The 72,089-nt window shown below is 30.3% G+C and overlaps 3 long non-coding RNA genes across 11 annotated transcripts; 2 read left to right on the forward strand and 1 right to left on the reverse strand.

Annotated features, from left to right (window-relative positions):
• Window positions 1-7,961: 7,961 nt before the first annotated feature.
• Window positions 7,962-19,073, reverse strand: LOC147817046 (uncharacterized). The gene is made up of 2 exons (XR_015430031.1): window positions 18,525-19,073; window positions 7,962-16,627 (listed from the first exon to the last, which is right to left on the reverse strand). It is a non-coding gene; the product is annotated as an uncharacterized LOC147817046 (long non-coding RNA).
• Window positions 19,074-21,098: 2,025 nt separating this feature from the next.
• LOC147817047 (uncharacterized) lies at window positions 21,099-35,550 on the forward strand. Of its 9 annotated transcripts, none has more exons than XR_015430043.1 (5): window positions 21,099-22,769; window positions 24,060-24,197; window positions 29,560-29,810; window positions 30,752-30,813; window positions 34,016-35,550. It is a non-coding gene; the product is annotated as an uncharacterized LOC147817047 (long non-coding RNA). The 9 variants fall into 9 exon arrangements; XR_015430046.1 differs by having other exon boundaries at window positions 21,100-22,769; window positions 24,060-24,150; XR_015430045.1 differs by lacking the exon at window positions 21,099-22,769 and adding an exon at window positions 22,770-22,890.
• A 26,218-nt stretch (window positions 35,551-61,768) lies between these two features.
• Window positions 61,769-66,599, forward strand: LOC147817048 (uncharacterized). The gene is made up of 2 exons (XR_015430053.1): window positions 61,769-61,901; window positions 65,431-66,599. It is a non-coding gene; the product is annotated as an uncharacterized LOC147817048 (long non-coding RNA).
• Window positions 66,600-72,089: the final 5,490 nt, after the last annotated feature.

Below are 72,089 nucleotides of genomic sequence, written 5' to 3' on the forward strand. Positions count from 1 at the left end.
CACACAGCGTGCAACATATACACACGACTGCTAAAGGTAGCGCAGGAGTAACCACGACCGTGATCTTAATACAGCTCTCACTATCAGCAAAAGTACGGTGATCTTAATACAGCTCTCCGGGCTTTCCTCACAAAACATCAATGAATCAACTAGTGGTATCCATTCATCGAATTCTGTCACAGATAAAATTCTGGTGGGGGAGAACTGTAGTGTATCTACCACTGCCAAAATACAATTCCACACTCTTAATTTTACAGTAAACTTTCCTTGTTCATTTTGGCAATATTTATATCAATACGCTGAATATTTGAATGATGATAATATATACTTCGTACTACATAGCTAACCAATTTCAATAGAGCTAAAATTGATAATACAAAAACAGATATACATTTTCTGTTTTTGTTATCCTTTCAGTTATGCTTTATTCGCACCAACTAATGCCGCATTCTAAAATGGCAATTCGAGAGTAAAGTTTAAATATGTTTAGAATATTTGTTAAAATGTTTTGAAAGACGGGCACTAGGGTCTCAATTGCCTCATAAATGCCAGAATTGCTGCTCTTATCGCTATCCAGCTTCACCTGTGGCTCTGAGCCACGTCGGTGGAGTAGCGTTGTACCTCGTCATACAACCACAAACCAGTTTATAGGGCGGTTTATAGTCACATAGAAGAAAGGACATAGAAAAACGAGAGAGAGAAAGTTGCACCCATGCCTACGGCGGTATTCGAACCCGCACCCACTGGCTCCGTTGACGAGTACAGTAACCACTAGACCAGTGATCAGCTTTTTGTTAAAATGCACAAATTTCAACTTTTTTAATAGGGCTCTTTGTCATATAGTAAACTTTTATTGTTGATTTGGCGATCTCATTTCAAAACAGAAAATTTATTCAAATAAAAATTGGGTAGATTTCACACAATAAAATGAAACAACTAGAATAAAGTCATAAATTGCACATGCAACTTCTGTTTTTGAGCTGGTATTTGCTCCTTATTAACACCAACTATTGACACACAACAAGATTTACGAGTTCAATTTAATTATGCTTGGAATTGTACCGAAAAGTACACATTTCAAGAGAAGCGTCACTTCGACGTACTAACTTTCCTAGGTTGAATTAAAGCACTGGAGGAGAAACTGTTTTTCTTTTATTAACTATTCTTCTCGCTGCACTGTGGGCCAGAAGACAATGATTTTTTGGCCAAAAGTCAAAAATTAATCTTCAACTAAAATATGTTTAGGCAGCTTTAATATAGCCCAAATTAAGTATTCATAATCATTCCAAACATTATAATTTACTTTTTGGACCGACGAAAGTACAATGTAATGAAAAATATGTTTAAAAAAATTTTTTTGAATGTAACTTTTAAATTTTTATTTCAGAAATATATATAGGAATTTCCCCCTTACTGTTACAATTTTATCAGAGTAATTAGTCTGAAATGATAGTACAATTTTTCAATTTGGTGGATTAGTTAATACTCTTGACAAACTTATGGTTTATATCTTATCATTTGACATTTTGTAACGTTTGAATGACTTTCGAAACTTATCTCCAAAAAGTTCCACGAGGTAATTAGCTAAACTTTTTGTTGTTGTCTTCTTTGATGATTCTTCTTTCGAAAAAACATGCCCGTATTGCAAAGGTGGACTAAATATACCGAAAAACAAAAATTATGTTTTTTTCCTCATGTTTTCGCGTTATTTTGTAATTAATTCGCGTTATTTTGTAATATTACTTAGGAAATATACTTTGCTTTTTATTTGTAATATAAAATTACGAAAATTATTGTATTTTTCATCGCTATATTTAATTATTTAAACGTACTATATTACTATTTTTATTTTTGCTCGCTTTATTTCAGCTGCTATTTTTTTTTTTTGTCTTTTTTTTGGTATTTTTAGTGTATTTCAAAATTTCAACTATGAAATCAATTTACCTGCACATAAAAAAACCCCAAATTTTGAAACAAATTTTACCGAAATACTAATTTTGGCGTCGAAACCTTGGATGCTGGCCCACTGTTTGCTGTAACAAATGATATCGAATGAAAAAATAAACGATTTGGCTTTTCCTTCCTTCTTTGGTGAAGGTTGGGGGGGGGGGGAGTTCCTTCTTTGAGGGAAAAAAAAGCTAGGGTAGGGGAATATAAATGAAAAATTTCAATCGTTTCGAGATCGAATTGAAGAAGACCACCAAAGATCCATCCGCTCGAGTCCCACAACAATCAGAACAGATTTGGAACATAACTGGTGTAAGTCATTCCGAGAATATTTTCGTTTTTATTATCCGATAAAACAGGATTTTAATTGCTTCTTCATAAAAATGTTTTTGATTTCATAAAGATGTGCGCTCTATGCTTTAAAATGAAACAGCAGTTGCGTTTTCCGAATCAAAACTCAGTAAATTTAAAAGTTTCCTTAAAACATTTCATGTTCAATACAGGGAAATCTGAGCCTTTACAATAGTGGTCTACTTATAGTGGATGATAAATAGTTCTATTTCTTATAATTGAATATTGAATTTGTATTAATCTTGACCCATAGAATCTATATAAACGCAATAATTTAAAAAGGTGTGTGATCTATTCATGCTTTAAAATGAAGAAAAAATATTTTTCTATCATAACTGTGTCAATTTAAACGTTATTAAGAAAAACTTGTGTAAAGTAACTTTGTAAAATTGAGAGAACATTGCGTAAATTACCTGTGTAAAATTCAGAGAAACTCGTGTAAATTGACTGTGTAATATTCAGTTGTTGTTGTAGTTCATTCACGTCGCACTAGAGCTGAACAATGGGCTATTGGCGACGGTCTGGGAAACATCCCTGAGGATGATCCGAAGACATGCCATCACAATTTTGATCCTCTGCAGAGGGGATGGCACCCCCCGCTTCGGCAGCCCAACGACCTGCACGCGAAGTCGAGCACTTTACGGTAGCACAGTTTAACGAGGACCCATACCGCACACCCTCGGTCCCTACGCAGACTGATCCAAGTGGGTCACCCACCCGCACACTGACCGCAGCCAGTGATGCTTGACTTCGGTGATCTGCTGGGAACCGTGTCTTAACGATCAGTCCACTGCGGAACGTGTAATATTCAGAGAAACTTGTGTAAATTAACCACCAGAGGTGCATTACTTTAATGGTCAACTTATTGAGGATGTGTCATCTAATTTACTATCTCTTACATAATTCGATTTGCTAACGAAAAAAAAGAATGCATGGATACGAGTCATATCCTCGAATTGATTACAATAACAAGGTTGAAAGTAAGACGTAAAAACTGGTATCAAAACCATTTCATAAGAAGTGGTTTTTGTGAAAAGTAAAAGCTCTTACGAATTTTAATTATTAACTATTCATCAGTTAACGACAAAAACAATTCTTTTTTTTAATTTTATAAATGCAGGAAAAAAATAACTTGTCAGAGATTGACGTGTATATATTACTGTGAATGACTGAAATTCTTGGTTGTTGATTTCCACCTGTAGACTAGCATAGAGTCGCTTTGGTAAATGTGCGAAATATATACTACATATAGTTGACTGCCTGATATACATCTTTAATTTCCGTTTTTTTTAATGTCAAGTGCCACTACCCAGTATACATTTGAAAAATTATTCCGAAAACATCGCCTAATTAATCCTCAGCAGACATTAAAATAACGAATAAATTAATATCAAATAGGATATAGCAAATAATTCGGACCCTATGTGATTGTTGACATTCACTCGATTTCAGTCATTCACAGTAACAACAAGACCGACTCCTCGGCTCGCTCCCCTACTCCCTTCTCTCGCGACCATCACCTCCACGGCAGCGGACGCTACATCATTGCAACGTCTCGCGACCAACACCTCCACGGCAGCGGAGGCTACATCATTGCAACGTCTCGCGACCAACACCTCCACGGCAGCGGACGCTACATCATTGCAACGTCTCGCGACCAACACCTCCACGGCAGCGGACGCTACATCATTGCAACGTCTCGCGACCAACACCTCCACGGCAGCGGACGCTACATCATTGCAACGTACAAGCCGAGCATCAATTACGGGCGCTACAGGCAGCGTAACTTACAGGCCGTGCTTCAACCGCTGACAATACGAGGATACGTAACGTTTGGAACCAGCATATATCACGGACGTCAAAGCATTGCAACGTGCCAGCTGAGCATCCCCTACTACAGGTCATTTCTGGACATTTGATTCCGGGGGGGGGGAAGACTTCTAAAATTAAATTCCATGCTTAAGAGGACGCCATACCAAGGGAGAAACTTTTCGTCTTAATTTCTCTTTCACCTCCATTACGAATTTTTTAAAAAAGAAAATTTCAGTTCTGGCTGAGCCAGGAAGTTTCAATTAATTGTTTTAGTTCGAAATCTGTTATAAAAACTGCAAAAAAAAAAATTTTTTTTTTCTTCACAATATCTAGATGCAGAAAAACTATTAGAAGAGAACTTCTTGCAATCGTAAATAATCTTCTCGTCATTTCATTTATTTTGATACTTTTAAAATGTCTTCTCAGGAATTTAAACGACGATGGATTTCACCAAAGGAATTGAATTGATTGAACTATCTGATATATTAAAAGAAAAAATTAATATCAATTACTACACAAGTTTCATTATTTTAGTTACTTTATATTAAAATTTTTTCTTCCATATAGAACTAAAATTCATTAAATTTAATGAATAAATATTTGAAAAAACTGCATCACGTGTCATCATCCACTACAAGTTTCAAAGAAGAAAAAACCTTGAATAGATGAATAAATTTTATTTTATTAATAATTTGAAGAAGATATGGGAAGAGCGTGAATTAATCATAGGATTTTAAAAATGTTTTGTTTCCAGCTGTTAAAGATTGAAAGTCGTTGAGCAGTTTGTCAAATAATGATATTCTAAGACTAAGAGATTCAGGATGTGCGATTTCGACTTTAAGAAATTAAATTTTATTTTGATATTTTTAATCGGCTACACAAACTACCAGATGTTTCATTAAGTGCAATTAAACAAGGTTTTATTAAGATATATTTTGTTTAAATTACATAGAATAGCTGTCCCCGTACGTTGCAGAAAAGATGGGATTTTTCTTATAAGAAATTAAATCAATTTTTAAATTTCGAGAAAAAAAGTTGTTTAATTTCAAAGAATTGAACGAATTCCTTGAATTTATGAAAATTTTTCAAAAAGAAAAACACGGAAAATCGGAAGATTTGACAAGTTTAATAAATGTGAAAAAATAAATAAAACTCATTTACGCACTAAATTTAATGCAAAAATATAGATTGAGAAAATGTAAGAAGTAGTTAGTATAACTGCTCAGTTAGTAGTATACTAAGTTAGGATGCATTTTTTGTATTAATTTAAAGACCTTGAAAACAAAAAAAAAACATAATTTCAAATTCCTTTGTATGAAAATGTAAAACTACTCAATGTATTTTAGGTTTTTTTTTTTCAAAAGATATCTCACAAACAAATAGAAAAGGGCTAAAAGAAAAGAAAAAAATTGTTTTTTTAAATTTTCAGAATTTAGGAAAAATTAAATTTTTGTTATCAGGAGATGAAACAAATGAATAAATCTAAAATATAGGTATTGAATGTGTGTGACAGGAAGATAATGCATAAAAAGAAAATACACGACACAGTCAAAAAAGTTGATTCACAAACCTTCTGATCCGATTGCATATGTAGTTTGGGATACGATAAGTTATAAGATCACAAGTGTGATAAAATGATAGATTTACAAGCACGGAAGAGAAATTTTAAAAAATGTGAGAAACTGTGATATTTAAAAAAATACAAAACACAACATTCGACTTAAATTGACCACACAAAACTATATAGTCACTAAGAAAAAGATTTTGCTAACTGTAGACTGATCTAGTTCAGCCTAGGTAAAATAAAATATGTTATGCATATACGTCAGGAAAATTATTTCAACCATAATACGGTAACTTGAATCTTAATGTGGGTCAAATTTACTTCAACATAACAGATACAAGTTAAATCATTTTTGTTTAAATCACTACTGCATAGAATATAGAACCAATTTATGAGCCTTTATTTTTTTCTACTAAGAAGCTTAATCTTTTTCACTCCCCTGAAAAAACATTTACAAAAGATAATGACAACCACTGATTTATTCGAAACAAAATAAAGATATTTAATTTGGGTTTTTATTGCTAGAATAATGAATGTTCCATAAAAACATCCTCGTGTTAAAAAAAGTAAACTTAATAATTTAGCAAAGTTATTACATTAAAAATGCTATACATTTTTAAATTCGGTAAGAAAAAAAAACTCCACAATTCTCATTAACTCCACAATTAAACTTATTGTGTTTCAAATGTTTGATTTATATCAAGTAAAACAAAAACTTTTCAAATAAATATGCTTTTTACCAACAAAAAAATCTGTACTTTATAGATTTGTTTAAAACAATTTTTAAGTGATTTTCCTTCTTAAATTAGGTTAAAATTATGCAAGGTTGTACTAAAAGTAATATTAATAAGAGGCCGTCAACAAAGATGCAAAGACTTGAGAAGATTAATTTTGAGGGAGAGGTAACAAATACCACATCACGCATTTTTGTTCAAATATATTCTAGTGCTTATATTTTTAAAGGTTCCACTTCACTCTTATTTTAATTGCGCTTTTTCTTGTAAATATTAATCTGAATTAAAGCAATACTGTACAAACTATTTTATGCTCTAATTATATTATAGCACTTTGTTATTTAAAAGTAAAATGTAATGTGATCTATAAATAAGTTTCTGTATTTCGGGTATATGTTTATCTAATGTAGTTTTACTTCTGATAATGGCTTGTGCACTTAGAAAAAAGGGAGATCAAAGTTATTGAAAAATGTGACTTCAATCATGGGCTACCGTTTTATTGCTCATCAAAACAATGAGACATGGCGAATGTCAAATGCGATTAATTTTTTTGAAATTTCTAAAAACTGTCATTGTCAGATTCAGTATACCAAATGTACATAGATTTTATAGTTTGAGAGAATAAAATTGCACTTACAGTTTTATTAGTTGTCAAAACCAGTTGTATGTTTAACAGAAAGCATTTATTCATATAGATCAGAAGAATTAACATAGAAAGCGGTCCAACAACTAAGCAACACAAACTCTCTTATTTAAGTTCCATAAACATGTTTGATGTTACTTAAATTATAAATACATAGTTAAAACTGCTTTCAAACTAATTTTATAAAAGTAGTAGCAAAACATTTTTAGAACTTCTAAGAGCCGCAAGTGTTCCTAAAACATACTTTCCACTGCTTTACAAGTATTCCTTGATGTAGAAATTAACATTGAATGTGGCTTAAAATTATAGTTCACTTTTTTTTAGTTTAGGAGTTCAAATTGTGCTACTAGTGTTGATCCATCTAGTTTAAATTTTCCAACTTTTTACATTTTTTCAGATTAAAATTTAGCAATTTCAAAACACAATTTTAGTTATTATTTCAGTAAATTATCGAATTTTAACTATACTATTTGAGCTGCATCTAACAAAGTAGTGAGTAATAACATTTGCATATAACAATGAATGTTGATATTTACTTCCATGTATTTAATGCATATTAAAGATATTCAAAGCCGTACACTAAACTCTTATAGCTAGCTACGTGAAGCTTAAACTCAATAAAATTTTTATGCTTAGTTTGTAAAAGGAAATTTGTCGATATTATGCTAAAGGAAAACACTTTTAAATGTGCAAATTAAAGAATTAGAAGGGTAAAAATTTGTAAATCTAAAGTTTCTAATTGATTCAAATTTCGCAGATTTCCTTAAGTAAATTAGAAATGTGACTTCTCCCTCTAAAAAAATTACTTTATTGATTACTAAATTGTTATTTTGAAAGGACATACTATATGAAACGACACCACGGAAGTAAGATTTCTGAATGTTAAGAAAAACCATTAATCACACATTAATACATACAAGACTAATTTATTAGTTCCTCATTTTAAATGTACATCAAAACTAAGAAAAAATAGTCACAAATTATAACAGAAATAAACCGCTCACAAATTCCAGGATACATTCAGTACAAGTTCTAATATACAAGACTACCAATGCTTAAAAAATTTCTATTGCCAAACAGAGTTCAAACAAAATTTCACATTTGTCAATACAAATTTAGTTATACATGCAACTGTGGTGAGATTTATCACTACTACATATAAATGATCATTTAAGAGAAACTTTACTACAGTTCACTAGTTTACAAGAACTAAAATTTAAAGTTCGTTAAAAAACTAGAATTCGGGGAACAAAAAAAATTCTATTTATATGAATTTCTTTTCTCACTTTTTCTAATTAAACATATTAGATTAGTAAGAATAAATTGCAAGCTTTCTATGCTCATTATAACAAAATTATTTTTATTAAGAGACTAAATTTATTAATTCAGTGAAAAGTGATATTTCGATTGTTTTCCAACTAAAATTTAAAATAAACTATCACTTAATTTATTAATTTCAGTTAATTTCATTTTATAAAATTTTCGAGGTTTTAATTATCAATGTTAAACTTTTTAGCCTCGTAATTTTGAATCATACCCAAAAGACAAACGTTTCTCAAACTCTGAAAAAGTCTTGGGTGATAACTTTGGAAAACTAGCCGAACTTTTGTTAAGTCTTAACGTCACATTTAGCAAGGATTCAGTATTTTTAAAAAAACTAGAGTATGAAATGGATAATTGAAACAAAATAAAGTACTGAAAGAAAAAGATACTTCGTACTGGAAACAATTTTTAATTCCATTTGCTATTATAAGCAATTTCCTAAACATTTAATGAAATTATAAAATAAACTTATACAAATTTAAGTTTTCCTCCAGACAGTGATTTACTTTCTATTGAATTTTTGGTTCAACACAACATTTATAGGTCGTACATTAATAAGCATAAATCCACAACGAAAAGAACAAACAAGATGTTGAAAATACAAATTAAACATTGACTGAAGGTTAGAATTTGAGTTAGAAACTTATTTACTTTGGATTATGCAACTTAATTCCTTATCTCTATTGAATATCCACATTTTTGTTCTTTTATTTTTCTCTATAGCAGGAAATAACATTAATAGAAATTTATAAATTTCAGACTGTTTAAAAAGAAAAAAAGGTAAATTTGAAAAATTACAATTACGCTGAATCCGTGAGATCAAATTCATGCCTTTTCTTATAAAAGCAGTATTTTAAAGAAAATCTGTAGAAACACTACTAATACTCTATAATCTGTTACACATTCAATATGTAAAGTGCCTCAGTTGAAGAATTGAAGCAACATATGTAAAATCAATGATCTGAATCAGATAAATTTACTTCATTTTGTTTTTTAAAAATTCCTTTCTTATTTAAAAAGGTAAATTACAGGATCCTCATTTAAAGTAAATAAAAGAATCGTTCAAGATTTTTTTTTAAATGTTAGATTTAGAATATATTTTATTCTTATTTTATGCCACAGTTGAGATAAAACTTTCCCGCAATTCTAGCTTTTAAGGCTCAATTTTAATAAAAGTTAATTGAAAGCTCGTATTTAAAGTGACAGTTTGATTTGACAGTTTCGTTTTGAGAAACATCATTAAATACACATAAATACTTACAAGACTAATTTATTGTTTCCTCATTTTAAAAATGCACAGCAAAACTGAGAAAAATTGGCACAAATTATAACATCGAAATAAACAGCTCACAAATTCCGTCATGCATACAGTACAAGTTCTAATATACAGGACTACCAATGAAAAAAATTTCTATTGCCAAACAGAGGTTAAACGAAAATTCACATGTAAATGTTAAATTTAGTTCTACATACAATTTTGATGAAATTTAGCACTACTACATATAAATGATGATTTAAAAGAAAACTTTACAGTTTACAAGAACTAAAATTTAAAGTTCGTTCAAAAACCAGAATTAGGGGAACTACATTAGGGGATTTCCTACTTTTTCGAATTAAACATTAATAAAAATAAATTGCAAGCTTTCCATGCATTAAAACAAAATGATTTTTATTGATTAAGTTTATTAATTCAATTCAGTGAAAAGGGATATTTCGATTACTTTACAACTAAAATTTAAAATAAACTCACTTCTTAATTTATTAATTTCAGTTAGTAATTTCATTTTATAAAATTTTCGGGGTTTTAATTATCAATGTTAAACTTTGTAGCTTCGTAATTTTGAATCATACCCAAAAGACAAACGTTTATCAAGCACTGAAATAGTCTTGGGTGATTTTTAACCGAATTTTTGTTAAGTTTTAACGTTACAGTAAAGTTATCCGCATATGCAAATCGACAAAAAAGCAACGAAAATCTCCAATAGGTAGCCTGAGAAGGGGATTCAAGCCCATGATCTCTTTTATCACAGAGTATATTTTACGTTAAGACTGGAGTCTGGGAGAGCCGCAAGCCTAATTCAAATCGACCAGGTCATCATCATCTCTGGGATTTGAATTAGAGTCATCAAACCAAGAGGCAAGCGCTCTATTCCTTGAGCATTTGTTTTCATACTTCTACGAAATATGAAAACACGGCACGAAGCCGAATTGTCCAAAAACAGAAATTTGAATAAGTGAATCGCGAAGTTCCGAAACGGCTGAAAGAGTGAAACACAAAGCAAAAGCGGTAGCGGCCGTCTACCACTTCCGCTTCATGCATCCCATTCTCCCAGTCACTTCAAAACTTCTGATCATTACTTGCAAGATCCTGTTCTATATTGTCCTAACACAGCACGAAGCCGAATTGTCCAAAAACAGAAATTTGAATAAGTATATCGTGAAGTTCCGAAACGGCTGAAAGAGTGAAACACAAAGCAAAAGCGGTAGCGGCCGTCTACCACTTTCACTTCATGCATCACATTCTCTCAGTCACTTCAAAACTTCTGATCATTACTTGCAAGTTTCAATTTTTCAATTGCCCTACGTTGCATTAATTCAGCAATTCTCATTTCGGTATGAAAGTCACTAAATTTAGGCTTTCTTTCAACGGAAGAAAAGTTGCTTTCCGTAATAAAAATTTAGGATCTGATAACAGTTTGGCTAACCATTGGAGTTTTTCGCCGTTTCCATTCCATCTAATGCAAATTCTGCGCACTAAAAAAAACTATTACGGGAATTTAACGGGAAACGCATGGTAATTTAAGAGTTACGAAACTGCTATTCATTTCCACTAAAAGTTAAAACAATCCATCTTTCCTTAATTAATCGCAGTAATAGTTAATGACTTTTTCTGAAACTTCTTGTTAAGTAACGCAAAGAAATTTTAATTACTATTTTAGAGACAATCTCTCGGATATAAAGCCGATTTATAGGATTAAATTTTATTAACGTTTATCGGGTCTATTTAGAAATAGAAGCTAATTTAAATGTAGAAAATTCGTTATTTTCGAAAGAAAAAAAAAGATTTATAAAGTCCCTTTAAATTTTAGTTCTTTAATTTAACATTTAGAAAGGGTTCAGCATTTGAAAAACTAATAGATGAAATGGATAATTTAAAGAAAATTAAGTTCCCGCTACTGAAAGAAAAAGACTCTTCGTACTGGAAAACAAGCATTTCAAACCATTGAAAATATTAAGCAATTTCCAAATCATTCAAAGAAAGTACAAAATAAACTTTAATACAAATTATGGTCTTCCTCCAGACAGTAATCTACACATTTTAAACAGAATTTTTGACTACACAACATTTATAGGTCGCACATTAACAAGCAAAAATTCATAACTAAATGGAGAAAAAAAAAGATGTTGAAAATACAAATTGAACATTGACTGAAAGTTCTAATTTGAGTTGGAAACAGATTACTTTGTATTATACAATTTAATTCCTTATCACTATCGACAATACCCCATTTTCGTTGTATTATCTTTCTTTATAGCAAGGAAAGAACATTAATATAAATTTATAAATTACAGAATGTTTAAAAAGTTAAATTTTGAAAAATTACAATTACGCTGAATCCTTCTGATCAAATTCATACCTTTTCTTTTAAAAACAGTATTTTAAAGCAAATCAGTAGAAACTACTATTACACTATAATCTGTTACACATTCAATATGTAAAGTGCCTCAGTTGGAAATTTGAAACGATATGCAAAACCAATGACTGAATCTGATAATTGAACTTCATAATTTTGCTTCTTTTTAAAAAAATCCTTTCTTATTTAATGTAAACTAAATTACATTAATACGTCAAAAAGCCCATTGAAATTAATTTTCGAGATTAGATTTTAAATGTGAGATTTAGATAACTTCTACTCTTATTTAGTGCCGCAAACTGAACGAAAACTTTACCGTAATTCCTGCTTTTTCAAGGCTCTGTTTAAGTAAAAGTTAATTGAAAGCTCGTATTTAAAACAACAGTTTATACTTTGACAGTAAAGCTTCTGTTTTGCGGGAAATAGTCAGCACACTTCCCACACTAGTTTCTGAAAAAAACACTGCTTTTCATGCAAAATCAGTGCATGCTCATGTTTGATTTAAAATAAAATTTTATTCATTCTACTTAAAATTTTTATAGCAGTACCCAAATACTTATACTTTGCAACCTTTTCTGAAGATACCCGTCACTTTAGCAGAAACTTTAAATTTGAATTAAAAAGAAATTAAAAAACCCATTTAAACCTCGCTCTCAGAAATATGTAAAGGAGAATCCTATATAAATATTGTTCTGTGAATCTGACGTTCGTCCTTTAAGAAAGGCTTATTCCGAATTTTTAGAAATCCTGAAAATTCTACCTGGAGATATTTCTGGAGATAAAATTTTCGTATTTTTACTAATCTTTGTGAAGACAATGATTGCTGGTTTTTAGGAGAAAAAAAGTCATAATTAATTTTAGAATTAAACTGTTACGGACTCTTAAGATTGAAATTATGAAATGCAGGCGTCTAAAATTAAGTTCCTTGATGGAAGTAAATTTCTGATCAAAGACAGGGTCTTAACTACTTTAGTTACTTTTTTCAGCTAATTTAGCATTTTCTTGCTTTAAATTTTGTGCTTAAGATGGTGCTTGCAAGTTTAAAACATAAAATTCCCAGTTTAATATTTTAGTAATATAGAGTTAATTCAAAAATTCTAGACCCATTGATATTATTTAACTTGATATTATGGTTGTACGTGTTTCATTATTCCTAAACTTTTCTAAATTTCGTATGACCAACGACGTAGAAATGTTTGATATTGGAAATCATATCTACAACAAGTCTTTGTTGAAAATAAATAAGAGATCTAAGGAAATTTGCACTTTAAAGAAACAATTTAAGAATAACACATATACTACGACCACAGTGACTAGAATTCCACTTTTTATTTTTCTCAACAAAAAAGCAATCTGAACATATTGAGGCAAATAAGAAATTCAAGTAAATGCTGTTTCAAGGTATGAAGTTAATCTACCAGTAAACTACATTAGATAACTCAGTACCTTTAAATAAAAATCTAAAATTACAGAATAATTTAACATTCTTACAAATTAAAACTGGTTCAAAATTTGAGATTATCCAACACCATTTATAAAGGCTAGTGATCTAATTTTGACCTAAGCATTTTTAAATAATCAATATTTTAGTCATTTCTAAAAATATTTACTTTAAACTAGATATTGTAACTATATAGTTTGGAAAGGAACAGATAATCTGTTATTCATAATCTTCAGAATTATGAAATTTCAGCAATTTTTATAATTCATTTTCTTTATAATAAGAAATCCGGATTCTAATCCTATGTTAAATATTCCACGCAAATCAAATCTTATTTTGCTTCTGAAATAAGTTAGTGTTAGCTTTCTGTTAAGGTAAGTTATATAGAGTTATTTGTTAGTAATTTACTCAGAGCGAAATAAGATTTGAATCTCTTCTGAAGAATTAAGAAGCCACTTTATAAGAATTTTAATTTTCATAAAGATTTCCCCCTATTAAATACTTTTACCTGAAACGTAAGGGACGTAAAAATTAAACTTTACGTAGATAAACTGAATATGTTTAGAAACTTAAAAAAATCCAACTAAACATTAAGGGGTCTTGTTAAGATTTTTAAATAAAACGCAATTTTATTTCATCTTTTTCAATCTTCACTTCAAACTTTCCCTTATTTGCAAATATTCTCTTTCGCCACCAAAAGATTTAAAGTTAAACGAAAATATTAAAAATTTATTTACTAACTTAAAACAATCATCCACTTGCAAAGCTTTTCAGGTTCTATTAAATCTTTGAAAACTCTAAAATGAGAGCAAATAAATTTTTAATATGCGGCGTGGAGGTGGAAAAAAGCAAAAACTCCAAGTCACTGTGGTGCTTAGAATAAGGGTAAATCCTGATAATTCTTTAAACGTTTTTAGACAGAATTTTGATTTAAAGATGAATGATCTAGAATATTCTTAAACACGCTTAATTAGCCCTTTCCGAAGCTACGAATTTATATTGAAAACTTTAGTGGTGCAGAACACTAGAAAGTTCGTCCTCAGTCATTACATTGAAAGTAAAGATACTGTAGCTCTTAGTTATTTAATCAGAGGTTGCAAAAAATCGGTGCGTTTAGTTTTACATTTCTAGTGTTTTGTTAAGTATGTCGAATTAGTAATCGTTTTTACTAAGTTTCTTCCGATATTTACTTGCGCCCCATATCTATTTTTAGAAGCTGATTACAAGCAAAACATTTTGCTATATCTTAATAAAAAAAGTAAACTAGTTACTAAATAAGTATGTTAGATTATTGAAATTACATAAGTACTTTATAAAATACAAAAAAGTTCATTGAAAAATTTATCAAGTGTATTTAAGATCTTTTAAGGATGAATAACCTTTTTAGATTTAGAAGTGAGTCGTATTGAGCAGTGAGTCGCCATAAAGTCACCGGTGTTTTACGCTGCATTTCATAACTATAAATTATTAAAGAGCTGAATACGTTTGTCACTTGTTTTGGCCTAAATACAAAATGAAAAAGTGCAAATTGGTTTAATGAAAATTCTGCGTCGAAGCGTTAAAAAAGGAGGGGTCTGTTAAAACTAAAATTACTTCGTCGAATCGAAGAAATTTACTACTGCTAACTATTTGGGAAGTCGCAGAAGCAAGGAAAACATATAAAGATAATGTTTGAAATTTCCAGATTACAGTAGATTTCTAATCTAAATGATAGAATGTTTCTGCTCTGTTTAAATTATAAACATCTAAATGTTTTAGATCATTTAGTTTAGTCGGACTGATGGTCATTTTTAATATTGAAAATATTAAATAGCCATTATGTAATTTTATAAATGTTAATACTTTATATTCGATTGCCGATTACTCAATATAGATTACAAAAACTGGTTTCTAGCCCTTTGAAAATTTGAATTTTGTTATCCCTTACGGTGAACGTATTTATATGTTGTATTTCTCTATCATTTACTGTTTAATAGTAAGTTTATCTAGTTTTTAAATTTAATATTATTCTATTTTTACAATTTAAGTTTTATCCCTTTAGTTTTTTCCCATTACCATTATATTTTACTATTGAATCACAATTTTTAAACTTACTACTCTAATGTAGTAAATTTCCGTTTAATGCAGCAATTTATTAATTTGTATCCACATTTAAAAAAAAGAAACAATGCCATATTGAGTTGGAATTTTGGATTTAAGTTAGAGAACCAGTAAATCTAAATTCACTTTTCATAAAAATTTAATTTTTAGAAATTATTTTTACCCAACCTGCATCTTTAAATGCAAAAACATATTAAGATTTTTATCTTTCCCGTTTCAAGCTTTGAAAACATTTAGATTTGTATTTTTAAAAGAAATTAAAATGTGAGATTTGCAAGTTTTTTAAACTTTTATTTAAACTTATAAATTACTTTGCTTATTCAACTGTCTATGAAGACTGAATTGTTTTAACGTTGAAATTAACATAGATTACAGTTTCAATGCGCCAATTCATATTACTATTCCTTCCAGCATTTATCGTAGAATTAACTAAATAAAGACTTAAACCACTAATATAAGAAACAAATAGAAGTCCAACTTATGATTTTCAGTCAAACTATTTGCAAATTAAAGATTTCATTACTAAAAAGCATTTAAATTTTTTTTAAAAAAAGGCAGATTTAAAATTTTAAAAAGTTACAATTATTTTAAGAGATTTTAACATTAGAATAGATACGGTTTAACAAATTCTTTAACTGTCAGTTATTTGACTTCCTTTTCATTTCTTAACTAGTTCTGAACTGATAAAAAGCATACTGATATGTACATCAAAATAGGAAACAATTAGTTCGAGTTACACATTTGCCTCCGTACTTTATACCGAACTTTATACTGTACAAAAAACATCAACTGAAACAGTATATTTCGAATAAATATTTTGAAACAGATGTCAATTCTCTAAAACAATGTTTCGTACAAAATGTATCAGTACAGAAGCGAAATAATTTTTAAGTTCGAAGAAAAATATAGACTAACTTATTGTAGGGTGTGGCAAAACTTTATTGCAAGTAGACTTCCATGAACTATTGCTCTGTTGTCGTTGCTCTGTCTATTGACGGGAATTTAGATGTACACAGATTTCTGGTAACTCTGACAGAAGAACTAATGACTGCACTCTTGACGAAAATGGTAGTGAAGCTGTAAGAAAAGGACATTCATTAGTCACGAAGAAAAACTTAATTCATAGTTTAAAAATCTTAATTTTAAAAACTTTCTTAAAATTTATCACTATTCCATCGATTTAGCTTAAAATTTGTATTTTAAAGTTTGAGTTTAAAATTAAAAAAGTAAAATTGTTTTTTACCGAATTTTTCAACCACTAGCATATTCAAAGCTACTCGTTATATAAGATTATCTTTTGATACACTATTTTTGAAAACTATTATGCACAAAAAGTTTTCAATTAACTTTACCTATGGTAATGTACCGAAAAGAAAACAAAACAGTAAAAGGATTTTTGAGTATGAGTACCACCCAAATTTAGATTACAAATCTATAAAAAGGTATATTCTAAGAACATAAGTTTGTGTTTAATTTAGCTACCTAATTGTTTAATTATCATATTCATAATTGATTCTTACGAAAAATCACTGTACAAAGTATAATAAGCACGTGTGCAATTATAAGTATATAGCTTTTATAAGCACATTACAATTTAATAAGCACATAGCTTTTATTGAAATAGTTAAAAAAGACACCATTTTCTAATTTTTACTTGTTTGCTCTAAATTTAATTTCTCGAGTGAAAATCTCATTTCTAAAAAAACCCGTTCGTTCTATAAAAACCGAAAAAGCCAGTGCTAGATCCAAGAAACAACTTAGTTTAAAAAACTCAAAGAATAGCCACGTCGAGCATTACATTCTTGCAGTATTTTTGAAATATGTCTTATTAAGAGACTCCTTAAAGCGTACAAACGTTGTGCATGAAGGCTATAATTTTATTTAAATCTGACTGTTTTATTTTCTTAGTATACTCAATTTTTAACGATATTTTGAATAAAATTTATCACAATTTGTTTTAATGACAGAGTTTTTTATGTGTTTATAAATTCAGGATTCAATGCAAGACGACAACATTAAAGCAATATAGGTTGAACTCAAAAATACAATTCCGAAACAAAATGGCGGCTGAAATATAACGAGCAAAAGTAAAAAAGTACAGTACGTTGATATAATTAATATAGCAATGAAAATATAATAGTTTTCGTAATTTTATATCATAAATGAAAAGCAAATTATATTTCCGTAGTAATGTTACAAAATAACACGAATTAGAAAATAACGCAAAAACCTGAAGAAAAAAAAACATAACTTTTGTTTTTCGGTATATTTAGTCCACCTTTGCAATACGGGCAAAATGGGTCATGTTTTCTCGAAAGAAGAAACATTAAAGAAGACAACAAAAAAAAAGTTTAGCTAATTATCTCGTGGAACTAAGTTTCGAAAGTCAATCAAACATTGTAAAATGTCAAATGATAAGATATAAACTATAAGTTTGTCAAGAGTATTAACTTATACAACAAATTGAAAAATTGTATTATAATTTAACACTAACTAATTACTCTGATAAAAATGTAACAGTAAGGTAAAAATCCTACATATATTTCTGAAATAAAAATTAAAAAGTTATATTTAAAACAATTTTTGTTAACATATTTTTCATTAAATTGTACTCTCGTCGGTCCAAAAAGTAAATTATAATCTTTGGAATGATTATGAATACTTAATTTGGGATATATTAAAACTGCCTACACATATTCTGGTTGAAAATTAATTTTTTTTCTTTTGGCCAAAAAATCATTGTCTTCTGGCCCACAGTGCAACGTAGAGCTTTATCGTCTATTGTCTTTTATCAGCGTCTTCTAACTTAAATTTCATTGTAATATTCAGCTATGTATTTTAAAGTAACCTATTAGTAAAACGGCCTCAGTGAGAAAAATAAATGAAGACAACAATTTAGTAAATTATTTAAATTATCATTTAAGCAAAAACGCGAAAAGTTTTTTGAAAATAATCAATTGAATATATCACTTACCGGAAAAGGATGCTGTTGAAATATACTTTCGCACTGGCAAATTTTCAAATTCATCTGCGATCTGGAAGTTTCGATTCAGGATAAAAAAAACTTTGATTTAAGATAAACTGTCAAATTTCTTTTCATTTTTAAACTACATAAAGTTCGATGAAATATGCGTACACCTTATACATCGAATATAAAAAAAAAAGCGTCAAAATTATAGTATATAACTGCAACCATTTGTTAGAAAAAATAACAATTTCGATGGAAAATTCCAGACAGTCACAACCTGGTCGCAAAATCTTAGGACAGAGGAACAAACTCTCGACTTCGGACATATATATACTCCATAAAAATGCCGATAACGATTATTTTAGACAAAAATTTAAATTTGAAAAGGGGCCTCCCTAGCCGAGTGGTATCACCCGCAATAGGCTGTGCGAATCGTGAAGAGTTCAGGTTCGTAACCCTGAATGTATTCTTCGTGATGTGCTTCAAGCATCACTGGTTGCGATCAGTGTTCGGGTGGGTGACCACTTGGATCAGTCTGTGTAGGTACCGAGGGTGTGCGGTATTGGTCCTCGTTAAACTGTTCTACCGTAAAGTGTTCGACTTTGCGTGCATGTCATCGGGCTACCGAAGAGAGAGGGCCATCCCCTCTGCAAAGGATCAAAATTGGGATGGCATGTCTTAGGATCATTCTCAGGGATGTTTCCCAGACCGTCGCCAATCGCCCATTGTGCAGCTCTAGTGCGACGTAAATTAACTACAACAACAATCTAAACAATTTCTATCATATCTTTTTTATTTGTCTTTAAGGACAACATAGTGATGTCCTTCACTAACATGTTTTATCTGTCCTTCTACTTGATAAAGGTTTATAAGCCTAAATAGAGCACAACACAAGTCTTCAAATGTATGTAATTTCAATCCTATCCGCAGAGGATCAAAATTGTGATGGCGTGTCTTTGGATCATCCTCCAGGATGTTTCCCAGACCGTCGCCAATAGCCCTTTGTGAAGCTCCAGTGCGACGTAAATTAACAACAACAATAAGTATGTAATTTCAATAAAGCAACGCCGAAATGGCCGAGAGTTCTAGAAGGTCAGTTTCCCGAAATTGCAGCAAGGAGTATTATATTCATTGTTCTACAGCAGAAGTTTTGCTAATTACAAATGTTCTGTGAGTTTCGTCAAAAATAATTAAACAACTCTCATTTCTTAATTTATGATAATTTTTTTGAGGAACATTCGTTTTATTTTGCATACAAAATTTACAAAAACAGAAATCCTTATTAGTTAATACCTAATTACTGATTTAATTTTATTTATTTGTAGTTACACATTTAAGTAACATAAAATATATATATATATATATATATGCACAATGGGCTATTGGCGACGGTCTGGGAAACATCCCTGCGGATGATGCGAAGGCATGCCATCACAATTTTGATCCTGGGATGGCAACCCCGCTTCGGTAGCCCGATGACTCGCACAACAGTTTAACAAGGACCAATACCGCACAACTTCGGTTCCTACGCAGACTGATGCAAGTGGTCACCCACCCGCACACTGACCGCAGCCAGTGATGCTTGACATTCGGTGATCTGCTGGGAACCGTGTCTTAACGCTCAGTTCACTGCAGGACTTCTTATATTGCATTTTGTTACGTTTGATACGTAAATATTTAAATGAAAGTGTACAAAGCAAAGCATAGCTAAAGAAGAATAAACTGTGCACAAACTTACATATTTGTATGGTTGATTCAAAAAATAAGTTTCAAACATTTGGCATTTTGAAAGTCAATTCATTAGGGGCTTGTGTTATCAATATAAAGAACGGCTTATATAAGCTTGTCAAGTTGAAGCGCAATGTAGAAAACATCGCAAGGATACATCCATATTTGATGTGGGATTCGAACTTCCAAAACATTCTAAATGGCATTTTTTTTTCAGCTGTCAAATCTTCAAAAAAAAAAATGAAAAATAAATAATAAATAAATAAAATGTTGTTGCTAATCTCGGAATCGTCCAGCAGCGCTAGGCGACTCCCATGAATCCGAACACCTCCAAAAAGTCCATAAAAGGACTCCATTGTGCAGCTCTAGTGCGAAGTAAAATAACAACAACAACACAAATATGTTTCAGTTACATGGTTATACTAATTCTCACAGTCATGCTAGCGATTCGCGATCGTCAAAGTATTTTCAAACCTAATATTGGCCGTAGGCTTTATTTTTGGCTATGTTATCTCTCGATAAATCACCAACCTTGGATCTCCTCCATACTCCTAACTGTCCGTTAGGAACAATTCAATCAGTTTTTAATTTGGCTTTTGATTAGACTGGTCAATCCCCTATTGCCTGTCCTTATTAATATTATTATCCGAAATTTATTTAACTTAGAAAGTCTTATGGATAAAATTATAATTTGTATCTCGAGCTCTACGAATACTACTAAATAAAAGTTTTATTATAATTTATGATCCAGTTTTGATCTGCAACTGTCATTTTTCATTATCCTGTTATTCATCACAATCGCCAATTAGTCAATTACAACAAATCAGGGACGGGATAGCCTGGTCGGTAGGGTGCTGGACCCATGTCCGCGAGTTCGAACCCCGCCTACAGAAGACTCCCCATGTAGTAAAGTGACTGATGCACGTTAAATCTGTCAAGTCGCAAAAGTCCTCCATGTTCCCATAACAAATCAATACCTCTGGGGAGTACTGGATCGGAGATCGATCGTTCTCTGATTCAGGTGAGAACGCAGTAGGGTGAGAACGAATCCTACTCATGATTCGAATTCACACGCATTACACTACCATAGTTTAAATCGGACAGATGGAAGATACATGTCCTCCTGCCGAATACTTTGAAGCGCACAGGTATCGGGTTCGAATTCGTTCTCGCCCTGATTGTAACCTTATTAAATTTGTGATATCTGTTCTTCGATTCGATAAAGGTCAAATTAAATAAAACGAAGGGCTTGATTGAATATTCATTTTATGCATGTGAATAAATCAAATAAAATCTAGCAGGGTAGCAAAGAAACAAAATTTCCTCATGGCGATATGAACAGATTCGTTCCCCAAAATCTCTGAAAGACCACTACGACAAAAGGATCGCCATATAATGTTTTTATATCGAAAAACCGTTTTTTCTAATGAGTACACAAGTCAGCGAATTATTTATATAGCGACACATGTTTATAAATAATAAAATAAGCCTAAATTTTAGAAGGCTTTTCTTAGTTACTAAATGACATAAACATTACCTTCTTCGAATCATGAGGATGGATGAAACGCAGATCGTCACCATTAGAACATTAGAGAAACTCTGATTTTAACAACCAGACTATTTTATTTTATTTTATAACCGTCGTTAAACAGCCGATCAACTCCGTATGCTTGTAATTTGAAACCCAATCCAGAAGACAAAGGGGATTCTTAGATCAAGTATTGGGAGAAATTTTACCTTCGTGGAGGACTTTCTGATGGAACTAACCCCATTTGCGTTACATGGAGAGGAAGACCACGAGAACCTCCCATGGTCAGCCTGAAGGCAAAGGGACTCTAACCAGTAATCCGTCTACCACTGAGGATATTTCACGTCACCACTGTAGTCGGTGCAAACTGAATGTGGATTCGTATCGGACAGTCATTGGTGGGATTCAAATCCGGTTCACCTAATTGGAAGGCGAACGCTCTATCCCCTGAGCTCAACAACCAAACTGTTGTCCAATAAAATATTGTATCGTTCTATTAATTTATTTATTGTCTTCACATGCATATGCAAGCTTGTATGCTAATTTAAAAGCACGGCTTATCAACCCTTGTCAATATCAAGAACAAATAGCTTGATATAGGCAGATGGGTATTTAATTTACGTCGTACTAGAGCTGCACAACGGGTTACTAGCAACGGTCTGAGAAACCTCCCTAAGGATGATTTGAAGACCTATCATCACAATTTTAATCCTCTGTAGAAGGACGGCTTGCACCTGAAGTCAAGCACTTTACGGTAGAACAGTTTCACGAGGACTGATATCGCGCGCAATCGGTCCATACGCCGGCTGATCAAAGCGGTCACCCACCCGCTTACTGACCTCAATCAGTAATACTTGACTTCGATATTCTATTGGGAACCGTGTCTTTACAATCAGTCCACTGCGAGACAAAAACTCGAGAAGGAAATTGCAATAATACATTCAGGATGGTGGTGCAATCCGTTACTTCCAAGTTAGAGAGCGTTTGGTGGAATGGTGAGACCACTTATCCAGGGAGGCCCCTTTTATCGTTCTTACCACTTACTCATTCAAATAACCAAATAAAAAATTCAATATTCTAAATTCGCTTGACTATTATAATGACATGTTTTAAATTGTTAGTTTTGAAAAAAAAAGCATTAAAAAACTCTTATTCTGTTTAATTTTTTAAATATTCTTACTCTGCTTAATTTTTTATTCTGCTTTTCGTAATAGTTTTTTTTTTGTGTTTTCTTGTTTTTAATGTATGCATGCATACAAATTCCCATAACTGTTACAAATGTTGTTTTTGACACTTTAATAATTGCTTGTATTATTACTTGATTAAAAAACTTCATAGGCTTAAAATATACTGATCAAATATAACAAACAACAAGTTTCAAGCACTCAAAAATGGGCGCCCATTTTCAAGACTTTCTAGATGTGGATGAGAAGGAACAAAGGTGATTTGAAATGTAAAACATAATATTACCTACGAAAATTGAATGTAATTTAAGTAAAACGGAAAGTTGTTTCCTTGACAACTGAACATTTTATATATCAAATCACTTTCGTTTCTCCTCATTCAAATCTGGCAAGTCTTGAAAATAGGGGCCTATTTTTGAGCACTTGAAATAATGTTGGCTGTTATTCCCAATGTGTATATTTTTGAAGCGACTGAAGTTTTTTAATCGAGTAATATCTTACTGCTTCAGTTTATTAGGATTATTTATTTAATACTTTTATTATTACTGTTCTGATTTTAATTTAAATTTCTTAAAAATAATGACAATATCAACATTTTTGTATATTGCAAATTATCTCATAATTTAGTGACATAATAGGATTTTTATGTAATTCCTTCTCCACCTGATCCCACGCCAATGCCCTGAAGAGGAGATACATTTATTGGCAACAATTTCAATTGTTTTTAATGACATAATTAAAAGTTTCAAAATTTGTAACTTTATTTCGAATAATTTTTTTTACCACATTTAAAATATACGCTCTATTAACATTTGACATATTCAAACTTTATATACATACTACAGTATTATAAATATATTTTTATTTTATACTATGATTTCAATTCCCTTTGCTTTCTAAAAATAACATACTTTGAGTCACAAATAACTTCTTTACGACTCAGCATTTAAGCTATTATCAATATTAATTTAATAAGTTTTTTTTGCTGCTACTTTGTTACTGTATTTTGTAAATGATATTTCTATAATTATGATTTTCAATTTTCCAAAATTAAAATATCTATAATAATTCATAAATTTTATTTGATTTTTTTTCCCTCAGAGTGCTCTTGTAGTTGCTATATTGAATATCCATATTCCAATTGCATTGGGTGCATGTCAATGAAGTTAGAAAATTAAACAGCACATTAAGAGTAGGCATTGTTTTTTTTTCAAGGACTTGCAAATTTAGCTCTAAATGGTTTGATATTTTCTTTTTATTTATACTGAAACTTTTTTAAATGTTTCATTTTTGAAATTTTATTTTTATGGTGCTTATAATAAGAATTAGCTACTTTTTTTTTTTCAAATTTGTTAAAGGAAATATTGCAAATGCCTTATTTATTTTGTAATTTCAACTTAGAATTTGCAGAATATGAAAAGCTTTGGTTAATTACGCAGTTTCATGCATTTCTGAATAAATTTTATTAAAATTCAACTGATTATTTGTGTTTATTTTTTTGTGATCAAGCTTGTTAAAATGCAATTGTTCTGTAAATGTTGTACTTATTTTATAATTGTAACTCAGTGTACAAAATATGAATTATGACAAAGGGCACGTTTCAGAATAATTGTATTATGTTTCATAATATCATTATTTATTTATTGTGATTAAATTTTTCAAAATGCTATAATATCCTGCTGTTATATTATATCTTTGCAACTTATGGTTTCAAAAATAGGAAATATTTTGGTTGGTTTAAGGCAATGTTGATACATTCCAGAGTTATTCTTTTCTAAAAACGTGGAAAACAAGCTATTTTATCTTCTTTTATTTTGTCAAAAATACTAAATCTGACTCTTTTATTAATAACTCAATTTCTAAAAATGAACAATTTCTCTTGATAAGTTTGCCATTTCAAAGCTTAGCAAAAAATATATTATTGTGTTTTCTTAATTAAGTTAAGCAGCAATCATTCACAATAATTTTAAATGCTTGAAAATTTTATGCCAGTATTTAAAAATAGTTTCCTTTCCTTTTGTATCCATGTATAATGGCACGAAAATTAAATTTTAAAAAAATGAAGGAAAATTATTACTTTTATGTTCAATCAAATTAGTAATACAGACACTGTTTTTTTTTTCTCTTCTAAAAAATCGAACTAAACATTCTAATAATGATCTGAATAGAAGTGATGCTAATGTTTTAAGAAAAATTATTAAAAATAATCCTTTTATTTAAATTCTTCAATTTTAAATTTAATTTAAGGCTTAATTTTGTTGCTTATATCGAGCGAATTTTTTTTGCCTTTTATTTAGTGGAAAAGTAGAGAATTTGTGTATGATTTTATTCGAGCAGTTAAAGTTTTAATGTTATAAATCTAATTTTCTTGTAGATTTAACAAAAGTGTAACTTTTTGGAACTCAATTAGTTGACAATGTCTTGAAAAAGGGAAATGAAATTTTAATGCACCAGTTTATTTGGTGTTTTCAGAGTAGATACTATTTTTAAAGAACTGAAAATATTAAAATAACATCAATATATTGTGTTAATTGCCCTATTATATGTACAAATTAAAATGTGAAATATTTATATTGTTCAAAATCTAAATTTTAAAATATTTTATTTTAATTTGCTTTAATGCTTATTTTTCTTTTTTACTTTTTGGGCAAAATCAGAATGGTGTTGCTAAACTAATGTGTTTGTACATTACATAATTCAACAATTACTAATTTTCATCTTTGCATAACATGTAATTTTACATCCCCAAAAATTTATTTCTGGTTCTTAAGATAAAAATAAAATAGATCTCATGATTATTACTAAATTTCCCACATTAATAAATATAGTGCAAATGCAATACTGCATACACGTAAAAGTTCTGACAAAATACTGCAATGTAATATTTTTCTTAGCTTGCTTGTTTCTTAGCTTGTTGAAATTTCATTACAGTTTCAAATAACTGATAAACTTAAAAACAGATATTTCATCAGCAGAAAATCACATTTTACTTTATTCAGAATTATTTTGGTTACTGTAAATAACTTGAAAGCTTAAGCAAATATGCAAAAAAATATGCACAATTGGAACTAGTAGATTCTATTATTATTTTAAAATAAATATAATTTTATATAAAGTTGTGGCCTTTATAAATTATTTTATATTATAAGTGAATATTACTTTTTTATAAATTAATAACCAGAATCTTTAAGTAGTGCTTAAAATTCATTGAATTTTTATTTATTAGGTATTGTGTTGGGTGTTTTATGCATGGAAGGATCTTTGTGCTCTGCTGAAATGCACGATTGCCTTTCTTGTTGCTACACAAACTATATAAAAGTATAATCATGTTTAGATTCGAGGCAATACTTAGTACAATTGCTATTGTCTTGTGTAAATTATATTAAAATCTCAATAATCTGATATTTACAGAAATTATTCTTCTCTAAATGAAACTAATTATAAAAAAAAATTGTCAGAAAAACCAAAAATTAAAAAATGAAAGACATTTATTTATCTGCTTTTGTTTTGTACTTACCATGCATTTATCATAGTTGGTTTGAACTTTAAAAGAAAAAAAAATCCAGGTTTAGCAAAATATTTTACTTAATTTGATACATTGTTTATAATTTTTTGAGCAATTCTGAGCTTCACTTTTATATATGTTTTTTATTATGACTATCATTTTGTGCTTCTATAACCATATTTTAAAAATACACTAAGAGTAAGAATAGGTTGGTCATTAATATGCATGCTGCTTCAGTAATCAGATCAGCAATTGTAGGAAGGATTTCACATGAAAATTTAGTAGAGAGAAGAAATCTTTTGATTTTCAGCGTAACTAAGTTGGGAGAATTCTTTTAAGGTCCTTGAAAGTCTTTTTTCTTTGTATAGAATGAATTTTTCTACAATAACATGTTGATTCATATTTATTGCAGTTAACCTAATCAAATGAAAAACTTGCTTGTAAATATAATTGAAAGTTCACTTGAATATTTTCTAGTCTTAAAAAATGAACTAGCTTAAAAAATAATACCAGATACAGGGCCCTCACTAAGCATTCATTACCTCACTAAATGCAATAAAATTGTAAATTCATCAAACCAAATAGTGTTTTGGTAAAAGTATTGGCGAACGAATTTTTTTGCCTAAATATATATATCTTCCTTGATGTTGAAAAGTGCATCAAAATGAATTTTTCTAAACAAATCTTGTATTTTTTATTTAATTACAGTTATTTTCCTTAGATATGTTGCATAACTAATTAGAGCTATATTGAGTCCAGATAATGTAAGCAACAAAGGAGATTATATAAGCATCAGGAAGAAGGAAGTAAAGTAAAATGTGCAATACAGATTAATATGTTCGTTGGCTGGATCAGGCGCTATCGCATGACGAAAAGTTTCTGTCAGTTAAGCAGATTAAATGGTAGCTAGATGCATGTTATCATCCAACTATTTTTTTTTTGGAAAACATTTGTTCTCAAGACAATATCATATTGCTTATTAAAGTAAACTTATTGTAAAATTTAAAAATTAAAGCGTTTACTAAAATAAGAAAATGTAACTTTAATTTTATCTTTTAAGCTTACCACTTTTCGATGATCGATATATAGTATAACCATCTGCACACAGTTTTCAATAAACGTATTAAACCCCCACCCAAATTCTGTCAAAAAATCTCTGCAAGTAGTAAAAAACCCAACGAAACAGAATTGAGCATTTAAAATATTCATATAACTTATCTTCTTCCATGATACTTTTTTTTTCTAAATAATTACAATCATGACTTTAAAAAAAAAATTGAGGTACTAATTTTTTTTAAATTAAAGACTTAAAGAATGAAACATTTTATTTGAAATGAAATATATTAATTTAAAAGATAGTCGGAATAGATAAAAATATCATATGCTGCTTCAGGTTTATCTTTATATTACTGCTCTAGTCTAAGAAGCTATCAAAAATTTACCCAAACATATTCTTATTTTTTTCTCTTGAAGACAAAACATTTTTGATCCTATCCCCAATTCATTGCTCATTTATTCCTCCTCAACTGTAAAATGAATTTTCAATTGAATTTGCATTTTTAAGGAAGTTCAATTTATAGTAAATTTGTATTTCAACTCAGTTTTCCATGGGGGAAAAAATTAATCATTAAAAATTGTTAAAGTTTGCTTTTGGCTAAGACTTTTGAAATTTGGCTAACACTTTTGATATTTGGATAATTTACTGACTAGTAATTTGATATTCTTAGTGCAGGCCTTAGAGATAGTATTATTTACTTACCACTAATAGGGTAAACCATAAATGTTAGGATATTTAGTATTAATTTCATTAGTGAGTAATAATTAAACTATCACTTTTTAAGTTCTTTGATAAAACATCAAATTTCTTTTATTTGCTGTGAAGTTGGATAATTGAGATTTAAAATTGAACTTATGATATTTAGATTGGATCTTAAATTATTACTGACTAATAGGTTATGAAGTTATACTATAGTAAGACTTGCTGCTGATACACAATTGGTTTGCCGGTTGTAACTGTCTTGCAGAATAAAAAACGTTTATCTTCTGAAGAGATGAAAGTCACAATCCTGTTCTGTTCATCAATGATGCTTGCATCTTTTTTTAAATGCCTCAAACAATGCTTGATATGGATTGTGTCATTCTCCAACAGCTTTGATGACATTCGCTACCTTTATTTTATTCCACCTGTAATATGAATTGAGCAGACACCAGTGCTTCTCATTCTTTTTAGAGTATGAAAGACAAATTTTTGGTTCTTTTTTCCTCTCTGGAAAATTTCAAAGGTCTGTACTTTTTCGTATAAAGATTTTGAATATGTTTTCAAACATCATCCATTTTGATTGTCAAATGTAGATTGCATGTAGTCACAAGAAAGTTCATACTTTATGTGAACTTAAGAGAATTTTCATGTAAAGAATTGGTGAGTATAAAGCGATGCAAAAATTAGGAACACCTACTCTGATACACCCTGTATAGTAGATCCTTATTCTTATAAATTCAATTCTTCAATTGCTGCAATCTGAGACACACTCATTATTAACATTAACTTCTTGCATAAAAATGTCCTATGGTAACAAGAAAACTAAAAACATCTAGATAATGACTTCAAAATTATGTGTATATATTTAAGGGCATTCTGTTAACAATGAATGATTGAATTGATATGAATTATTTTATGTTTATTAAAACAATGCATTTTTGAATAAAATAACTATGCAAGATAGTTGCAGTTATTTTTTAATCAAGCATGCATTTAGATTTCTTGTAATTGATTTCAAAAAAAAAAAAGTTAGTATCTATCAGCTTATATATGTTATGTATGATTTAATATGATGCTGAAAATATATCTTCTTGTCTGATACATGATTAGTTTTTTCATTATTAAAATTTTAATAAGGAGTTTATTTTTCTATTTGGAAAGAATTCACTTAATTCTAAGAATCCTAATTTAGAATTTTTTTTTTTTTTCAGATTCAATTATCTCGTGAAAATTTCATTTTTATGTGAAAGTCTTGAAAAAGTGTTTAAATATTTTTTGTTGCTAATTTATTTGTTTATGAATATCGTTTTTAGTTACAGATATTTTTTTTATTACAGATCCATTGCTCATCTGTCCTTATTATTTGGGCAGTTCATTCCTGGTTTAGCTGCAGGTGCAAGAATTTTTCAAGTAACCAAGTTTTATCTGGCATTTATTTAGATGTGAATGTATTCAGAAACTAAATACTATTTTAAAGTACATGAATTTTTCTCCTGTGATACCTTTGAAAGGAGTGAAAATAATTGAGCTTTTTGGAGAAGTACAATTTTGTGATGTTACTTTTAGATATCCATCAAGACCTAATCAGGTTAATCTGGTCACTTTTAAAATTAAACTATTTTATTTCAAGCTCTTTGAAATATGAATATCTATTGTAATATTGTTATTTATGGTGGTTTGTAAAATATATCATTCTTGATATTTAATATTGAACTTTTTAAAATGAATGTATTGTAGATCATACTAAATTCTAAATTCTAAATTCAAAATTGATATTTGGTTTCCATTTATTTATTGTTTTTTGGACAATTATAAATTTAAAGTAAATAGTTAAAAAAATATTCCTGGTTGTTACAACTCATTGTAACATATACTACAATGCTGTGAAAACAAAATTGAAGTGTTGTAATATATGTTACAATGAGTTGTAACACTGGTCTTTTATTTTCTTCTTTACTTTGTCACTTTCATTATTCATATTTTCTTGTAGATTCTATTCATTTATACTAAAAAATAGCATTTTTCATAAGAAATTTGCTGAAATTATCTTTCAAATAACAAAGAGTTGTAAAAGAATTTTTTCTTACCAGAGAAAGTAGTTTGATACATTCTATTTGCGCATAAACGAAAATTTTAAATAGATTTTTGAATTATTGTGTTATTTTTGTCTTATTGAAGTATTTATTATGTTTTAATAAATTAAAACATATCAAGATTCATTTTAGCTTACTGCATTAGTTTCAACATTAAAAAGCTAAATTTGATGTATTCCTTCAAAAAAATCAGAATATTTGTTTCTTGTTTTTTAGAATTTAAAATTAAAAGGAAACTGATTTATATAATTCCCTGATATTTCTTCGATAAATTTAAGTAAAGAAATTGATTTGCTATCATTTTTGGTAATAAATAGTATAATGGAAAAAATTCTTATTTATTGTATTAAATTTTTTTATCTAGTAATTTTATTGATGGTTTATTGATTATAGTAGATTGAAAGCAATAATTTTATTTTTAACATATCCATTATAGGCTGTTTTGTTACATTTTGATGTAACTTTGCCACCTAGAAGAATGTGGAGTATCTGGTGGAGGTACTGATTTCAAATGTTATCATTATTTCAATTATTTCCATTATTATTATAATTATGATTTTGGTTATTGTGCGAGAAATTTTATTGTTTTAGATTTGAAATATGAAGACTCTTACTTGTACATAAAAATATGTTTTATCATGACAGAAAAGAGACAAGTAAAGAAATTATAATTTTATTGGCACGTTCATAATCTTAAAATAAGTTCTAAAGAATTCTTTCATAATCGTATGATATACATTTAAATTCCAATGGAAATAATCTAAACATAAACACTGCAATTATTTACAAATAAACAACGCATATAATATTAAAATGGGACAAAATAATTTGGCTAAGTCATAATTATAAAGTAATAATAATAAATAAATTATAAGTAATTTATCAAAGTATTTTGATCCTTAAGATTGTAAAACTTTAAAATAGTATTTATTATTTTTGAAAATAAATATACCCTTTTTTATTTCTTGCTGATTATTATAAAAAAATAAAGTATTTTCAAATATTAAGTTTTTCTAACATATAGATTTATTGATGATAATCTTTCTTATAAGATTTGTTAAAAAATATTCCAAAATAGATATTACTTTTGGAGCAGAAATCGTTCAATAATTAAAAAAATTAAGCACTGTAAAAGACAAGAAAATATTGAATATCTTTTATGAATTACATTTGAAATTGTCTACAAGTTTTTCTTAAATCATAATTTAAAAAAAAAAAAAAAATTAAGATAGAAAAAATATTAAAGCATTTATTAAAATCATTTTTCCTGTTACTTGATGTGATACATCTCATTAATTATATATTACATATAAGATACATTTGAATTATTATGCATACATATGTATAAACTTATATATCATTGTTTTAAAGCTTGTTTACATAAACTCTTCCTGACTTATGAGATAAACATAAAAATGAGAATAGCTTATTTAATCTGGAGCAAACTCAAAAACTAAAATGGCTAACAATGAATTAAATTCCTTTTTTATTAATATGATTTTATGCATTGAAGTTCTTCTGCATCCAATTCTGAATATTTATGAAATTTTACTCATCGTAAGCTATCGTTATGTATAAATAAGTTTCAAGTGCCAATCAACATTTTTCTTTCTTTTAAAAATTTAATTAAAGCGTTTTTTACAAGTTTTTTAAATAATAAAAATTTTAACTCTTTAATGATACCTGATATTTGTTTATAGATATATTTAAACAAGACTAATGATGTTTAAATTTATTTTATTTCACGTCTACAAGTTTTGCAAAAGTACGAATGTTTTGCTAGTTTTATATTCTAATATTTGCTTCGCTAACAATACTCAAAACATTGTAATTCTTAAATACAACTTATTTCATTAAAAAGGTAACCATGAAGTCTGCAAAAACCGTATATTAAAATACAAAAGATGAACACTTACTCGACTATTAACCATTATTTGATAACTATCTCGTTATCCATTAATCTATGTTTCTTTTCTTCTCTTTTCGGATACTTTAGGCCCTATTTGTAGTTCCCTTTACATTTTGGAACTACGCATGCATATGGCATTGTTAAAAGTTGTAAAAAATAATGCTATATGTATTTTTGATAGTGGTTTGTAACGACATATCCGACAAGCAGACGGGACTGCTGTTTAATGAATGGCAAATATTTGAAATTGGCGAATAATCGCTTATCAGCTATACACCACTGTTTGTGACGTCATTAAGAGACCTTGGTGATCTCAACGCCTTTATTTTTTGGTGGCTATGGTCATATGCGCTGAAATGCACAGGGTACTTAGTGATTGCTTCTGACAAGCTGAAGACCATGCTGCTCAGCGTGAATGCAGTTTACATATTATTTCTTCTTCATCTCTTTTGTATATTGTTTCATTTCTTAAAAGGAAGGTATTCTTTCCCATTTTAACAAGCACAGGATTCTGTTCATTCCCGTTTTAACAATTCAGTCCCTTGGTACAACACATTAAAAAAAAAAAAAAAAACATGGCATGTAAAAGTGTTTACAGTTAGTTGTTCAGATTAACTTATCATACCATTAAGTAGAATACAATTAAAAGTTCAATACATTATCTTAATTTTTAATACTAATCAATTAGGAAAGAATAGAATTGAAAAAAATAATAATTTAGTTTTCAATAAAAATTTTCCTTTTATTTTCTAGCTCCCACTGATCTCACTATAATGCTAGATACTATATGCTAACTGTTAGTGGCTAAGGAAAGGACTATGTCAGATTAGTTTTGTTAGTCGCTAGTTGATGGACGGGCTATGCTGTTTGTGCCATAGTACTACGCTCTCCCCTATATTTTGAAAACTGAAAGCATGTTAAGTTTAAGAGAACAAATCTTAAATTTCTCGTGATACCCTTCAAAATTTTAATCAAAGGGTTCTGAAATAGCTGATGAGCTCTTCAAACATTTTTCATATGTTTGATACCTCAAATTTCTTCTATGAAAAGTTTCCTTTAGTTCTAACTCTCTTGTGTAATATTCAAGAGAACTTAATTTGTTAAAGACTTTAATTTTTCTTATGTAAAATAATGTATATAAATGTTTTGTATCAATCATTAAATTTTTTTAGTGCTCAGATGTAGAATCAGAAAAAGTTGTTCAAGAAGCTTTAGATTATGCTGTTAAAGGAAATGGAATAAAATTTTTATATAATTTAAGTTTTCCAAATATAAAAAATTTTATATTAAGTGTGCATTTTATATAATTTTTACTTTATAATTATATTATTTTTAGTACATTTTTGTAAAATCATGCTAAAGTACTCAGTATAACTCATACATTTTATTTTTATTGTATGTGTTATACTGAGTCAAATTAAATTGGTTTGTGTTTTGTAATCTACTTTATCTTGAAAATTTTTGCTGCATTTTTATTTTATTTCATCATGAAAATTTTTATTTCAACAAAATATATTCTTACCCGAGAGTTTCTTTCCAATTTTTGTGAATTAATAATTTTTACTTGTAAGAGTTCAAAGCTTTTGTTAAACTTTGAAATTCTATAGAAAATAATAAGACTATAAAAGAATAAGATTTATAAGCTATATATAACTAAGAACATCTTATTTTTATGTTAAACTTTATAAATTTTTTTTTTTTAATTCCTTGAAAAATGTGTTTGCTTTTAGTTTTTATAAAATTGACAAATTTATTTTCTTGAATAAAATGTTTCACTTTTTATTTGCTTAGGTCATACTATGCTAGTGATAGCTCATAGTTTGAGTACAGTCCAAAATGTAGATTTCATTGCTGTAGTAAAAAGAGGCCAAATAGTTGAGTTCAGCATTGTGCGCTGGCCGCCTTTACTCCTCATACAAGCTGGTTTCCATCAAAGCTGGAAGGGGGCTTAAAACCGCTATTGGGGATTAATCCCCAGTTCTTAACATTGACAGTTCAGTGCCTGAGCCATCAACATGTAAATAATAACAAGAAAAAATGCGTCATTAATTGTCTCGCATATTTTTTAAGTACTTTAATTCTAATTTCTAATCTTCTTCTGACAATTCTAATTTGAAATTAATTTAAAGGCATTTTTTATGCAAAATACAATATTCTATTTCCTTATAAACATTACGTTAGATGTTTCCGTATCAGTTGATGGAAATGTTGAAACTTGTTTCGCTGCTGTTTCAAGAAATGGTTGCAGGCAAAAGCAAAGTGATTACGACTGGGAAATGGAACAACAGTCAGTTCCATAAACTACAAAAGGACTCAAAGCTTTTGAAACAACTTTCTGTATTCACATGAAAGTGAATCTATTTAAAATCTTGTAAAAGTAATTGTTTGTGTTGAGAGTGTTTAAACAGCTAAGATTTTGAATTATTTAACTAACTAAATGAATGCTTTTATTCATCTTTCTATTGTTTATATGTTGTATTGCAATTGTTTTTACAGTAAATACATAAATTTTTTAATTGAAATTTTTTTCCTTATTGTAAATTTATTAATTTTTTTTCAAATTCATTACTTGAAATTTCATGTTGACCCTCCTTTGTTGTTTTCTCCTATTTTTTCATTCACAATGAAAACTATAGCAATCAAGATCAAGGGTCAACTATAATTACTATTAATTAGAATGCACTCTTGATATCAGATTTGTAACTGCCAAAAAATATTGGTGAAATTATTTTTTCATATTGCTGGAAACACTTTTTATACTTCAATTTTCCTCTAGAGATTTTAAATCACTTAAAAATATTTTTTACTTTAATGCATATCTCCATTTTGAAGTAACATGCCTTCTCACTTAGACTGTTCACTTCCATTTAACTGTCATGACTTAGACGCTAGTTGCCATAACTCTCGTTATGTCTGAATGAATGCTATGTTCTACCCATCCAGCACAGTTGATATTTTGCACTTTGATATTTTATCAAAAAGGTTGCATTTTTAATATGATGTGATTAAAAATCTGGTTTATTTATAATCAAACTATTGATGGTGTGCTGTTGATTTTTTTTTAATATTTAAAGAGCTGTTTTAAAAATTTTTTTAAATATTTTAATTACCAATGTTTGAATATCAGCATTAAATATTTTTGTTCAAACTTTTCCTTGTATATTTATGTATAAAAATTAAAGTATGTTATTTTTGTAGAATTCATATTTTTTATATGCATTCCTTTTTCATTACTTTAATTTTAAAACCTTCTAAGAATTAATCAGATTAATGCCGCCATATAAGCGGCGTGACACTTTTACTTATTGGGCCCAATACCATGCACACGGTAGAAAAAAACATATTTTTTCATAATTATTGTTTATTTATTTAGTTATACAAAGTTATACTTAAACAATGAATATATATTTATTATTAAAATGTGTTTCAAAGCTTACAATTTAATAGTAAGATTTAACTTACTAGATAATGAATTTAAAAAGCAGTATTAATTAAGTATTCACCATCGAATCATAGCAAGTATTAACATTAAATTCCATTTTTGAAATGTAATATGTTATTTATTATTTGTTGTTGTTTTAATCAATGAAAATATCTTTCAAAGTTTTGATCAATCAGCAGTAATTCTATCACACTTTAACTTAGTAAACATTAGGAAACAAAAATATTTATAGAAAAAAATGCTATGCACTAGTTACATGAAGTGACTATTGTGATAAAGCAAGTAGATGGTTGGCAGGCTTGTGTAAATAGTCAAGAAGTTTTAATTACACGAGTAATGGATTGTTATTTTTTATACTAAAATTCATAGAATGAGAATAATTTTTTTGGTACTTTATGATTAAATTCATCTATTTTATTTATTATTTTAACAAAATTACTGTCACCTAAAAGAATAAAACAGTTGAATTTACTTGGGCCTAGTGAATTTCTATTGGCAACTTGATTGCCTGCGCTGGAGGAATGGAAAAGTACTTTCTTTTAGGGATAAGTTTTTATTTAATAGTGTAAAGCATTTTCAATGTTGCTAATACAAATGCAGTAACTAACTAAAATTGCCTTTGTGACAAACTATTAATAAGCATTGTTCTTATATTACTACTTAACTTTTTAGATACTACACTGCTAAGTACGAAGGTATATACTACTTATTTAAAATTTCTTTAGATACTGTAAAATCTTATTTTATAAACCCTGTGGATCGATAAGAATACATCTTTTATGATTAAAAAATTATTATTATATCTAATAATATATGCTGACAGTAATTTGTGAGTTTTGAGATCATGTACTATAATCACGTAATTATCACGTACTACATGTATTGAAAAAGAGCAAAGGGATGAATGATGAATATTTTCGATTGTGATTTAGTATCATTTTTAAATATTGAAGACATCTGATTATGAGAAATATGCACTGTTAACAAAACCATGGATTCCAGAAAAATATGTATGTATTCTTCTGGAATCCATGTTTTTTTTAACTGTGTATATTTTTCATTACAGATATGGGTTCAATATTTAGAAATTAACTTTAATTCCCCTTCGAGACTTTTTTTTATTCTTCATCCACTATTTGTTTATTGCACAAATTTAAATTATCTGAATTTTTATCAGGAATTTCAGTTTCTGATTTTTTATCCTCATTAGCTTTGACTCTCCTATAGTAATCAATAATGATTCTATCGTTTTTCACCTCAAAATCATAATTTTTATCCATCAAATTCAATGTTTGCTTTAGGAACGCAAATAAACGAAGACCTTCCCAGCTTAAAGTACAACATGAATAAATTATTTAGACTGTCAAAATTTATGCCATTTATTATTTAGAATGTCAAAATGCCATTCTAGTGTTATGCCATTTATTATTTAGAATGTAATTATTATTTAGACTGTCAAAATTTATTATTTATCTTACAAATTTTAATTTAAAAAATTTGTGTTAAATCATCTGGTTATCATCTGGACCAGTGTTTCCCAACCTTTTTTGTACCATGCCCCACCTAAGCCTTTCTAAAATTCTTATGCCCCCCTGTGTAACATATACATAATTTTTAATATTAAAAAAATCGAATTGTTCACTTAAGAAACTTAGGAAATTGTTAGCGAAACAAAGTAAGTAAATTTTCAGAACATATAATGAAGAACTAAAATTCAAATTCGAAATAATTTTAATAAATATTTTTCTAAAATAATTTAATATTTTAATTAAGTGAGATTCTTGCTCTTGATGCTTGCTGCACGTAGATTTTATCTTAGGTTCCAATTTGGTTAGCCTCAGTCTCAAGTCTCCCCGTTGTGTTATATCTAGACGATTTTTTTTTACCAATGAAATCATTTACAGCACTAAAACCACTTTCAGCTAAATATGAAGATGGAATCGATAACAATAGTTTTCTTGCACATTTGATTGAATTTGGGTATTTGTTTTCTGTTTCCTCACGAAGCCATGCCATCACTCCTTTCATATTAAATAAGGTTTTAACTGGCTCATCATTTTGCATTTCTGCAAGTTCTTCTTGATATATTTGATATATCAGACAAATCCACTAACATGGACTGCAACATCCATGTTGGAAAATAAATTTGTTTTAAATCAGAATATCTTTCTTTTAAATCAGCCGATAGAATTTTCAGATGATAGACAATAACAAGTAAAGGGGTATCATTTACTTCACATTTTTGGAGCCAATGAAACTGTTCAAAGTTTTTGTTGTTAATATAATTCTGACATAACATGAAGGGTAATGAAGCCATATATCTTCGCTTTTGCATCAACAAGGTTTTATTTGTTCCTTGAAGTTTCTTATTTAATATATTCAGTTTTCAAAGATATTGACTAAATAACTCACAAATGCTTTACCATCTACTGTAAACAGATACTTCATTTCAGGTTTGTCACTTAAAAAATCCCTCAATCACATAATATTCATTGACCGTAATTATTTAAGAATTTGCTTTTTTCCTTCAATTTTGTCACCGAAATCTCGCGTTGCATTTAAATGGCTCAGAGCAAAAGGTTTAAACTCATGTCGAGTCCATTTTTGAATTGCCCCCCTTTGCAATTAAATTGCCCCTCGGTGGGGCGTGGGCCCCACGTTGGGAAACACTGATCTGGACTATCCAAAATTTTCTAAATTATTAAAAAATGTATGTAATGCATTAAAATGTATTGATTCCAATCAATGTTGGGCTAAAACCCACCACAGAGCTGATGTAAAATATCCTCTGTAATGGACAGATTGTTGTTTAGAGTTCCCTTTTCTTGTCAGATTAACCGTGGGAGGTTTTCATCTCCATAAAGTACAAATGCGAGTTAGTTCCTTCAAAAAGACCTCCAAAGGCAAATTTCTGCCTATACGGTCTAGGGATCTCCCTATAAGATCCAGATTGCATCCAGGAGTTCCCTTGTCTTCTGGATTGGGTTCAAAATCACGACTACGGAGCTGAACATTGGTAGTTTTAAACTCAAAATTGGGTCTGCTGTTCAATGACGGTTTTAAAATAAAATGAAAATGAATCAAAGTCTGTTTAAAGTAGAAAAGAAATTTTGTTTTTATTTAATCAATATAAATATTTTGGTACAAACTTTCTACATAGTATTGTTTTAATAAAATTTTAAACTTTAAGTAAAGTATTATGATAAAAATTTATTATTTTTTTAAACAAAAAATCTTTTTATATAGAAATTTCTAAAATATTACAATTAATCAATTGAAATAAACATTTTACTCTAGCACATCATTGTTTTTTAAAAAAAACAACATTTAAAATCTAAATTTTTTAAGACATTTCATTAATTGCCTTGCATAAAAGCTTCTAATGCTAATATGCAAAAAATATATACTTGTTATTTATACAAAATTTAAGAACTAATTAATTATAACATATCAAAATTAATATACAAATTAAGAGTTTATGATTGTTAATTTATGATTTTTATTAAAATATGATTATATAATCTTGTAGAATGAAGACTCTTTTTTTTCGAAACTCTTCATCTTGTTGTAAGGTGTGTTGCCCATCAAAACATTTATTAATGTTTCAGGTTGTATTATGAAATGAAAAACACTTTTTCTGAATAAATATTAATTTTGCTTTAAATTATGGAAGCATTAATAATTTGTTCATGATTAAATTATATCATTTAATTTTGACACATTTTGGTTTATTCGAAATTAGTGAATAATAAGACTATACAAGTATGAAGACTTAAGGAGTTAAATTCTTACATGAGTAACAATTTGTTTTTAAATCATTCTACATTTTTAAATTTAAAATGAATCAGAACTGGTGTCATGAGGATTATTCCTTTTGATATATATCTAATAACGTAACAGTAAGAAAAATATTTTTTAATATTTAAAACAGTTATGGAAAATATTAAGAGCCCTCAGAGGCCAAAATGTAAAAATATTGCTCTAATAGGACCAGCCTAACGCGCCGGCTCCTCTACATCTCTTAATTCTTTAATTGGGTTAGTGATTAACTAGCCCTCTAGCGGTGAGCACCCCACTACCAAGATAATCTCTCTCTGATATCAAAATAAACACTAAATATTTCGATAAAATAGCTTGTAAAATATACAAAAGTAAGCTTGTAATTATCCACATGAAATCACAATTATCCACTATTAAAATAACAATTATCACATATTAACACAAAAATGATCAAATATTAAAATAACCTTACCAAATATTAAAATAAAAATAGAATATAAAATTAAAGAAATACCACAAGTTTTACAATTTTCATCAAAACTACATAAAACTGGAAATTCTTATTAATAAATTTACCATTATATTAATATATTTTAATCATGAACCAAAATTAATGTATTTCAATTAGTAAAAATAATGTTTACGAATACCTTGATGAAAAACAAATTAATGTTCTTTAAGCACAAAAATTGTTCATTATGCACAGCTAAAAAATAATTATATAAAAACACTAAAATAGACGGAGCGGGCATTTTATCTCCAGGCATGGGTGCAAGTCTTCCGTCCCCAGGACGGATTTCCGTCTTTCGAAAATGTCCGCGGACGGAAGTATGACGGACTCGAAGACGGAAATCGGAATTTTTTTTTTCTGTCCTTAAAAATATTTTTTAGGTCTACGTTTTTTAGGTCTACTACTTTCTTATGTCCTGTTGTTATTTTATCAAAAGACAGATGAATAAATATTTTTTGTACAGTATTTAAACTTGATGTATTATGGTAAAGCTTTCTTAGATAGTTTGCATATGTCAAGGGGGTATTGTGTATGTTAGGTATTTCAGTCAAAAAATTTTCAGTCTTGGCCTATTTTCCAACTTGCACCCATGTCTCCAGGGCAATGTTTGATAGTAATGTTATATCTCTGTAAAGATCCATCCATTCAAAGAATCCATCTTTGAAGTCGTGCTTTGCACTTTTGGTTAGAAATGGTAGAGGGTTGTATTCCGTATAGACAGGGGCCCCCACCAGGGTGGGAGGTGGGCGCACGATGAGCCCACTTAAAGCTTGGGGGGGGAATTTTTACACTAAATAAAACGAATAGTTTGGGGGGGGGATTTAAAATTTGCCCAAGAATGCACCCAAGAGCTTGGGGGGGGGATGGGGGCCACTGCGTATAGAACTCTATTTTTTAATCAAAAACCCAAACCTCGAATTTTTTCATTATGGCATATGTTTTCTCTCTATAGTAGACCATGATTGCTGGCTAGCATTTAATTTCTGGCTTGATTTTCCTGTGGTAGCAAAGATAATTTATTAATATTTTAATGAATGAGAGCAAAACAGCTTTATTATTCCCCTACTAAATATTTTAATAGTAAATTAAAGGTTAGATAGAGAAATGTCCATTCTCCAAAATCCTTTGAAGTTCTAATAAGAATTCAAATTTGTTTTTTTAAATTTCGGCTTTAGTTGACCGTCACTGACAAATATATTTTTCATAAAACTAAAATGTTGAAGGATTATGTATCAAATATGCTAATATAGATATAAAATATTATAATGGTTTATTTCGTTATAATGACGATATTTTAGAACGGCCCCTCGAAAAGGATATGTACCTGAGAAAATTATTTAATAAAGGTAAATTTTGACGATTATGGTTTAGCCGCGAGTAATAGCATCATGCCAAGTGATGCTAAATACATTTTCTCTTCACTCTAATGGGATAAATTACAAAAAACAAGTTTTACTCACTTCAACAGCGTAAAGCCACCGTAAATGGCAGCAAATAATATTAAAAAAAAAAAGGGAAATTGTTTTAGCTTCATTAATTGAAAAACTTAGTTGAAGAAGCAGGTAAGTGGCATTTTCAGAATGAAAAAAAAAATTGTATCCGAACTATTTTATTACCAATTTAATAGAAGATGGGACTAATAATTCTTCGCGTTGTTGTTCCTAATTTTAAATAAAACCTTACTGCCTAATTTGAAATAAAAAAATCATACTAGCATTCAAAAAATTTATGCGATTAGTTGTGTTAAAAAAGGCAAAACCAGTGACTCATTAATTCCCCTAAAAATGCCACTTATTTCATTAAACTCTTTAATTATATCGCAATAAATATTCAGTTACCAGCATAATTTCGTAGTGTTTCTCTTCTGTGATTTATTGATTCTTTACTTATTTTTATTCACCCTGTGCGAAGAACGGGCATTCAACTAGTAAAGGTATAAAATTTTAAAATGCAAATTTCGCTCCCAGTTCATTATTTGGAATAAATTCAATATTGCACAGAAGAAAAGTTATTACAAATAAAAAAATTTTTATTTTCTGCAGTTTTTCAGGAAAAACGGTTTTAAGAATTAAAAAAATAAATAAATAAGGGATTAAGAATTGTTTGCATCTCTAGTAAAAAACTTAAAAATCTACATCTTAAATATTTCCATTTCCTATTTGGGATGAAGCTTTAAACACACTCTTATATACAGTATGTTACCGTTAAAGTATATAATGCAGTTATATCATAGAATACCTAGTTATTCCATGAAATAACTGATCGTATCCGTTAAAGTGTGTAATATATTATTAATTTGACACTTTAACTAGTTATTCTATGAAATAACTAGGTATTCTATAAATTAACTAATGAGAGACAGTTAAAGTGCAAAATAAACAATTTATCTAAAATGAAATAACTAGGCATTCTATAAATAAACTAATGATAGACAATTAAAAAGAAAAAGAAGCAATTTATCTAATTAATTGTCTATCATTAGTTTATTTATAGAATACCTATAAATAAACAATGATAGACAATTTATAGAATACCTATAAATAAACAATGATAGACAATTAATTAAATAAACTAATGATAGACAATTAATTAAATAAACTAATGATAGACAATTAAAAAGAAAACGAAGCAATTTATCTAATTTATGCAGCGTATAAATGGTATATATGGAAACGTACCATAAAATCATTTGTTACAGCAAGGATTACTAAAATGACACTTGGAATTACAAAGAACATTCTTTCTAAAACGGAAACATTTTTTGCTGACACACTGGGTTTCGCACGAACATTTTTTAAATCCCTGACCAGTACCTAAACTTTGAGCTGTAGCAACCGACCGGAGCGATATTTCTACATCCGGTACTTCTTCGATTTTAATTAATTTTTGTTCGCAGACACTGAACTGGTCTCGGGAATATAATTGTTTCTTGAGCCCAATTGGAAAAATCCTTCTTCGGTTATTTTTATGATGATAGCTAAAATAGATAAATGCAGTAGGGATGGAAGGTAAATGTATTTGTCATGCGAGATATATGATATAGATTATTTTACACTTTAACGGGCTGCAGATCATTATTCTATGAAATAACTAGTTAAGCCATGAAATACAAGAGAGTTTTACACTTTAAGTGACACGATCAGTTATTTCATGGAATAACTAGGTATTCTATAAAATAACGGATTTCATACTTTAACGGTAACATATGTATATATTTAAAGACACAGTAACCTGCAGGACCACATTGTTCCTATTAAGCCTATAATTGTTTCCCTTGGTAGAATATACTAGTACGCAGTAATATAATACCTGGGTCAATACTAAGGGTTCATATAGGATTATGTTGTAATACAGAAAATTTGCATCGAATTTCCTTATTTTAAAGCTATTTAACACACTCTTATATACCATATACAATTATAGTAACCTTCAAGGTCGCATTGTGATCCCCCTATAATTTATTTATATTTATTTTTTTTCCATTTATTTTATTTTATTTTTTTGAAACCTTTTTTTTCGACATTTCAGCATGAATAAAGTGTTCTATATATAAAAATAACTATTCTTTTTGTTAAAGAGGGAATATTAGCTTCAAAACGGATAAATTTCGACTCCGGAGCTACGCACACGACTCACTCCGCAACTCCCTTTAATATTAACTTATAATTTTCAAACTCAGCCAGAAATTAGAGATTTTTATACCAAACAATCGTTCCAAAGGATATATTTATTCATTAATTAGGAGGCACATAATGGGCCAAAATAGATTTTGTTAATTAACCGGAAGGAAGCTCTTTAAGCTATATATTCGTGGAAGAAACGTGTGAGCCGTGGCGTAGTTGTTAGCGTTGCCGGTAGAGAAGTTTGTTGACCCGGTGGTCAGGGGTTCGGTGCTCGTCACGGATTAATTTTCATTTTTTTTTTTTTCAATTTATTTTATTTTATTTTTTTGAAACTTTTTTTTCGACATTTCAGCATGAATAAAGTGTTCTATATATAAAAATAACTATTCTTTTTGGGAAAGAGGGAATATTAGCTTCAAAACGGATAAATTTCGACTCCGGAGCTAAGCACACGACTCACCCCGTAACTTCCTTTAATATTAACTTATAATTTTCAGACTCTGCCAGAAATTACAGTTTTATATACCAAACAATCGTACCAAAGGATATATTTATACATTAAATAGGGGGCACATAATGGGCCAAATTAGATTTTGTTAATTAACCGGAAGGACGCTCTTTAAGCTATATATTCGTGGAAGAAACGTGTGAGACGTGGCGTAGTTGTTAGCGTCGCCGGTAGAGAAGTTTGTTGACCCGGTGGTCAGGGGTTCGGTGCTCGTCACGGATTAATTTTCATTTTCTTTTTCAATTTATTTTATTTTATTTTTTTGAAACCTTTTTTTCGTCATTTCAGCATGAATAAAGTGTTCTATATATAAAAATAGCTATTCTTTTTGGGAAAGAGGGAATATTAGCTTCAAAACGGATAAATTTCGACTCCGGAGCTACGCACACGACTCACTCCGTAACTCCCTTTAATATTAACTTATAATTTTCAAACTCTGCCTGAAATTAGAGTTTTATATACCAAACAATCGTTCCAAAGGATATATTTATACATTAATTAGGGGGCACATAATGGGCCAAAATAGATTTTGTTAATTAACCGGAAGGAAGCTCTTTAAGCTATATATTCGCGGAAGAAACGTGTGAGCCGTGGCGTAGTTGTTAGCGTCGCCGGTAGAGAAGTTTGTTGACCCGGTGGTCAGGGGTTCGGTGCTCGTCACGGATTAATTTTCATTTCTTTTTTCAATTTATTTTATTTTATTTTTTTGAAACCTTTTTTTCGTCATTTCAGCATGAATAAAGTGTTCTATATATAAAAATAACTATTCTTTTTGGGAAAGAGGGAATATTAGCTTCAAAACGGATAAATTTCGACTCCGGAGCTACGCACACGACTCACTCCGTAACTCCCTTTAATATTAACTTATAATTTTCAAACTCTGCCAGAAATTAGAGTTTTATATACCAAACAATCGTACCAAAGGATATATTTATACATTAATTAGGGGGCACATAATGGGCCAAAATAGATTTTGTTAATTAACCGGAAGGAAGCTCTTTAAGCTATATATTCGTGAAGAAACGTGTCAGCCGTGGCGTAGTTATTAGCGACGCCGGGAGAGAAGTTTGTTGTCCCGGTGGTCAGGGGTTCGGTGCTCGTCACGGATTAATTTTCATTTTTTTTTTTCAATTTATTGTTTTTTATTTTTTTGAAACCTTTTTTTCGTCATTTCAGCATGAATAAAGTGTTCTATATATAAAAATAACTATTCCTTTTGGGAAAGAGGGAATATTAGCTTCAAAACGGATAAATTTCGACTCCGGAGCTACGCACACGACTCACTCCGCAACTCCCTTTAATATTAACTTATAATTTTCAAACTCAGCCAGAAATTAGAGTTTTATATACAAAACAATCGTACCAAAGGATATATTTATACATTAATTAGGGGGTACATAATGGGCCAAAATAGATTTTGTTAATTAACCGGAAGGAAGCTCTTTAAGCTATATATTCGTGGAAGAAACGTGTGAGACGTGGCGTAGTTGTTAGCGTCGCCGGTAGAGAAGTTTGTTGACCCGGTGGTCAGGGGTTCGGTGCTCGTCACGGATTAATTTTCATTTTTTTTTTCAATTTATTTTATTTTATTTTTTTGAAACCTTTTTTTCGTCATTTCAGCATGAATAAAGTGTTCTATATATAAAAATAGCTATTCTTTTTGGGAAAGAGGGAATATTAGCTTCAAAACGGATAATTTTCGACTCCGGAGCTACGCACACGACTCACTCCGCAACTCCCTTTAATATTAACTTATAATTTTCAAACTCAGCCAGAAATTAGAGTTTTATATACAAAACAATCGTACCAAAGGATATATTTATACATTAATTAGGGGGTACATAATGGGCCAAAATAGATTTTGTTAATTAACCGGAAGGAAGCTCTTTAAGCTATATATTCGTGGAAGAAACGTGTGAGACGTGGCGTAGTTGTTAGCGTCGCCGGTAGAGAAGTTTGTTGACCCGGTGGTCAGGGGTTCGGTGCTCGTCACGGATTAATTTTCATTTTTTTTTTCAATTTATTTTATTTTATTTTTTTGAAACCTTTTTTTCGTCATTTCAGCATGAATAAAGTGTTCTATATATAAAAATAACTATTCCTTTTGGGAAAGAGGGAATATTAGCTTCAAAACGGATAAATTTCGACTCCGGAGCTACGCACACGACTCACTCCGCAACTCCCTTTAATATTAACTTATAATTTTCAAACTCAGCCAGAAATTAGAGTTTTATATACAAAACAATCGTACCAAAGGATATATTTATACATTAATTAGGGGGTACATAATGGGCCAAATTAGATTTTGTTAATTAACCGGAAGGACGCTCTTTAAGCTATATATTCGTGGAAGAAACGTGTGAGACGTGGCGTAGTTGTTAGCGTCGCCGGTAGAGAAGTTTGTTGACCCGGTGGTCAGGGGTTCGGTGCTCGTCACGGATTAATTTTCATTTTTTTTTTCAATTTATTTTATTTTATTTTTTTGAAACCTTTTTTTCGTCATTTCAGCATGAATAAAGTGTTCTATATATAAAAATAGCTATTCTTTTTGGGAAAGAGGGAATATTAGCTTCAAAACGGATAATTTTCGACTCCGGAGCTACGCACACGACTCACTCCGCAACTCCCTTTAATATTAACTTATAATTTTCAAACTCAGCCAGAAATTAGAGATTTTTATACCAAACAATCGTTCCAAAGGATATATTTATACATTAATTAGGGGGCACATAATGGGCCAAAATAGATTTTGTTAATTAACCGGAAGGAAGCTGTTTAAGCTATATATTCGTGGAAGAAACGTGTGAGCCGTGTCGTAGTTGTTAGCGTTGCCGGTAGAGAAGTTTGTTGACCCGGTGGTCAGGGGTTCGGTGCTCGTCACGGATTAATTTTCATTTTTTTTTTCAATTTATTGTTTTTTATTTTTTTGAAACCTTTTTTTCGTCATTTCAGCATGAATAAAGTGTTCTATATATAAAAATAGCTATTCTTTTTGGGAAAGAGGGAATATTAGCTTCAAAACGGATAATTTTCGACTCCGGAGCTACGCACACGACTCACTCCGCAACTCCCTTTAATATTAACTTATAATTTTCAAACTCTGCCAGAAATTAGAGTTTTATATACCAAACAATCGTACCAAAGGATATATTTATACATTAATTAGGGGGCACATAATGGGCCAAAATAGATTTTGTTAATTAACCGGAAGGAAGCTCTTTAAGCTATATATTCGTGAAGAAACGTGTCAGCCGTGGCGTAGTTATTAGCGACGCCGGGAGAGAAGTTTGTTGACCCGGTGGTCAGGGGTTCGGTGCTCGTCACGGATTAATTTTCATTTTTTTTTTCAATTTATTGTTTTTTATTTTTTTGAAACCTTTTTTTCGTCATTTCAGCATGAATAAAGTGTTCTATATATAAAAATAACTATTCTTTTTGGGAAAGAGGGAATATTAGCTTCAAAACGGATAAATTTCGACTCCGGAGCTACGCACACGACTCACTCCGCAACTCCCTTTAATATTAACTTATAATTTTCAAACTCAGCCAGAAATTAGAGTTTTATATACAAAACAATCGTACCAAAGGATATATTTATACATTAATTAGGGGGTACATAATGGGCCAAAATAGATTTTGTTAATTAACCGGAAGGAAGCTCTTTAAGCTATATATTCGTGGAAGAAACGTGTGAGACGTGGCGTAGTTGTTAGCGTCGCCGGTAGAGAAGTTTGTTGACCCGGTGGTCAGGGGTTCGGTGCTCGTCACGGATTAATTTTCTTTTTTTTTTTCAATTTATTTTATTTTATTTTTTTGAAACTTTTTTTTCGTCATTTTAGCATGAATAAAGTGTTCTATATATAAAAATAACTATTCCTTTTGGGAAAGAGGGAATATTAGCTTCAAAACGGATAAATTTCGACTCCGGAGCTACGCACACGACTCACTCCGTAACTCCCTTTAATATTAACTTATAATTTTCAAACTCTGCCAGAAATTAGAGTTTTATATACCAAACAATCGTACCAAAGGTTATATTTATACATAATTAGGGGGCACATAATGGGCCAAAATAGATTTTGTTAATTAACCGGAAGGAAGCTGTTTAAGCTATATATTCGTGGAAGAAACGTGTGAGACGTGGCGTAGTTGTTAGCGTCGCCGGTAGAGAAGTTTGTTGACCCGGTGGTCAGGGGTTCGGTGCTCGTCACGGATTAATTTTCATTTTTTTTTTCAATTTATTTTATTTTATTTTTTTGAAACCTTTTTTTCGTCATTTCAGCATGAATAAAGTGTTCTATATATAAAAATAACTATTCCTTTTGGGAAAGAGGGAATATTAGCTTCAAAACGGATAAATTTCGACTCCGGAGCTACGCACACGACTCACTCCGCAACTCCCTTTAATATTAACTTATAATTTTCAAACTCAGCCAGAAATTAGAGTTTTATATACAAAACAATCGTACCAAAGGATATATTTATACATTAATTAGGGGGTACATAATGGGCCAAATTAGATTTTGTTAATTAACCGGAAGGACGCTCTTTAAGCTATATATTCGTGGAAGAAACGTGTGAGACGTGGCGTAGTTGTTAGCGTCGCCGGTAGAGAAGTTTGTTGACCCGGTGGTCAGGGGTTCGGTGCTCGTCACGGATTAATTTTCATTTTTTTTTTCAATTTATTTTATTTTATTTTTTTGAAACCTTTTTTTCGTCATTTCAGCATGAATAAAGTGTTCTATATATAAAAATAGCTATTCTTTTTGGGAAAGAGGGAATATTAGCTTCAAAACGGATAATTTTCGACTCCGGAGCTACGCACACGACTCACTCCGCAACTCCCTTTAATATTAACTTATAATTTTCAAACTCAGCCAGAAATTAGAGTTTTATATACAAAACAATCGTACCAAAGGATATATTTATACATTAATTAGGGGGTACATAATGGGCCAAAATAGATTTTGTTAATTAACCGGAAGGAAGCTCTTTAAGCTATATATTCGTGGAAGAAACGTGTGAGACGTGGCGTAGTTGTTAGCGTCGCCGGTAGAGAAGTTTGTTGACCCGGTGGTCAGGGGTTCGGTGCTCGTCACGGATTAATTTTCATTTTTTTTTTCAATTTATTTTATTTTATTTTTTTGAAACCTTTTTTTCGTCATTTCAGCATGAATAAAGTGTTCTATATATAAAAATAACTATTCCTTTTGGGAAAGAGGGAATATTAGCTTCAAAACGGATAAATTTCGACTCCGGAGCTACGCACACGACTCACTCCGCAACTCCCTTTAATATTAACTTATAATTTTCAAACTCAGCCAGAAATTAGAGTTTTATATACAAAACAATCGTACCAAAGGATATATTTATACATTAATTAGGGGGTACATAATGGGCCAAATTAGATTTTGTTAATTAACCGGAAGGACGCTCTTTAAGCTATATATTCGTGGAAGAAACGTGTGAGACGTGGCGTAGTTGTTAGCGTCGCCGGTAGAGAAGTTTGTTGACCCGGTGGTCAGGGGTTCGGTGCTCGTCACGGATTAATTTTCATTTTTTTTTTCAATTTATTTTATTTTATTTTTTTGAAACCTTTTTTTCGTCATTTCAGCATGAATAAAGTGTTCTATATATAAAAATAGCTATTCTTTTTGGGAAAGAGGGAATATTAGCTTCAAAACGGATAATTTTCGACTCCGGAGCTACGCACACGACTCACTCCGCAACTCCCTTTAATATTAACTTATAATTTTCAAACTCAGCCAGAAATTAGAGATTTTTATACCAAACAATCGTTCCAAAGGATATATTTATACATTAATTAGGGGGCACATAATGGGCCAAAATAGATTTTGTTAATTAACCGGAAGGAAGCTGTTTAAGCTATATATTCGTGGAAGAAACGTGTGAGCCGTGTCGTAGTTGTTAGCGTTGCCGGTAGAGAAGTTTGTTGACCCGGTGGTCAGGGGTTCGGTGCTCGTCACGGATTAATTTTCATTTCTTTTTTTCAATTTATTGTTTTTTATTTTTTTGAAACCTTTTTTTCGTCATTTCAGCATGAATAAAGTGTTCTATATATAAAAATAGCTATTCTTTTTGGGAAAGAGGGAATATTAGCTTCAAAACGGATAATTTTCGACTCCGGAGCTACGCACACGACTCACTCCGCAACTCCCTTTAATATTAACTTATAATTTTCAAACTCTGCCAGAAATTAGAGTTTTATATACCAAACAATCGTACCAAAGGATATATTTATACATTAATTAGGGGGCACATAATGGGCCAAAATAGATTTTGTTAATTAACCGGAAGGAAGCTCTTTAAGCTATATATTCGTGAAGAAACGTGTCAGCCGTGGCGTAGTTATTAGCGACGCCGGGAGAGAAGTTTGTTGACCTGGTGGTCAGGGGTTCGGTGCTCGTCACGGATTAATTTTCATTTTTTTTTTCAATTTATTGTTTTTTATTTTTTTGAAACCTTTTTTTCGTCATTTCAGCATGAATAAAGTGTTCTATATATAAAAATAACTATTCCTTTTGGGAAAGAGGGAATATTAGCTTCAAAACGGATAAATTTCGACTCCGGAGCTACGCACACGACTCACTCCGCAACTCCCTTTAATATTAACTTATAATTTTCAAACTCAGCCAGAAATTAGAGTTTTATATACAAAACAATCGTACCAAAGGATATATTTATACATTAATTAGGGGGTACATAATGGGCCAAAATAGATTTTGTTAATTAACCGGAAGGAAGCTCTTTAAGCTATATATTCGTGGAAGAAACGTGTGAGACGTGGCGTAGTTGTTAGCGTCGCCGGTAGAGAAGTTTGTTGACCCGGTGGTCAGGGGTTCGGTGCTCGTCACGGATTAATTTTCTTTTTTTTTTTTCAATTTATTTTATTTTATTTTTTTGAAACTTTTTTTTCGTCATTTTAGCATGAATAAAGTGTTCTATATATAAAAATAACTATTCCTTTTGGGAAAGAGGGAATATTAGCTTCAAAACGGATAAATTTCGACTCCGGAGCTACGCACACGACTCACTCCGTAACTCCCTTTAATATTAACTTATAATTTTCAAACTCTGCCAGAAATTAGAGTTTTATATACCAAACAATCGTACCAAAGGTTATATTTATACATAATTAGGGGGCACATAATGGGCCAAAATAGATTTTGTTAATTAACCGGAAGGAAGCTGTTTAAGCTATATATTCGTGGAAGAAACGTGTGAGACGTGGCGTAGTTGTTAGCGTCGCCGGTAGAGAAGTTTGTTGACCCGGTGGTCAGGGGTTCGGTGCTCGTCACGGATTAATTTTCATTTTTTTTTTCAATTTATTTTATTTTATTTTTTTGAAACCTTTTTTTCGTCATTTCAGCATGAATAAAGTGTTCTATATATAAAAATAACTATTCCTTTTGGGAAAGAGGGAATATTAGCTTCAAAACGGATAAATTTCGACTCCGGAGCTACGCACACGACTCACTCCGCAACTCCCTTTAATATTAACTTATAATTTTCAAACTCAGCCAGAAATTAGAGTTTTATATACAAAACAATCGTACCAAAGGATATATTTATACATTAATTAGGGGGTACATAATGGGCCAAATTAGATTTTGTTAATTAACCGGAAGGACGCTCTTTAAGCTATATATTCGTGGAAGAAACGTGTGAGACGTGGCGTAGTTGTTAGCGTCGCCGGTAGAGAAGTTTGTTGACCCGGTGGTCAGGGGTTCGGTGCTCGTCACGGATTAATTTTCATTTTTTTTTTCAATTTATTTTATTTTATTTTTTTGAAACCTTTTTTTCGTCATTTCAGCATGAATAAAGTGTTCTATATATAAAAATAGCTATTCTTTTGGGGAAAGAGGGAATATTAGCTTCAAAACGGATAATTTTCGACTCCGGAGCTACGCACACGACTCACTCCGCAACTCCCTTTAATATTAACTTATAATTTTCAAACTCAGCCAGAAATTAGAGATTTTTATACCAAACAATCGTTCCAAAGGATATATTTATACATTAATTAGGGGGCACATAATGGGCCAAAATAGATTTTGTTAATTAACCGGAAGGAAGCTGTTTAAGCTATATATTCGTGGAAGAAACGTGTGAGCCGTGTCGTAGTTGTTAGCGTTGCCGGTAGAGAAGTTTGTTGACCCGGTGGTCAGGGGTTCGGTGCTCGTCACGGATTAATTTTCATTTTTTTTTTTTTTTTTCAATTTATTTTATTTTATTTTTTTGAAACTTTTTTTTCGTCATTTTAGCATGAATAAAGTGTTCTATATATAAAAATAACTATTCCTTTTGGGAAAGAGGGAATATTAGCTTCAAAACGGATAAATTTCGACTCCGGAGCTACGCACACGACTCACTCCGCAACTCCCTTTAATATTAACTTATAATTTTCAAACTCAGCCAGAAATTAGAGATTTTTATACCAAACAATCGTTCCAAAGGATATATTTATACATTAATTAGGGGGTACATAATGGGCCAAAATAGATTTTGTTAATTAACCGGAAGGAAGCTCTTTAAGCTATATATTCGTGGAAGAAACGTGTGAGCCGTGGCGTAGTTGTTAGCGTCGCCGGTAGAGAAGTTTGTTGGCCCGGTGGTCAGGGTTTCGATGCTCGTCACGGATTAATTTTCTTTTTTTTTTTTTCAATTTATTTTATTTTATTTTTTTGAAACCTTTTTTTCGTCATTTTAGCATGAATAAAGTGTTCTATATATAAAAATAACTATTCTTTTTGGGAAAGAGGGAATATTAGCTTCAAAACGGATAAATTTCGACTCCGGAGCTACGCACACGACTCACTCCGTAACTCCCTTTAATATTAACTTATAATTTTCAAACTCTGCCAGAAATTAGAGTTTTATATACAAAACAATCGTACCAAAGGATATATTTATACATTAATTAGGGGGTACATAATGGGCCAAAATAGATTTTGTTAATTAACCGGAAGGAAGCTCTTTAAGCTATATATTCGTGGAAGAAACGTGTGAGCCGTGGCGTAGTTATTAGCGACGCCGGGAGAGAAGTTTGTTGACCCGGTGGTCAGGGGTTCGGTGCTCGACACGGATTAATTTTCATTTTTTTTTTCAATTTATTTTATTTTATTTTTTTGAAACCTTTTTTTCGTCATTTCAGCATGAATAAAGTGTTCTATATATAAAAATAACTATTCCTTTTGGGAAAGAGGGAATATTAGCTTCAAAACGGATAAATTTCGACTCCGGAGCTACGCACACGACTCACTCCGCAACTCCCTTTAATATTAACTTATAATTTTCAAACTCTGCCAGAAATTAGAGTTTTATATACCAAACAATCGTACCAAAGGTTATATTTATACATAATTAGGGGGCACATAATGGGCCAAAATAGATTTTGTTAATTAACCGGAAGGAAGCTCTTTAAGCTATATATTCGTGGAAGAAACGTGTGAGCCATGGCGTAGTTGTTAGCGTCGCCGGTCAAGAAGTTTGTTGACCCGGTGGTCAGGGGTTCGGTGCTCGACACGGATTAATTTTCATTTTTTTTTTCAATTTATTTTATTTTATTTTTTTGAAACCTTTTTTTCGTCATTTCAGCATGAATAAAGTGTTCTATATATAAAAATAGCTATTCTTTTTGGGAAAGAGGGAATATTAGCTTCAAAACGGATAATTTTCGACTCCGGAGCTACGCACACGACTCACTCCGCAACTCCCTTTAATATTAACTTATAATTTTCAAACTCAGCCAGAAATTAGAGATTTTAATACCAAACAATCGTTCCAAAGGATATATTTATACATTAATTAGGGGGCACATAATGGGCCAAAATAGATTTTGTTAATTAACCGGAAGGAAGCTGTTTAAGCTATATATTCGTGGAAGAAACGTGTGAGCCGTGTCGTAGTTGTTAGCGTTGCCGGTAGAGAAGTTTGTTGACCCGGTGGTCAGGGGTTCGGTGCTCGTCACGGATTAATTTTCATTTTTTTTTTTCAATTTATTGTTTTTTATTTTTTTGAAACCTTTTTTTCGTCATTTCAGCATGAATAAAGTGTTCTATATATAAAAATAGCTATTCTTTTTGGGAAAGAGGGAATATTAGCTTCAAAACGGATAATTTTCGACTCCGGAGCTACGCACACGACTCACTCCGCAACTCCCTTTAATATTAACTTATAATTTTCAAACTCTGCCAGAAATTAGAGTTTTATATACCAAACAATCGTACCAAAGGATATATTTATACATTAATTAGGGGGCACATAATGGGCCAAAATAGATTTTGTTAATTAACCGGAAGGAAGCTCTTTAAGCTATATATTCGTGAAGAAACGTGTGAGCCGTGGCGTAGTTGTTAGCGTCGCCGGTAGAGAAGTTTGTTGACCCGGTGGTCAGGGGTTCGGTGCTCGTCACGGATTAATTTTCATTTTTTTTTTCAATTTATTGTTTTTTATTTTTTTGAAACCTTTTTTTCGTCATTTCAGCATGAATAAAGTGTTCTATATATAAAAATAACTATTCCTTTTGGGAAAGAGGGAATATTAGCTTCAAAACGGATAAATTTCGACTCCGGAGCTACGCACACGACTCACTCCGCAACTCCCTTTAATATTAACTTATAATTTTCAAACTCTGCCAGAAATTAGAGTTTTATATACCAAACAATCGTACCAAAGGTTATATTTATACATAATTAGGGGGCACATAATGGGCCAAAATAGATTTTGTTAATTAACCGGAAGGAAGCTCTTTAAGCTATATATTCGCGGAAGAAACGTGTGAGCCGTGGCGTAGTTGTTAGCGTCGCCGGTAGAGAAGTTTGTTGACCCGGTGGTCAGGGGTTCGGTGCTCGTCACGGATTAATTTTCATTTCTTTTTTCAATTTATTTTATTTTATTTTTTTGAAACCTTTTTTTCGTCATTTCAGCATGAATAAAGTGTTCTATATATAAAAATAACTATTCCTTTTGGGAAAGAGGGAATATTAGCTTCAAAACGGATAAATTTCGACTCCGGAGCTACGCACACGACTCACTCCGCAACTCCCTTTAATATTAACTTATAATTTTCAAACTCTGCCAGAAATTAGAGTTTTATATACAAAACAATCGTACCAAAGGATATATTTATACATTAATTAGGGGGTACATAATGGGCCAAAATAGATTTTGTTAATTAACCGGAAGGAAGCTCTTTAAGCTATATATTCGTGGAAGAAACGTGTGAGCCGTGGCGTAGTTATTAGCGACGCCGGGAGAGAAGTTTGTTGACCCGGTGGTCAGGGGTTCGGTGCTCGACACGGATTAATTTTCATTTTTTTTTTCAATTTATTTTATTTTATTTTTTTGAAACCTTTTTTTCGTCATTTCAGCATGAATAAAGTGTTCTATATATAAAAATAACTATTCCTTTTGGGAAAGAGGGAATATTAGCTTCAAAACGGATAAATTTCGACTCCGGAGCTACGCACACGACTCACTCCGCAACTCCCTTTAATATTAACTTATAATTTTCAAACTCTGCCAGAAATTAGAGTTTTATATACCAAACAATCGTACCAAAGGTTATATTTATACATAATTAGGGGGCACATAATGGGCCAAAATAGATTTTGTTAATTAACCGGAAGGAAGCTCTTTAAGCTATATATTCGTGGAAGAAACGTGTGAGCCATGGCGTAGTTGTTAGCGTCGCCGGTCAAGAAGTTTGTTGACCCGGTGGTCAGGGGTTCGGTGCTCGACACGGATTAATTTTCATTTTTTTTTTCAATTTATTTTATTTTATTTTTTTGAAACCTTTTTTTCGTCATTTCAGCATGAATAAAGTGTTCTATATATAAAAATAGCTATTCTTTTTGGGAAAGAGGGAATATTAGCTTCAAAACGGATAATTTTCGACTCCGGAGCTACGCACACGACTCACTCCGCAACTCCCTTTAATATTAACTTATAATTTTCAAACTCTGCCAGAAATTAGAGTTTTATATACCAAACAATCGTACCAAAGGATATATTTATACATTAATTAGGGGGCACATAATGGGCCAAAATAGATTTTGTTAATTAACCGGAAGGAAGCTCTTTAAGCTATATATTCGTGAAGAAACGTGTGAGCCGTGGCGTAGTTGTTAGCGTCGCCGGTAGAGAAGTTTGTTGACCCGGTGGTCAGGGGTTCGGTGCTCGTCACGGATTAATTTTCATTTTTTTTTTCAATTTATTGTTTTTTATTTTTTTGAAACCTTTTTTTCGTCATTTCAGCATGAATAAAGTGTTCTATATATAAAAATAACTATTCCTTTTGGGAAAGAGGGAATATTAGCTTCAAAACGGATAAATTTCGACTCCGGAGCTACGCACACGACTCACTCCGCAACTCCCTTTAATATTAACTTATAATTTTCAAACTCTGCCAGAAATTAGAGTTTTATATACCAAACAATCGTACCAAAGGTTATATTTATACATAATTAGGGGGCACATAATGGGCCAAAATAGATTTTGTTAATTAACCGGAAGGAAGCTCTTTAAGCTATATATTCGCGGAAGAAACGTGTGAGCCGTGGCGTAGTTGTTAGCGTCGCCGGTAGAGAAGTTTGTTGACCCGGTGGTCAGGGGTTCGGTGCTCGTCACGGATTAATTTTCATTTCTTTTTTCAATTTATTTTATTTTATTTTTTTGAAACCTTTTTTTCGTCATTTCAGCATGAATAAAGTGTTCTATATATAAAAATAACTATTCCTTTTGGGAAAGAGGGAATATTAGCTTCAAAACGGATAAATTTCGACTCCGGAGCTACGCACACGACTCACTCCGCAACTCCCTTTAATATTAACTTATAATTTTCAAACTCAGCCAGAAATTAGAGTTTTATATACAAAACAATCGTACCAAAGGATATATTTATACATTAATTAGGGGGTACATAATGGGCCAAATTAGATTTTGTTAATTAACCGGAAGGACGCTCTTTAAGCTATATATTCGTGGAAGAAACGTGTGAGACGTGGCGTAGTTGTTAGCGTCGCCGGTAGAGAAGTTTGTTGACCCGGTGGTCAGGGGTTCGGTGCTCGTCACGGATTAATTTTCATTTTTTTTTTCAATTTATTTTATTTTATTTTTTTGAAACCTTTTTTTCGTCATTTCAGCATGAATAAAGTGTTCTATATATAAAAATAGCTATTCTTTTTGGGAAAGAGGGAATATTAGCTTCAAAACGGATAATTTTCGACTCCGGAGCTACGCACACGACTCACTCCGCAACTCCCTTTAATATTAACTTATAATTTTCAAACTCAGCCAGAAATTAGAGATTTTTATACCAAACAATCGTTCCAAAGGATATATTTATACATTAATTAGGGGGCACATAATGGGCCAAAATAGATTTTGTTAATTAACCGGAAGGAAGCTGTTTAAGCTATATATTCGTGGAAGAAACGTGTGAGCCGTGTCGTAGTTGTTAGCGTTGCCGGTAGAGAAGTTTGTTGACCCGGTGGTCAGGGGTTCGGTGCTCGTCACGGATTAATTTTCATTTTTTTTTTTTTTCAATTTATTTTATTTTATTTTTTTGAAACTTTTTTTTCGTCATTTTAGCATGAATAAAGTGTTCTATATATAAAAATAACTATTCCTTTTGGGAAAGAGGGAATATTAGCTTCAAAACGGATAAATTTCGACTCCGGAGCTACGCACACGACTCACTCCGCAACTCCCTTTAATATTAACTTATAATTTTCAAACTCAGCCAGAAATTAGAGATTTTTATACCAAACAATCGTTCCAAAGGATATATTTATACATTAATTAGGGGGTACATAATGGGCCAAAATAGATTTTGTTAATTAACCGGAAGGAAGCTCTTTAAGCTATATATTCGTGGAAGAAACGTGTGAGCCGTGGCGTAGTTGTTAGCGTCGCCGGTAGAGAAGTTTGTTGGCCCGGTGGTCAGGGTTTCGATGCTCGTCACGGATTAATTTTCTTTTTTTTTTTTTCAATTTATTTTATTTTATTTTTTTGAAACCTTTTTTTCGTCATTTCAGCATGAATAAAGTGTTCTATATATAAAAATAGCTATTCTTTTTGGGAAAGAGGGAATATTAGCTTCAAAACGGATAATTTTCGACTCCGGAGCTACGCACACGACTCACTCCGCAACTCCCTTTAATATTAACTTATAATTTTCAAACTCAGCCAGAAATTAGAGATTTTTATACCAAACAATCGTTCCAAAGGATATATTTATACATTAATTAGGGGGCACATAATGGGCCAAAATAGATTTTGTTAATTAACCGGAAGGAAGCTGTTTAAGCTATATATTCGTGGAAGAAACGTGTGAGCCGTGTCGTAGTTGTTAGCGTTGCCGGTAGAGAAGTTTGTTGACCCGGTGGTCAGGGGTTCGGTGCTCGTCACGGATTAATTTTCATTTTTTTTTTTCAATTTATTGTTTTTTATTTTTTTGAAACTTTTTTTTCGTCATTTTAGCATGAATAAAGTGTTCTATATATAAAAATAACTATTCCTTTTGGGAAAGAGGGAATATTAGCTTCAAAACGGATAAATTTCGACTCCGGAGCTACGCACACGACTCACTCCGCAACTCCCTTTAATATTAACTTATAATTTTCAAACTCAGCCAGAAATTAGAGATTTTTATACCAAACAATCGTTCCAAAGGATATATTTATACATTAATTAGGGGGTACATAATGGGCCAAAATAGATTTTGTTAATTAACCGGAAGGAAGCTCTTTAAGCTATATATTCGTGGAAGAAACGTGTGAGCCGTGGCGTAGTTGTTAGCGTCGCCGGTAGAGAAGTTTGTTGGCCCGGTGGTCAGGGTTTCGATGCTCGTCACGGATTAATTTTCTTTTTTTTTTTTTCAATTTATTTTATTTTATTTTTTTGAAACCTTTTTTTCGTCATTTCAGCATGAATAAAGTGTTCTATATATAAAAATAGCTATTCTTTTTGGGAAAGAGGGAATATTAGCTTCAAAACGGATAATTTTCGACTCCGGAGCTACGCACACGACTCACTCCGCAACTCCCTTTAATATTAACTTATAATTTTCAAACTCAGCCAGAAATTAGAGATTTTTATACCAAACAATCGTTCCAAAGGATATATTTATACATTAATTAGGGGGCACATAATGGGCCAAAATAGATTTTGTTAATTAACCGGAAGGAAGCTGTTTAAGCTATATATTCGTGGAAGAAACGTGTGAGCCGTGTCGTAGTTGTTAGCGTTGCCGGTAGAGAAGTTTGTTGACCCGGTGGTCAGGGGTTCGGTGCTCGTCACGGATTAATTTTCATTTTTTTTTTTCAATTTATTTTATTTTATTTTTTTGAAACTTTTTTTTCGTCATTTTAGCATGAATAAAGTGTTCTATATATAAAAATAACTATTCCTTTTGGGAAAGAGGGAATATTAGCTTCAAAACGGATAAATTTCGACTCCGGAGCTACGCACACGACTCACTCCGCAACTCCCTTTAATATTAACTTATAATTTTCAAACTCAGCCAGAAATTAGAGATTTTTATACCAAACAATCGTTCCAAAGGATATATTTATACATTAATTAGGGGGTACATAATGGGCCAAAATAGATTTTGTTAATTAACCGGAAGGAAGCTCTTTAAGCTATATATTCGTGGAAGAAACGTGTGAGCCGTGGCGTAGTTGTTAGCGTCGCCGGTAGAGAAGTTTGTTGGCCCGGTGGTCAGGGTTTCGATGCTCGTCACGGATTAATTTTCTTTTTTTTTTTTTCAATTTATTTTATTTTATTTTTTTGAAACCTTTTTTTCGTCATTTCAGCATGAATAAAGTGTTCTATATATAAAAATAGCTATTCTTTTTGGGAAAGAGGGAATATTAGCTTCAAAACGGATAATTTTCGACTCCGGAGCTACGCACACGACTCACTCCGCAACTCCCTTTAATATTAACTTATAATTTTCAAACTCAGCCAGAAATTAGAGATTTTTATACCAAACAATCATTCCAAAGGATATATTTATACATTAATTAGGGGGCACATAATGGGCCAGAATAGATTTTGTTAATTAACCGGAAGGAAGCTCTTTAAGCTATATATTCGTGGAAGAAACGTGTGAGCCGTGGCGTTGTTGTTAGCGTCGCCGGTAGAGAAGTTTGTTGACCCGGTGGTGAGGGGTTCGGTGCTGGTCACGGATTAATTTTTATTTTTTTTCCTATTTATTTTATTTTATTTTTTTGAAACCTTTTTTTCGACATTTCAGCATGAATAAAGTGTTCTATATATAAAAATAACTATTCTTTTTGGGAAAGAGGGAATATTAGCTTCAAAACTTATAAATTTCGAGTCCGGAGCTACGCACACGACTCACTCCGTTACTCCCTTTAATATTAACTTATAATTTTCAAACTATGCCAGAAATTAGAGTTTTATATACCAAAAAATCGTACCAAAGGATATTTTTATACATTAATTAGGGGGCACATAATGGGCCAAAATAAATTTTGTTAATTAACCGGAAGGAAGTTCTTTAAACTATATTGACGTGGAAGCAACGTGTGAGCCGTGGCGTAGTTGTTAGCGTTGCCGGTAGTGAAGTTTGTTGACCCGGTGGTCAGGGGTTCGGTGCTGGTCACGGATTAATTTTTATTTTAATTTCTATTTATTTTATTTTATTTTTTTGAAACCTTTTTTTCGACATTTTGGCATGAATAAAGTGCTCCATGTATAAAAATAACTATTCTTTTTGGGAAAGAGGGAATATTAGCTTCAAAACGGATAAATTTCGACTCCGGAGCTACGCACATGACTCACTCCGTAACTCCCTTTAATATTAACTTATAATTTTCAAACTCTGCCAGAAATTACAGGTTTGTATACCAAACAATCGTACCAAAGGATATTTTTATACATTAATTAGGGAGCACATAATGAGCCAAAATAGATTTTGTTAATTAACCGGAAGGAAGTTCTTTAGGCTATATATTCGTGGAAGCAACGTGTGAGCCGTGGCGTAGTTGTTAGCGTCGCCGGTTGAGAAGTTTTGTGACCCGGTGGTCAGGGGTTCGGTGTTGTTCACGGTTTAATTTTTTTTTTCTATTTATTTTTTTTTATTTTTTTGAAACCTTTTTTTCGACATTTTAGCATGAATAAAGTGTTCTATATAAAAAAATAACTATTCTTTTTGGGAAAGAGGGAATATTAGCTTCAAAACGGATAAATTTCGACTCAGATTTTCAGATTTTTGAAATATAGAATTCAGAAAATCAATCTTAAATTTAATTTCTGATAAAAATATTAGCACAGCACTATTTTAAATTGTGTACCTAGTGTTTCGCGTCACTCCCTCACAACAATGTTTTTGTCACCTGCTATCTTCTTAGAATAAAAATATTTTAATAAAAACTTTAGCAGTTAACAGCTGGCACCATAGAACAAAATTGCAGTATGTTTCCATCTTCAACTTAAAGAAGCTTTGCTGTAGAATAAATTCGTCCAAAATTAAATTAAGGAAATGAAAATACTAATGTATAAAATAACTTTCTTACTCTATGAATTATTCTTAATTATTTCTTTTAAATTAAATTTAGTAATTTTAAACTTTATTTGTGAAAATATAAAAAACCTCATTCTTTTTGTAATGTTTTTAATTGGATCTTATTTTATCAATTTTTCACATTTAGCCTGAGCAAGTCAAAAAGTGTCCTATGGTAACAGCTCATCAAATAAAGTCTTGGCCATGTGCTCAATTGATGTTATTTCTTGACAAGATTGGAAATTAAAAACAATGAGTATGTTCATTTTAATTATGTTATAAATTTCTTGCAGTATTTTAATATACAATTTTTTAAATGTAGTCTTGAACAAAATCCCTTTATTGAATTACACTTGTTTCAGATTTGATAAATTAGAATAATTATGAGTGTAATTTAAATAATTTGGTTTTAAAGCTCTAAAGGTTTTAAAATTTTTTTTTGAAGTTGTACAGTTGTATACTGTCTATTATATTTAATAACTGTTACACAATTATCTTTGCTATTCATCTAGTTTTAACTTCTAATTGATCTTGCTTTTTTGAACAGTAAATAGAAAAAAAAACTTTTATAATTTATGGTCAATAGAGAAACAGGTTTAAGTTACAGCTTGTTAAACAAAATGATACATGAAATAAATATTTTTGTTTCTATTTTGAAAGTGATGATATCCAATATTTCTGCGATAGTCAATCACATGTCTAAGTAGGCCAGGCCCACTATAGCCCTTTGAATAAATGTACATGTTTAAATTCCTTTTTGTGTGTAAATAAGAGCAATAATTTACACTTATGATTTTTATCTTCATGTATTTTATCCTTACTACATACTCCATAAAACATTTATTAGTTTTATAGATCTTTCTTTTTATGATAATTCCTCAAAATACGCTAATGCAAAATGCTTTTTAATAAAGTAGTTTTTTGACAGTAAAAATATTATTTTTTCAAACATTTGTTATTGTATGAAATTAAGCTTCAATGGTCATACTAACCTATAGGTTGTAAAACTGAAACATATTAGATTTTGATGAAATTTGAAAGGAAATGGAAATTTTGCAAACTTATATGAAAATGACTTAAAGAATTGTGATAATATCAATCTTAAGCTCAAAATTTATTTTTGTCAATCAGAAAATTAGCATTGATAGAAAATATTAGTACAAAAAAAGTAAGAAGTTTTAAAATATATTTTTGTAATTTTTTATAAAAATATTATTTTTAGATAATTTTTATTTATAACCATTTTTGTATTGCCAACAAAGTTTATCTAAAAAGTTATATTGCAGGTTGTATGCTGTAAAATAAAAATAAATTATGATTTTTTACTTTGTGAATAATTTATTCTTCATTGGGATTTTTTTTTGTTGCTGCCAGAAATAGAAAATTTTATACTGAAACTATGATACATAGATGAGTTTCCATTAACTGACAAATTTGTGACTTATTACAGATATCCATGAGATATCTGAAAGATTTCTTTTATACATCAGTTGTATTATCTGGATGTATTATCTGGATATCTCAGAGATATTCTTATTGGATATTCGAGCGATATCTGAATCGTTCAAAAACTTGATTCTATTAAATTTAATGATCTTATATAACTAGTAAATTTAAGTTTTATGTTCCATAATTTTAGGAGTAAAACTGATGTTAGATCATTTAATTTTGCAGAATAAGTTCACTAAATTTAAAGTTTTGCAAATTATTCATGATTTTTAAATAATAAAGGTGTGGGTGAGATGTGTATAATAAAAAGTGTTTGCGATGAAAATTGTTTTAGTCTATTGTGAAAACTATTGCATGTAGGGAAAGCATCAAAGTAGTAATTTTTTTTTATTTACGGAGAAATGTTTTATCATAAAATCAGACAAAATTATGTAAGCAATTCAGGACTGTTTATTCATGATCATAATAGTTTTATTTATAGTTTTACAAATTTATAATTGCAATATCTTTTTTTTATAATGATTGACTATAAAGCATTAGGAATAGATTGTAAATCTGTATCTTTTTAACATTTGGCTATGTGAGTTTGGTAACAGAAATTTTTTTTCCAGATAAATCTGTTACAGCGAATTCTGTTATATGAAATTGTATCTTCAACAAGATAAAATACATTTTAATTGAATAATATTTATAGTAACTTAGCACTAATATTTTAAATAGAAGTACAGACTGAATAAGATTTTCTGTACAAGTGCAACAAAGTAATTAAAGTCTATAATTTTTAAACTAGATGAGAGAAGTTAATGACGATACTTTTTCATTCAAGAAAGTTCTTAATTTTAATCTAAATACTTTAAAATTATCTGAATCCATTTGTTTTTACTTTGTTTTGGCAATTTTGTAAATGAACAAATTTCAATTATATTTCCATTCTTAATTATTATTAGGTAATCATTTGTAATAAATCTTTTTTAAAATAATGAATATAAAAATTTTGTAACAAATATAAGTGCCTAGTACTATTATCCTTAGAACTAAAAAAATTTTACATCAACTTATTATGCTGTATGAATTTAAATTAACAACTACTTTCTATATTTACCGTAAAAAAAAGAGAATTTTTTTAACAAACTTTCATTTAAATTTTATATCAAGTTCACTTACTTAATACTTGGATTCTAAAATTCATTTAAATGGACTATGAAAATCATAATTTGTTTTTACCACCAATTTTATGATATCAGTGTTTTTCTTCTAATTTAGACTATTACAATTGTTGCAATCGTGTCCAATTTAAGATGCTTAATTTTAACACTTACCTGTTTCATAAATCTGAAAGAAGAAAAAAACGTAAAATAAAATATGCTTATCTTTTTCATGGGTGGAGCATAAAACAAAATATTATTGATGCCAGGGATACTTTTTTAATGGTGTTATTAGTTTGCTACAGGTTTTGTGTTAATAGACACTGTTATAAAAGGTACCCAAGTCACTCTTATAGAGACCTGATGTAGCTAATGTTTTAATATACTTCTTGTATTATGTGTAAAAGCATAAAAGATCAAAAATGCTTTTAAAAAAGAATTGACCCAATAAATATTTAGTGTTTAAATTTTTTTTATCCATACTTTATATGCTGCTGTAGTAATGGGCTGCAAATTAATTATATAATTAGCATTTTTTTTTACATATTATATAAATCAAAATCTTGTAAACAGAGCAAGATTAGTTCTGTTGATATTTAATATTTCTTTGCTCTATTTGTTTTTATATTTCGAATGTTTTAATGTTTTAAATTTTAAATTTTTTTTTATTCCTTATGGGCCAGTGTGGAGTGTTTTTACACTCCAGTGAATGATGTACACATCAAGTGCTGCTGCTAGAAATAATAAAAAAAATGTTTAAAATTTCGTTTTACTATACAGTTATATAATTAGTTTTACTTTATAATTATGTAGTTAGTTTTACTTAACAGTAGTATGAAATAAATAAAAACCAAAATGTTTACAATTTTTTTAATATTTTATTTTACCACATTGTCTTTTACCACAGGATTGTCATTTGACACAGGACATTTTATTTTAACTTTTTTTATGAATTTAATGTTTCAAAACTTGTTTTTCTTTTTCATTGATAAGTTAAAACAAACTTAATGTTTCTAAATTTAAAAGGAAATATCTTTTTTCAATTAAGTTATTTATAGTGTATCCATTTTTTTTGTAATATCCCTTTGTCATTATTCGCTACAAAATATGAAATTTTGAATATGTTTTTGGTTTTCATATAACCCCTAGTTTTTCTACTTAAAATTTGAATAAATATTCAAATTTTTGCAGCTGAAAGATGGATCCTACCATAGTTTAAACTGCCCGAAGTATGAACGATTTGTTTAAAATAAAGAAAACTAAATTTTCTGTTTGGGAACATTTCAGTCAACTAGCCAATGAAAAAGGCCAGTTAGTGTCAACCAACATTGCTATTTGTATTATGTGCAAGGCTACCGTTTCTTCAAATGGTGGAAGTACAACAAAATTGACCGTACTCCTTAAGGTTAACCATCCAATGATTTTTTTTCACAAACTTCTCTTGATAATCAATGCATGCAGGTTGCAGTAATTGCTGAAGAGGAATATGATGGTCTTGTACCCGTTATTTCTGACTGAAAATGACCTCAAAGTCTGGTCATATTGGGGAATTGCCCCTAAAAAAGAAGCATAAAACGACACATGATTTTTAACCACTTGATAGAAAATTTGTAAAAGAGTGCACTGAATCTGTAGCACAATGCATTGTTGGCAGCTTGCAACCATATAACATTGTTCAATATCAGTCATTCATAAATATGATTAAAACGTTGAATCTACGGCATAATATTCCTAGCCGAATTTTTTTTCACTAATTGTTTGACATCAGTTGCCTATGCCCCTTATATTGCTGTCGCTGCACATATGATTAAACATGTGTCATAGGACATGTTTTACTCATACAATGAATATAGGAATCAATGAAGCCTTGAAAATACCAGTGTTAAATAAGCTGTGGCAAGACTAAGAAAGCTCAACAGCAAATAGCTGTGGCATGGGATTTTAAAGAAGCCTAAGAGTTTCTTCAAATGTAAGTAGTTTCTTTGCCCAGCTCATGCATAACTAGGTGGTGGAGCATTATGAAGCTTTGTAGATTTTTGGATGACCAATTTGTCACCATGTCTCCCTCAAACTCATAAAGATAAAAAGCATCTAATGCTTAATAATAAGGAAGCTAAAACTACAGAAAGTCGTCAACAGCAAATCTACCATAGGCGTTACAACCTTTCTAGCGAACACTACCCTACCGTGTCATCGATTCTTCCTCTTTTACGGAAAGTAATACTATGCTTAAGGGTCGAGGAATATGATAGCAGTTTGAGGAGACAAATCAAAGTAGAAATTTTGTCATTACAGAGGTATGACGATAATGAGTTAATGATTTTATTGAGACTTAGCACATTCTGCTATCCGCGATTTCGTCTCGGCTATGTGAAAGATGAATAGTCTGTATACCTAACTGCCCAGTACCTTCGAGCTCTGAAAGAATAATTCCACTGCCCAAAAAAAACAGTTGATAAACTCTTAGAAGAAGACGAAGAGACTGAAAGCACAGGTAATTTTCTTCCCTGTAATAAAGCAAAAAAGAACTGAAAAATTATTTATCTATGCCTAAAGTAGGCCTGAATAAAAACCTACTCATCTCGGGAAAGTTCTTGCAAAAAATTATTTGACTATTCATGGGTCAAGTGTTCCTTCCGAACGAATTTTCAGCACTGCAGGGAATGTAAGTTTTGAACACAGAGCATCTTTATAACAAAAAATGCTAGTATTTTTATTCCAAAATAAATAAAATAATTTGGATGTACTATCTATATTACATAACAATTCTATATTACATAACAATTAAAATTTCTTTCTTTGAAATTATTTTTTTGTAGTATTTGCAATTTAACCTCTCTTTTTATTTGATACAGGCTGTCCTCATGCTTTTATCATTTAAAGAATTTTTTTCTAACTACATATAGCAACTTTGTGGATGATTTTCTTATAATGTTTTATTTTAATTTGTTATTTTGTACTGTTATTGCGTACAACATAATTTTGTTTACGATACATACAACGTAAATAAAAATTTTATGCCAAATAAAAGAAATATAACCATACTCAGTTTTTTTTTTCTGTCTCGAAAGTAATCATAAACGGTGATTTTTGTACAGTTTATTTACAAAAAGGTATTTAAGTTATCAATATTTGATAATAAGGTATGTAAAATAACAAGGTACATAGGTAATCATTATAAAATAATGGTTATTTAATAAAATTAACTTTTAATATCTGGTTACAATTATATTGCTTTTAACATATTCATAGGCATGCACTCTATATTCTTATATAGTTTACACTTTCATCTGTCTTTTTTCTTTTTTTTTCAGTCGAAAAAATTACTTGACAATTGATAGTTACAATAAAGATAACATTTTGTAGAAAATAATGGATATGAGAAAGCCCAGTTTAAATGCGTGCTACTAATATGATTTATTTTTAGTAATTAGACAAATTTATAAAATTTTCGATGCATTATGTGTTAGATAATTAAAGATTAAGTTTATAACAAGAATATAAATGCCATAACCAATCAAATGCTCAAAAAGAGCAAGAAAGCAAAATTGAGTTGAAACAAATGTGAAACAGTGTAACATCGCGATGTATCGAAGCATCGTGATGTTCGAGTGGCGATGCTGAAATCATCGCCCAGTCCTAATAATTGATAAGTTTTTAAATATTAAAAAATTAGGCCACAAACTTTTTTCATTTTCTCATAACTATGGCTTTTCACCCTATTCACGTTTGGTACCATTTTCAGAATAAGCATAGACAGCAATGGCTTTAGATAGGTTAAATCTCACCTAACAGTTCATGAAAGTAACTGCTGCGAACTCACAACAGCTATGAAAAGAGCATGTTATTCGCAAAAAAAGCCTTGCATATTTCAACGGAGCATTCGAAAAACTGCCTTAAATGTATTAATTACCGGAGAAAAATATTATTTTTTAGCTCTTTCTTGTTTCTAACATTAAACAGTTAAAATCGATAATATTTAATTAAAACTTTATTTGTCTGAAATATTGAGGGGGGTATCATTTAAAGATTTCTAATTATTTAGGCAGACATACACCCCCTCCCCCATTTCCAAGGACGTCCATGTCAAAATGCAGAAATTATACACAGCTCAAAACAAAATGGGTTTTTAAAGAAATGTTCACAGCTCAAATTGTGTAGTTTCTACCGGTAGTAAATTTTAAATTAGGTGAACCAATCATGGAACGAGAAGTGCCTGTGAGAGAGATTTATAAAAGTTCGAAAGCTTATTTCAGAATTGTTCGCCCTCGTATTACTGTTGTTCGTTTCGTTTAATCTTTGTTGTAGCAGCTACAACCTGTTCACAACTTGAAAAGTTATTTATTTCAGCTAATTTAAAATCTGATGTATGGTACCTTGTAGTATCTTAGTAGAAGTTCTCTTAAAATATGATAATTTACCTTTTGTTTATGTTTTAAAGTGCATGCAGCCCTTAAAAGCGTAAGCAAATGAAAGTAGATTTTGACTAAATATAGCATTTTAATGTAATTCATGAAACATTTTAATTTTGTTTTTCATGCTAAGTGATTAATGCAATATTCATATAGTATGCTAATATTCATGTAGTAAAATAAAATGTTTGTGTGCCCCTCTCGACCTGATACACTTACAACTTTGAAATTTCAGATGAAAATATGAAAATGTTCCTGTCAACAAAATTCGTTGATTAGTTTCTAAATAATCAAACTTTAAAAAAATGCTTGTTGTAAAATTAAACACGAACTATTCGATCGATTCCGTTCAAATTTGATATTTTACCGGTTAAAATTACATAGAGTGACGTCAAAAAATATATACCTTATCAATTACAGAAAAAAAAATTATATGTTAAAAGCAAAATTAACAAAAAAAAATTGCTGGGACTGCGTTAACGGATTTTATAATTTTGTGCCAAAATCTGTCAATTCGTTAAGAAAATACCCAATATGGCCAAAGTTATGGCGAAATACAGAAAAAGTAAAATGAACATTAAGGGGTTCAAACTTTTGAAAGCTTTGCTGAGAATATTATTTTCATTCCGAAAGTCATGGCACGTATTAGCAAAAAACTAACATCGGTAGTTTTGTACCGAAGTGAGAACTTTACGGATTGGTAGAATTTCCGAAGTCTGCAGGGCCCTACCATATGAGCTACCGAGAATGGGATGAAGATCTCGAAAGTAAAAAGTTTGGTTCCATGAGCGTTCAATACCGTAATATGAATTACATACCGTAGAGAATTACATAAAACTTAACCTATCACACAATTTATTTAACATTTTCTTTTTTTTTAAGTGTAGCTAAATTAGCATTAATAAAATTACGAAATGAGCTTTTGCTATTTAGATAATATTTTTTACTTTAATTTTTCTTTTATTTAAAATAATGTTTTCTTGCTTTCATTAGACTAAAAAAATAGCCATTGTAAATACTTTAGACTAATATTTAATCTATTATATACATATACATTTATATAGACATACTTTTTTTTGCATTAAAAATTTTCATTATACAATAATAAAACCCTTTTTTCAATAATAAATGTTTCTGAAACATTCTTTTTATTATTATTATAATTATTTTTTTAAAAGTTCAAATTTTAAATACTGCCTATATTTTAATGAAGTCCAATGCAAAATTCTGTACCTGTACTGCATATGATTTTAGTTACTACTTTATTTATAACTTAGTTTTATTTGTTACATTATTAAAGTGACTGTTTTTACTGATAGTTAAATAAATATGTTCGCATGAAATAACATTAATTTACAGATCTATGTAAAAAAAAATTATTGTGATTTGTGAAATCATTATACGCATAAAATACTTATAAAAGTATAAATATTAAAAAAAATTCTTGTGATTTGTAAAATCATTATACGCATAAAATACTTATAAAAGTATAGTTCAATGAGCTACTTTCACAGCTTTTATATTATGCATCTTAATGGAAGAATGAGAATAAAAATTTTTAAAATTAGGAAAAGAAGAAATAAATATTTATTTCCTAAATAGTTTTCGAAACCACTTTATTTTTATCATTTTTCTTGTCTTTGTTACTCGCATCTTTTATTGTAAGAAAGTGTTTTCTTCTCTGCACCAAATTCTTATAAATGTGCTGCCATCTGTGAATCGCATTAAGAAGTATCGTTTGGAATAAATTGATATAAAATACTGTTGTTCATTATTAGAGAATTAAAAAAAAATGATATGGGCATTAAAAAGACAATTTGGTCAGGGAATATATTGTGTAACCAGTGGTGTAACTAGCCTATTGAGCCCTTAAAAAAATAATACCGCCCTTTATATATTATTAATATTATCCTCTTGTAGGTTGTCAATATTTAGAATCTATGTATTTATAGTTTCATTTTAATATATAAGTGAGAAAGGAAAACAAGCACTCGTTACCTAAATCAAACAAATCAATCTCGAGAACCATCTAAGCGTAGGTTCCAGCAAGATAATTAAACCTAATTAATTGGACTGATTAAACTCGAAATGACCGACGCCACCATTTAATTTTTTCCAACAAATGAACTGGTTTTGACTATCTAAATTTTGCATTTATGATTGCTGACTTCTTTTATGGTTTGAAAGATTTTGATAACTTCGTTGCTTTTTTCCCCTCCCTCAATCATTAGTTTGCGATCTATAAAATGTTTTTTTTTTACGAAGATTATTCAGATTAGAGTGCGTGAAATAAAAAAAGGAGAGAGCTCTAAGTACTGTAACAATACAATATTTATGGTTCGAGAATCTAACTTCAAATATGTTAACTATTAAGTGGGAGCCGCTCACGGAATAGAGCGTTCACCTTCCAATGGGGTGAACCGGGGTTTGATCCCATCGATGGCTGGTCGATACGAATGCCAGCTTGCACTGACCACAGTGTTGACGTGAAATATCCTCAGTGGTAAATGGATCATGGGTTAGATTCCCCTTGCCATCAGGCTAACCGTGGGAGGTTCTCGTGGTCTTCCTCTCCATGTAACGCAAGTGCGGGTTAGCTGCATCAAAAAAAGTCTTCCGCGAAGGCAAATTTTTCCCAATACTTGAACAAGGAGTTCCCTTGCCTTCTGGATTGGGTTCAAAATGACAAGGCTACGGAGTTGAATATTAGCAGTCGTAAACCCATAAAATTGGGTTGGCTGTTCAACGACGGTTATATTATAAAATAAAACTATTAAGTGGTGGCTCAGGGGATAGAGTTCTACCCTAAAGATGAGATGACCTAGGCTGTAAAAAAATATGGGAGTAACCACGATCTGGAAAATATAATCCCAGAAATTAATCTGGTGCGTGGTTGATCCAATTTTCAAGACTATAATCGAGTAATTCTACTTAAAGAAGAAGATCACAGCTGATCGTTTATAAGCAAAATGGTGGGTTAAAGTCAAGTTTCTCTTCATAAGTTAGAATTTTAATTAACGTGCTATAAATGTTTTGTTTCATTAGTAGGTGTGAACGAAAAAATACTTAGAGTTAGCTGAGAAATAACGAAATATAAATTATACTTATTATATGATTATTGTTAGAGATAAGATTATGTGATAAGAATAACGGGAAAAGTAATTAGAATAAAATGGTTTCGAAAAATATATGTGAAATAAATATTTATTTCCTTTACTAATTGAAAATTTTTTTTTAATCCGTTTCATCCATTAATATCTATAATATGATTTCACGATCAAGCATAGAGCAGCGTAGCGTTGGATTCGAGCAGGTAGGTGAATGACCATGTGAAATCGTAGGAAGTGGTCAGTTGTGTAGCTCACCAATTTGTCGCTGCAAGCGTTGATGACCGTTTCCGACTGTTCTTTACAATTCAGATTTCTTTTATTACGGTAA

This window comes from Parasteatoda tepidariorum, chromosome 1 (assembly GCF_982258835.1).
Source record: "Parasteatoda tepidariorum strain Cologne lab strain chromosome 1, Ptep-v5.0, whole genome shotgun sequence".
In the NCBI taxonomy this organism is placed as follows: Eukaryota; Metazoa; Arthropoda; class Arachnida; order Araneae; family Theridiidae; genus Parasteatoda; species Parasteatoda tepidariorum.